Genomic DNA, 72,089 nt, shown 5'->3' on the forward strand with positions numbered 1-72,089 from the left:
AACTCAACAGAGCAAGAATTTCCTCAATGTCAATAGAGGTGAAGTGCTTTTCTGTTCTGGGTATGGGAACCATGGTATTCTAGACTGGAGTTTTCAAGTTTTAGATATCACTGTATCTCCAGATTTGTTATGTTGCCCCATCAGATAACAACTACACATATTATATTTTAACACATGTATGCTACATGTTTGAAACCAAGCATTTTCTTTCAAGGATATTGGGTTGTTGGCTTTATTTAATGACTTAAGAAATAAGGTGTTCACAAGTTATATTACCTAACTGGGGTTTGATAGAGAAGCTACTTAAGTTCATGCTTCTAAATTTCTGTATAGAAATAATTTAGGATATCATCAGTTTTATTGCAGATCTTAGAAGAACTCTTTAAACATAAATTTAATTGATTTTGATGGGGAAACAGTGGAAAGAGTGTCAGATTTTATTTGGGAGGGGGGTTCCAAAATCACTGCAGATGGTGACTACACCCATGAAATTAAAAGACGCTTACTCCTTGGAAGGAAAGTTATGACCAACCTAGATAGCGTATTCCAAAGCAGAAACATTACTTTGTCAACAAAGGTCCAGCTAGTCAGGGCTATGGTTTTTCCAGTAGTCATGTGTGGATGTGAGAGTTGGACTGTGAAGAAAGCTGAGCACCAAAGAATTGATGCTTTTGAACTGTGGTGTTGGAGAAGACTCTTGAGAGTCCCTTGGCCTGCAGGGAGATCCAACCAGTCCATTCTAAAGGAGATCAGTCCTGGGTGTTCATTGGAAGGACTGGTGCTAAAGCTGAAACTCCAAAACTTTGTCCACCTCATGCGAAGAGTTGACTCATTGGAAAAGACTCTGATGCTGGGAGGGATTGGGGACAGGAGGAAAAGGGGACGACAGAGGATGAGATGGCTGGATGGCATCACCGACTCGATGGATGTGAGTTTGAGTGAACTCCGGGAGTTGGTGATGGACAGGGAGGCCTGGCGTGCTGTGATTCATGGGGTCACAAAGAGTCAGACAAGACTGAGCAACTGAACTGAACTGAACTGAACTGAACTGAAAAAAGCATTAAGGGGTTCTTAACTCAGATTTTAAGCTCTGGTAAGGATTTTGAAGAGAACCAAACATCCAACAATGTAATAAGAAAAGACTAGATCTAAAATAGCATGCTTATGTCTGGTCACAAAAACTTTCTCTCAAGGATTTTCATCATGGCAACATCGACATCTGTATTCCTGAGGCTGGAGAACAGGGGATTCAGTATGGGCAGAGCAATAGGATGAAACACAGAGGACACTTTCCCTTAGTCCATGGAGCTCACAGATGATGGATGCAGATTCATGAGTGTTAGAGATCCATAAAAAATAGTAACAGCTGAGATGTGCGAGCTGCATGTGTTGAAGGTTTTGGACCTGTCGTCTGTGGACCAAATGTGGATGATGCTGGAAATTATGAAAATGAAGGAGCTAAGGATGGGCAGGATGGGGACAGGGATGTTCAGTTCAGTTCAGTCACTCCATCGTGTCTGACTCTTTGCGACCCCATGAATTGCAGCACACCAGGCCTCCCTGTCCATCACCCACTCCTGGAGTTCACTCAGACTCATGTCCATAGAGTCAGTGATGCCATCCAGCCATCTCATCCTTGGTCGTCCCCTTCTCCTCCTGCCCCCAATCCCTCCCAACATCAGAGTTTTTTTCAATGAGTCAACTCTTCACATGAGGTGGCCAAAGTATTGCAGTTTCAGCTTTAGCATCATTCCTTCCAAAGAAACCCCAGGGCTGATCTCCTTCAGAATGGACTGGCTGGATCTCCTTGCAGTCTAAGAGACTCTCAAGAGTCTTCTCCAACACCACAGTTCAAAAGCATCAATTCTTCGGTGCTCAGCTTTCTTAACAGTCCAACTTTCACATCCACACATGACTACTGGAAAAACCATAGCCTTGACTAGATGGACCTTAGTCAGCAAAGTAATGTCTCTGCTTTTGAGTATACTATCTAGGTTGGTCATAACTTTTCTTCCAAGGAGTATGCATCTTTTAATTTCATGGCTGCAGTCACCATCTGAAGTGATTCTAGAGCCCCCAAAATTAGTCTGACACTGTTTCCACTGTATCCCCATCTATTTCCCATGAAGTGATGGGACCGGATGCCATGATCTTCGTTTTCTGAATGTTGAGCTTTAATCCAACTTTTTCACTCTCCTCTTTCACTTTCATCAAGAGGCTTTTTAGTTCCTCTTCACTTTCTGCCATAAGGGTGGTGTCATCTGCATATCTGAGGTTATTGCTATTTCTCCCAGCAATCTTGATTCCAGCTAGTCCTTCCTCCAGCCCAGTGTTTCTCATGATGTACTCTGCATATAAGTTAAATAAGCAGCTTTGCTGGAGCAGCCATGAAAAGATATCCCACATCCAAGGTAAGAGAAATCCAAGGAAGACAGTAGGTGCTAAGAGAAGGTATCAGAGGGTAGACAGACTGCACCACAATCAGAGACAACTAGCCAATCTGATCGCATGGACCACAGCCTTGTCTAACTCAGTGAAACTAAGCCATGCCATGTGGGGCCACCCAAGATGGACAGGTCATGATGGACAGGTCTGACAGAATGTTGTCCACTGGAGAAGGGAATGGCAAACCACTTCAGTATTCTTGCCTTGAGAACCCCGTGAATAGTATGCAAAGGCAAAAAAAAAAGACAGGACACTGAAAGAAAAACTCCCCAGGTTGGTAGGTGCCCGATATCGTACTGGAGATCAGTGGAGAAATAACTCCAGAAAGAATGAAGGGATGGAGCCAAACCAAAAATAACACCCAGTTGTGGATGGGACTGGTGACAAAAGCAAGTTCTGATGCTATTAAAGCACTGTTGCATAGGAACCTGGAATATTAGGTCCATGGATCAAGGCAAATTATAAATGGTCAAACAGGAGATGGAAAGAGTGAACATTGACATTCTAGGAATCAGCGAACTAAAATGGACTGGAATGGGTGAATTTAACTCAGATGACCATTAACTCAGATGCCCCATTACTGTGGGCAGGAATCCCTTAAAAGAAATGGAGTAGCCATCATAGTCAACAAAAGAGTCTGAAATGCAGTATTTGGATGCAATCTCAAAAACGACAGAATGATCTCTGTTCATTTCCAAGGCAAACCGTTCAACATCACAGTAATCCAAGTCTATGCCCCAACGAGTAATGCTGAAGAAGCTGAACTTGAACGGTTCTATGAAGACCTACAAGACCTTTTAGAACAAACACCCCCAAAAGATGTCCTTTTCATTATAGGGGACTGGAATGCAAAAGTAGAAAGTCAAGAAATACCTGGAATAACAGGCAAATTTGGCCTTGGAGTACAGAATGAAGCAGGGCAAAAGCTAATAGAGTTCTGCCAAGAGAACCCACTGGTCATAGCAAACACCCTCTTCCAACAACACAAAAGATTCTATACATGGACATTACCAGATGGTAAACACTGAAATCAGATTTATTGATTAGCTCCAGTAATTTTCTGGTGGTGTCCTGAGGGTTCTATGTAGAGGATCATATCATCTGCAAACAGTGAGTTTTACTTCTTATCCAATTTGGACTTCATTTATTCCTCTTTCTTCTGATTGCTGTGGCTAAAACTTCCAAAACTATGTTGAATAGTAGTGGTTAGAATGGACACCCTTGTCTTGTTCCTGTCTTTAGGGGAAATGCTTTCAATTTTTCACCAGTGAGGATAATATTTGCTGTGGGTTTATCATATATGGCTTTTTATTACGTTGAGGTATGTTCCCTCTCTGCCTTCTTTCTGGAGGGTTTTTGCCATAAATGGATATCGAATTTTGTCAAAGACTTTCTCTGCATCTATTGAGGTAATCATATGGTTTTTATCTTTCAATTTGTTAATGTGGTGTAATCACATTGATAGATTTGCGAATATTGAAGAATCTTTGCAACCCTGGGATAAAGTCCACTTGGTCAAGATGTATGATCTTTTTCATATTTTGTTGGATTCTGTTTGCTAGAATTTTGCTGAGGATTTTTGCATCTATGTTCAGCAGTGATATTGGCCTATAGTTTTCATTTTTGTATGTCATCTTTGTCTGGTTTTGGTATTAGGATGATGGTGGCCTCATAGAATGAGTTTGACAGTTTACACTCCTCTGCAATTTTCTGGAAGAGTTTGAGTAGAATAGGTGTTAGCTCTTCTTTAAACTTTTGGTAGAATTCACCTGTGAAGCCATCTGGTCCTGGGCTTTTGTTTGTTGGAAGATTTTTGTTACAGTTTCGATTCCAGTGCTTGTGATGGATCTGTTAAGATTTTCTATTTCTTCCTGGTTCAGTTTTGGAAGGTTATACTTTTCTAAGAATTTGTCCATTTCTTCCAAGTTGTCTATTTTATTGGCATATAGTTGCTGATAGTAGTCTTTTATGATCCTTTGTATTTCTGTGTTATCTGTCGTGATTTCTCCATTTTCATTCCTAATTCTTGATGAGTCTGGCTAATGGCTTCTCTATTTTATTTATCCTCTCCAAAAACTAGCCTTCTAATAAAAATTTATTTATTTTAATTGGAGGCTAATTACTTTACAATATTGTATTGGTTTTGCCATGCATAGACAGGAATCCACCACAGGTGTACACGTGTTCCCCATCCTAAACCCCCCTACCTCTTCCCTCCCCATACCATCCTTCTGCATCATCCCAGTGCACCAGCCCCGAATATCCTGTATCATGCATCGAACCTGGACTGGTGATTTGTTTCACATACGATATTATACAAGTTTCAGTGCCATTCTCCCAAATCATCCCACCCTCGCCCTCTCCCACAGAGTCCAAAAGACTATTTTATACATTTGTGTCTCTTTTGCTGTCTCACATACAGGATTTCGTTACCATCTTTCTAAATTCCATATATATGCGTTAGTATACTGTATTGGTGTTTTTCTTTCTGGCTTGCTTCACTCTGTATAACAGGCTCCAGTTTCATCCACCTCATTAGAACTGATTCAAATGTATTCTTTTTAATGGCTGAGTAATACTCCATTGTGTATATGTACCACAGCTTTGTTATCCATTCATCTGCTGATGGACATCTAGGTTGCTTCCATGTCCTGGCTATTATACACAGTGCTGTGATGAACATTGGAGTACACGTGCCTCTTTCAATTCTGGTTTCCTCTTTGTATATGCCCAGCAGTTGGATTGCTGGGTCATAAGGCAGTTCTATTTCCAGCTTTTTAAGGAATCTCCACACTGTTCTCCATAATGACTATACTAGTTTGCATTCCCACCAACAGTGTAAGAGGGTTCCCTTTTCTCCACACCCTCTCCAGCATTTATTGCTTGTAGATTTTTGGATAACAGCTATTCTGACTGGCATGAAATGGTACCTCATTGTGTTTTTGATTTGCATATCTCTGATAATGAGTGACGTTGAGCATCTTTTCATGTGTTTGTTAGCCACCTGTATGTCTTCTTTGGAGAAATGTCTGTTTAGTTCTTTGGCCCATTTTTTGATTGGATCGTTTATTTTTCTGGAATTGAGCTGCAGGAGTTGCTTGTATATTTTTGAGATTAGTTGTTTGTCAGTTGCTTCATTTGCTATTATTTTCTCCCATTCTGAAGGCTGTCTTTTCACCTTGCTTACAGTTTCCTTTCTTGTGCAGAAGCTTTTAATTTTAATTAGGTTCCATTTTGTTTATTTTTGCTTTTATTTCCAATATTCTGGGAGGTGGGTCATAAAGGATCTTGCTGTGATGTATGTCAGAGAGTGTTTTGCCTATGTTCTCCTTTAGGAGTTTTACAGTTTCTTGTCTTACATTTAGATCTTCAGTCGATTTTGAATTTATTTTTGTGTATGGTGTTAGAAAGTGTTCTCGCTTCATTCTTTTACAAGTCAAAAACCAGCTCTTAGTTTTGCTGATTTTTGCTATAGTCTCCTTTGTTTCTCTTTCATTTATTTCTGCCCTAATTATCTTAATGTTACCAGGACAACAGATTTTAAAATAATGAAGTAAAATTAATTAACCATGTATAAAAATACAATTATTTTAATTGTAAATAGTAAATATAAATATTTATTCAAAAGTCAAATCTATATATAGTTGATTTGAAGTTTTGGTGTAAGAATTCAGAATATTGATGTAATTATTAATTTTTGAGATCCTCAGTATTAAACACTCTAGTTGCTAGGTTAAATATATAAAGAAACATTTTATTAGGCACTTTTGTTTCTTATTCCTTCTATTTTTATATTCCATTTTGTATTTTCTTGTATATTTTTATTTTTTGTTTCAAAATCAGAAAATTGGAAATAGTCTAACATTTAACTGAATCAAATTAAATTGGACACTCAAGTGTGGAGAGATATTATAGTTAAAACATATCAGTTTAATTATTATTATCAGTTTACACTTGCATGCGTTAGTGTTTCTCAATTTTGAATATTCATTTCAAGTAAACATGGGAGTTGTTTTTTTATTATTATTTCAATACCCAGGGTACACCATATGTCGATAAAGTCAAAATTTTAGAGGATAATGTAAGATATCAGTACTTCTTGAAAACTTCTCAACCTTTAATGTAAACAGGAATAACCTAAGGATGTTGATCAAAAGCAGATTCTGATAGTAAGTCTTATAAATGGATTTGAAATTATGCATTTTAGATAAAATCTCTCAGATCTTGTCACTGCTATTCTTCTATGGGCCACTTGGAAAAAACAAAGGGTAGAAGACCTCTTGTTTTGAACACCTTCCCTAGAGTTCTTTCAGATTCAAGCAAGATGCCCCACATCTGTGCATTAAACAGTTTCTTTAGCACTGGATTTTCTGTGGCTGCAGGATTCTGGGATATATGAAGGGAAATATGTGTGTCTGGAATTCCACCTTATAGGTGAGCAGACTATGATTTACAGCTACTTCAGTGTGCTGAGTAAAAAAAAAGCAAGAAAGAGAGTTGGAGTTTGGTAAAGTTCAAAGCTGTATATGTCAACTTATTTAACTTGTATGCAGAGTATATCATGCAAAATGCTGAGCCAGACGAAGCACAAGCTGGAACCAACATTGCTGGAAGAAATATCAATAATCTCAGATATGCGGATGACACCACCCTCATGGCAGAAAAAGAAGAGGAACTAATGAGCCTCTTAATGAGGGTGAAAGAGGAGAGTGAAAAGGCTGGCTTAAAACTCAACATTCAAAAAACTAAGACCATGGCATCCTGTCCAATCACTTCATGGCAAATAAATGAGTAAACAATGGAAATAGCAACATACTTTATTTTCTTGGGCTCCAAAACCACTGCAGATGGTGACTGCAGCTGTGAAATTAAAAGACACTTGCTCCTTGGAAGAAAAGCTATGACCAAACAAAACACCATATTAAAAAGCAGAGATATTAGTTTGCTGACCAAGATCCATCTAGTCAAAGCTTTGGTTTTTATAGTAATCATGTATGGATGTGAGAGTTGGACCATAAAGGCTGAACACCAAAGACTTGATGTTTCTGAACTGTGGTGTTGGAGAGACTCTCTTGAGAGTCTCTTGGACTGCAAAGAGATCAAACCAGTAAATCATCAAGGAAATCAATCCTGAATATTCATTAGAAGGAATATATGTACGTGTACATATGTATATACATGTATATATGTATTCTAAATTATATATATAATAGAGTAGGAATTATGACTGATAGTTTTTTTAATCTTTTTTAAAATTTATTTTAATTGATAGGATAGGAATTTTAATTGTAGCCATTTACCTTCTTTTATACTACTGATGAAAACTAAGTCAAATAATATGAGAGCACTTGGAAAATGAATGTCTGACATCCATGAATGAATGGATAATTAAATACAAGGGTAGTAAATAATATTATGTTATATGTATTTTTGTTCTATACTTAGACACTACAGGTGAATAAGTTTAAACACTATCCAAAGAATGCCGGGAGAAATATCAATAACCTCAGATATGCAGATGACACCACCCTTATGGCAGAAAGTGAAGAGGAACTAAAAAGCCTCTTGGTGAAAGTGAAAGAGGAGAGTGAAAAAGTTGGCTTAAAGTTCAACATTCAGAGAACTAAGATCATAGCATCTGCTCCCATCACTTCATGGGAAATAGATGGGGAAACAGTGAAAACAGTGTCAGACTTTATTTTGGGGGGCTCCAAGATCATTGCAGATGGTGATTGCAGCCATGAAATTAAAAGACGCTTACTCCTTGGAAGAAAAGTTATGACCAACCTAGATAGCATATTCAAAAGCAGAGACAGTACTTTGCCAACAAAGGTCCATCTAGTCAAGGCTATGGTTTTTCCAGTGGTCATGTATGGATGTGAAAGTTGGACTGTGAAGAAAGCTGAGTGCCAAAGAATTGATGCTTTTGAACTGTGGTGTTGGAGAAGACTCTTGAGAGTCCCTTGGACTGCAAGGAAATCCAACCATTCCATTCTGAAGGAGATCAGTCCTGGGTGTTCTTTGGAAGGAATGATGCTAAAGCTGAAACTCCAATTCTTTGGCCACCTCATGTGAAGAGTTGACTCATTGGAAAAGACTCTGATGCTGGGAGGGATTGGGGGCAGGAGGAGAAGGGGACGACAGAGGATGAGATGGCTGGATGGCATCACTGCCTCGATGGACATGAGTTTGAGTGAACTCCAGGAGTTGGTGATGGACAGAGAGGCCTGGAGTGCTGCAATTCGTGGGGTCGCAAAGAGTCGGACACAACTGAGCGTCTGAAATGAACTGAACTGAAAGAACATTGACCTGTCAGTAATGAGTACAATGGTTTGAACTGAGAAGAGACAGAAGACAGCTGTGAATTTAGAATTTCATAAGAATTTATAGTTGTTGTTACTTAGTCTCTAAGTCATGCCCGACTTTATTTTGATGCCCCTGGACTGTAGCCCACCAAGCTCTTCTGTCCATGGAATTTCCCAGGCTAGAATACTGGAGGGGGTTGCCATTTCCTTCTCCAAGGGATCAGGGATTGGACTCACTTGTCCTGCATTGGCAGGCAGATTCTTTATCACTGAGGCACCAGAGAAGACCCGGATTTATAGTAACCCAATGACAAAATGCTCAGAAGCAAATAAGGAATCATATGAAAGGAAAGAAAAAATGATTCTAAGATGAAACTGACATAAAATGGCAATTGTTTGTAAATTATTGTTTTTTGGCTACTATAAGTAGCTGTTCCATTAATAATACAGCATTACTGCTGCTACTGCTAAGTCACTTTAGTTGTGTCCAACTCTGTGCAACCCCACAGACGGCACTCCACCAGGCTCCCCTATCCCTGGGATTCTCCAGGCAAGAACACTGGAGTGGGTTGCCATTTCCTTCTCCAATGCATGAAAGTGAAAAGTGAAAGTGAAGTCGCTCAGTCGTGTCTGACTCTTAGCGTCCCCATGGACTGCAGCCCACCAGGCTCCTCCATCCATAGGATTTTCCAGGCAAGAGTACTGGAGTGGGGTGCACTAGTATAAAGAAAAAAAAAAATGCATTGGGCCACTTTTATGAAACTTGTTGGTGTTGAGCATAGAAATTTTAATCTCTTTAGTGAGACTCTATCATAAGATTCTGCAGTAACTCTCCAACTGACTTTTTTTTCCCTTTCATCAGGACAGATTTGAAATATTTCGATTATTTTCACTATATCAAATGAAACAAAAGTGATACTAGGATTGGAGAGAGAGAAGAAAGCAGCACAGTCTTATAAGAAACACTATATTAAAGTGTAGAAGAAGATTACTGGTAAGGCCTTAGACTTACCCACATTTACTTGGGGCCAATATATTTTGACTAAAATCACAGGTCCTGGAGCCAGATATTCCAGATTCTTGTCATTTATTATGCTTGGCAACATGGACATTTACTGAAACTAAATAAGTGTCAGTTTATTCAGCTTTCAAAATAAAATAGTACTAGGGCTTGCCCTGAGAGAAAACTGTAAACGCTAAATGAAGTCATCTACTGTAAAGTGCTGGGCTTTCTGCTTGATATTTTATACTATCTTAATCATGTATTATTATTTTATGATGATCGTCATAGTTGTTTGCATTTTTTTAATCAAACTGGAGCTCTTTTTTTAATATAAATTTATTTTAATTGGAGGTTAATTACTTTACAATATTGTATTGGAGCTTCTTTAATTCTTAAGAATCTGTAACTTTATTCTTGTTGTTTCTCCATACATAGTTACTGTAACACAGTTTCAATGGAAGTGTCCCAGAGAGAATTTGGGAAAGGTATTACATGAGAAAATGATTCTGAGTTTCCAAAAATTTGAACAATAAAACTAAAACATTGCCTATCTCAGCAAACCAAAGGCATATTTCTTTTTTTTTTTTTTTTTACTTTTACTTTTACTTTATTTTACTTTACAATACTGTATTGGTTTTGCCATACATTGACATGAATCCACCACAGGTGTACATGCGATCCCAAACATGAACCCCCCTCCCACCCCTCTACTACAAAGCCACAGTCATCAAGACAGTATGGTACTGGCACAAAGACAGAAATATAGATCAATGGAACAAAATAGAAAGCTCAGAGATAAATCCACACACCTATGGACATCTTATCTTTGACAAAGGAGGCAAGAATATACAATGGAGTAAAGACAATCTCTTTAACAAGTGGTGCTGGGAAAACTGGTCAACCACTTGTAAAAGAATGAAACTAGATCACTTTCTAACACCACACACAAAAATAAACTCAAAATGGATTAAAGATCTAAATGTAAGACCAGAAACTATAAAACTCCTAGAGGAGAACATAGGCAAAACACTCTCCGACATAAATCACAGCAGGATCCTCTATGATCTACCTCCCAGAATTCTGGAAATAAAAGCAAAAATAAACAAATGGGATCTAATTAAAATTAAAAGCTTCTGCACAACAAAGGAAAATATAAGCAAGGTGAAAAGACAGCCTTCTGAATGGGAGAAAACAATAGCAAATGAAGCAACTGACAAACAACTAATCTCAAAAATATACAAAGGCATATTTCTTATATGACACTATGACATTGTCTGTTTATCTAAATTTTCCACTCTCCAGAATTTTCTTCAGAGCAAATTTGACATCCTTATTCCGCAGACTGTAGATCAGAGGGTTTAGCATGGGTACAATGCAGGTATAAAACACAGAAGATACTTTCCCTTGGTTCATAGAGCTCACAGATGAAGGCTTCAGATACATGAACGCTGCAGATCCATAGAAAACCGCAACAGCTGAGATATGGGAGCTGCATGTGCTGAAGGCTTTGGACCTGCCTTCAGTGGAGTGAATTTGAAGGATGGTAGAGAGGATGAAAATGTAGGAAGCAAGGATGGTTAAAACAGGAATCAGGATATTAAAAGCACTAAGGACTAGAGCCAATAATTCATTCATGGAAATGCAAGAACAGGATAGCTCCAAGAGTGGGAAGACATCACAGAAATAATGGTTAACCACCTTGGCCTTGCAGAAATAGAGTCTAAACATAAATCCTGTGTGGATTGCAGATTCAATGACGCACAAAATAGAAACTGTCACTGTGAGCTGGAAGCACCTATAATAAGACATGATGACATTGTAAAGCAAAGGGTTACAAATGGCAACATAGCGGTCATATGCCATTACAGCCAGCATATAACATTCTGCAATAATAAAAGCAATAAAGAAATAGAGCTGAGTCATACACTCTGGGTAGGAGATGATATTTTTCTCTGTCACAAAGTTCACCAGCATTTTGGGGGTAATGACAGTGGAAAGACAGAAATCAATAAAGGACAAATTGGCGAGAAAATAGTACGTGGGGGTGTGCAGGTGGGAATTGAGCCCTATCAGTGTGATCATGCCCAGGTTCCCCACCACTGTGACTGAGTAGATTCCTAGGAAAAAGACCAGAAGGGGAATCTGGAGCTCTGGTTTCTCTGTGAGCCCAGCGAGGATGAAGTCAGTTACTGAGGAGTGATTTCCAGGGTCCATTTTCTTCTCAGCAGGTTCTAGGTTTAAAAATGAGGAAATTAGTGTACTTTTCTGTTAAGGTGTGTGAGAGACAGAGAGATTTTTGGACTTATGTATGTGTGTGTGTGTGCAGCAGAGAGTAATCCTGCTGAGATCATTGTTTATTGGATATCAGAGGACATACATAATCTGGGGATTTCTTTAGCATTTATTGCCACTCTAGGACAACTATGATTTTGGTTGAACTAGAATAGAAATTATAAACTTCAAGAATTTTATAGTTGAGATATTTCATAAGGTTAAGAGAAACACTGATTTCTGGACTTTTAAAGTCAGTCAAAATGAACATTTCTACTATTGGTTTGAGAGCGCTTCTTTACTCCAAATTTCTGGATTTCAACCTATTTCAAGTCAGAAGGATTTTACATCAAGGCCAAGATTTTAAGTTTATGAGCATGAACATGATATAGACACAACTTATCATCACTTCACATAGTCAAGTGGAATTGGATCTCATGATATGCTTGTGGGTAACATGGAGTTCTGTGGGCTGGTCACTTTATAGTCAGATGTAAAAGAACATATCTGAACACAAAGAATGTCTGTTGATTCAGGGATTCCCCAATATGGTTGATCATCACAGTCACCTAGAGAGATTACAATATTTATAAAAATGAATGTAAAAATGTAAATGCATTATAATTAAAACTACAAGTCCTGAATCATCATCCTTAACATTCTTTACTTCAGGGATAGATTAATCTCTGTAGAACAACTCTGAAATGATTTTTGTTTCTGGTTATTCTTCAAAAGATTGCCTCTACAGCTCTAAATAATTCATAAATCTTGGTACTTCCAGAATTATCAACCATGAACATTTTATCAAATTTCTATTTTATTGTCTATGCTGTTACTTTAGTTAACTTGCTGGCATATTGAGTGCAGAAATTTCACAACATCATCTTTCAGGATTTGAAATAGCTCAACTGGAACTCCATTACTTCCACTAGCTGTGTTCATAGTGATGCTTCCTAAGGCCCACTTGACTTCGCATTCCAGGATGTCTGGCTCTAAGTGAGTGATCATACCATCGTGATTATCTGGGTCATGAAGATATTCTTTGCACAGTTCTTCTATGTATTCTTGCCACTTCTTCTTAATATCTTCTGCCTCTGTTAGATCCATACCATTTCTGTCCTTTATTGTGCCCATCTTTGCATGAAATGTTCCCTTGGTATCTCTAATTTTCTTAAAGAGATCTCTAGTCTTTCTCATTCTATTGTTTTCCTCTATTTCTTTGCACTGATCACTGAGGAAGGCTTTCTTATCTCTCCTTGCTATTCTTTGGAACTCTGCATTCAAATGGCTATATCTTTCCTTTTCTCCTTTGTCTTTCACTTCTCGTCTATTCACAGCTATTAGTAAGGCCTTTACAGACAGCCATTTTGCCTTTTTGCATTTCTTTTTCTGGGAGATGGTCTTGATCACTGCCTCCTGTACAATGTCATGAACCTCCATCCATAGTTGTTCAGGCACACTAACAAATTTAATCCCTTGAATCTATTTGTCACTTCCACTGTATAATCATAAAGGATTTGATTTAGATCATACCTGAATGGTCTAGGGTTTTCCCTACTTTCTTAAATTTAAGTCTGAATTTGGCAATAAGGCATTCATGATCTGAGCCACAGTCAGCTCCCAGTCTTGTTTTTGCTGATTGTATACAGCCTCTCCATCTTTGGCTCCATCAGTCTGATTTCATTATTGACCATCTGGTGACACCCATGTCAGTTTTTGTTCCAATCCCAAAGAAAGGCAATATCAAAGAATGCTCAAACTTTAGCACAGTTAAACTCATCTCAGATACTAGCAAAGTAATGCTCAAAATTCTCCAGGCCAGGCTTCAACAGTACATGAGTTGTGAACTTCCAGATGTTCAAGCTGGATTTAGAAAAGGCAGAGGAACCAGAGATCAAACTGCCAACATCCATTGGATCGTTGAAAAAGCAAGAGAGTTCCAGAAAAACATCTACTGCTTTATTAACTATGTCAACACCTTTGACTGTGTGGATCACCATAAGTTGTGGAAAATTCTGAAAGAGATGGGAATATCAGACCACCTGACCTGCCTCTTGAAAAAAAAACTGTATGCAGGTCAGGAAACAACAGTTAGAACTGGTCATAGAACAACAGACTGGTTCTAAATTGGGAAAGGAGTAGGTCAAGGCTGTATAATGTCACCCTGCTTATTTAACTTATATGCAGAGTACATCATGAAAAACACTGGGCTGGATGAAGCACAAGCTGGAATCAAGATTTCCAGAAAAATATTAATAACCTCATATTCCCTGGTAGCTCAGATGGCAAAACATCTGCCTGCAATGCAGGAGACCTTGGTTTGATCCCTGGGTAGGGAAGATCCCTTGGAGAAGGAAATGGCAACACACTCCAGTACTCTTGCCTGGAAAATCCCATGGACCAAGGAGCCTGGTAGGCTACAGTCCATGTGGTCGCAAAGAGTTGGACACAACTGAGCTACTTCACTTTCACTTTCAGATACGCAGATGTCACCACCCTTATGGCAGAAAGCGAAGAAGGACTAAAGAGCTTCTTGATGAAAGTGAAAAAAGAGAGTGGAAAAGTGGCTTAAAACTCAACATTCAGAAAACGAAGATCATGGCACTCGGTTCATCATGTCATGGCAAATACATGGGGAAACAGTGACACACTTTATTGGGGGGGGGGAGCTCCAAAATCACTGCAGATGGTGACTGCAGCCATGAAATTAAAAGACACTTGCTCCTTGGAGGAAAGCTTATGGCCAACCTAGACAGCATATTCAAAAGCAGAGACATTTCTTTGCCAATAAAGGTCCATCTATTCAAAGCTATGGTTTTTCCAGTAGTCATGTATGGATGTGAGACTTGGACTATAAAGAAAGCTGAGTGCTGAAGAATGCTTTTGAAGTGTGGTATTAGAGAAGACTCTTGTGAGTCCCTTGGACTGCAAGGAAATCTAACCAGTCCATCCTAAAGGAAATCAGTCCTGAATATTCATTGGAAGGACTGATGCTGAAGCTGAAACTCCAATACTTTGGCTACCTGATGAGAAGAACTGTGTCACTGGAAAAGACCCTCATGCTGGGAAAGATTGAAGGCAGGAGGACAAGGGGACAACAGAGGATGAGATGGCTAGATGGCATTACTGACTCAATGGACATGAGTTTGAGTAAACTCCAGGAGTTGGTGATGGACAGGGAAGCCTGGCATGCTGCAGTCCATGGGGTCGAAAGAGCTGGACATGACTGAGCAACTGAACTAAACTGAACTGAACTTTAGTTAAATTATTAACACTGCTTCCTTTTTAGTCTAATATTTGATGCTTATATTTTTAAAAAATCTTTTTCTTAGTTGATCATTATCTTTAAAAATGTTCTTAAAAGTTTTTAGCATCTTGGAAGATTTTAAAGATATTACATCTGATAATCAAAATAATATAAAACAAATAAACCAGCAAAGCTGCAATGTAATTCTGATGATTAGCCAGTTTGGGGTACTAGTAAGTGATACAAAGTTCATGTAACAGCATGTTTTAGGTGGAGAACTTGGGAAATTTTTTTCTCATTTCTTTTCCTTTTATGTTTTTATTTTTTTTACTCCTTTCTTCCCTTTCCTTGTTTTCATCCTTCTTTCCCTACACCCTTCCTTCATTCTTTCTTCAATAATTTAGCAAAAAGTGCTAAAACAGCACTTTACTACAAAATAAAGGTTAGTCTAGAGTATAAAAATTGCAAAAACACAGTTACTAAACTCATGAAATTCAAAACTTGATATTAAGGAGGTCTATGCAAAAAAGAAAATGGCTGTTTGAGGAGGCCTTACAAATAGCTGTGAAAAGGAGAGAAGAGAAAAGCAAAGGAGAAAAGGAAAGATATAAGATTTTCTCTTCAAGAAAATTAGAGATACCAAGGGAATATTTCATGCAAAGATGGGCTTGATAAAGGACAGAAATGATGGACCTAATAGAAGCAGAAGATACTAAGAAGAGGTGGCAAGAATACACAGAACTGTACAAAAAAGAGCTTCATGTCCAAGATAATAACCATGGTATGATCACACATCTAGAGCCAGACATCCTGGAATGTGAAGCCAAGTGGTCTTTAAAGCATCACTACAAACAAAGCTAGTAGAGGTGGTGGAATTCCAGTGGAGCTATTTCAAATCCTGGAAGATGATGCTGTGAAAGTGCTGCACTCAATATGCCAGCAAATTTGGAAAACTCAGCAGTGGCCACAGGACTGGAAAAGGTCAATTTTCATTCCAATCCCAAAGAAAGGCAATGCCAAAAAATGCTCAAACTACCGCACAATTGCACTCATCTCACACGCTAGTAAAGTAAGGCTCAAAATTATCCAAGTCAAGCTTCAGGAATACGTGAACCATGAAATTCCAGATGTTCAAGCTGGTTTTAGAAAAGGCAGAGGAACCAGAGATTAAATTGCCTGGATCATCAAAAAAGCAAGAAAATTCCAAGAAAACATCTATTTCTGCTTTATTGACTATGCCAAAGCCTTTGACTGTGTGGATCACAACAAACTGTGGAAAATTCTGAAAGAGATAAGAGTACCAGACCACCTGACCTGCCTCTTGAGAAACCTATATGCAGGTCAGGAAGCAACAGTTAGAACTGGACATGGAACAAACTGGTTCCAAATAGGAAAAAGAGTACGTCAAGGCTGTATATTGTCACCCTGCTTATTTAACTTATATGCAGAGTACATCATGAGAAACGCTGGGCTGGAGGAAGCACAAGCTGGACTCAAGATTGCCGGGAGAAATATCAATAACCTCAGATATGCAGATGACACCACCCTTATGGCAGAAAGTGAAGAGGAACTAAAAAGCCTCTTGAAAGTGAAAGAGGAGAGTGAAAAAGTTGGCTTAAAGCTCAACATTCAGAAAATGAAGATCATGGCATCTGGTCCCATCACTTCATGGGAAATAGATGGGGAAACAGTGGAAACAGTGTCAGACTTTATTTTTCCAAGCTCCAAAATCACCACAGATGATGATTGCAGCCATGAAATTATTTACTTATTTATTTATTTATTTTTTTACTTTACAATACTGTATTGGTTTCGCTTACTCCTTGGAAGGAAAGTTATAACCAACCTAGATACATATTGAAAAGCAGAGATATTATTTCGCCAACAAAGGTCCATCTAGTCAACATTATTGTGTTTCCAATGGTCATGTATGGATGTGAGAATTAGACTGTGAAGAAAGCTGAGCACCAAAGAATTGATGCTTTTGAACTGTGGTGTTGGAGAAGACTCTTGAGAGTTCCTTGGACTGCAAGGAGATCCAACTAGTTCACCCTAAGGGAGACCAGTCCTGGGTGTTCATTGGAAGGACTGATGCTGAGGCTGAAACTCCAATACTTTGGCCACCTCATGCGAAGACTTGACTCATTAGAAAAGACCCTGATGCTGGGAGGGATTGGGGGCAGGAAGAGAAGGGAACGACAGAGGTTGAGGTGGCTGGATGGCATCACCAACTCGATGCACATTAGTTTGGGTGAACTCCGGGAGTTGGTGATGGACAGGGAGGCCTGGCGTGCTGCAATTCATGGGGTCGCAAAGAGTCAGACACGACTGAGCGACTGAACTGAACTGAACTGAATATTCATTATAAAGAAGCATAATATGAAAATAAAATTGGAGTGAAGACTCAGAGGGGCATGGAAATTTGAGCAGGTCTCCTAATGGATTCAGAGCAAGGGAGCTGAATATTTTGTAATTTTTGTTTCAAAATGTCTTCTGTTATTTATTAGTCCTGATCCAAGGTCCACCTTATACACCTTATGTAAGAATTAGGTGTATATCAGTTCAATTCAGTTCAGTTGCTCAGCCATGTCTGACTCTTTGCGACCCCATGAATTGCAGCATGCCAGGCTTCCCTATCCATCACCAACTCCTGCAGTTCACTCAAACTCACGTCCATCTAATCGGTGATGCCATCCAGCCATCTCATCCTCTGTCATCCCCTTCTCCTCCTGCCCCCAATTCCTCCCAGCATCAGAGTCTTTTCCAATGAGTCAACTCTGCATGAGGTGACCAAAGTACTGGAATTTTAGCTTTAGCATCATTCCTTCCAAAGAAATTCCAGGGCTGATCTCCTTCAGAATGGATGGTTGGATCTCCTTGCAGTCCAAGGGACTCTCAAGAGTCTTCTCCAATACCATGGTTCAAAAGCATCAATTCTTTGGCACTCAGTTTTCTTCACAGTCCAACTCTCACATCCATACATGACTACTGGAAAAACCATAACCTTGACTAGACGGACCTTTGTGGGCAAAGTAATGTCTCTGGTTTTGAATATGCTATCTAGTGTATATAGCAATGACATAAACTCTGTTTATGTCAGATTTAAGTCATTTATCAGAATATAAGATGAAATCACTGAACATTAAAAATGACAAAGGTACTTCTTACTGGCCTTTAGCTTATTTGACTTTTAATGAGGATAGGAATGAGTACAATTAGAAAAGAGCAGTTGGGACTCAAACTCTCTTCCTCTCAAATTTTTCTTTTCTCAGTGAAGCTTGGGCTTGAAAATTGCCAATGCCCCCCTGATTAGTGCAGACTCTGTGATCAGCAAAACCTTTCAAGTTTGTACAACCTAGACCCTGAGAGTGACAGCAACTGGAAAAATGAGTAGATACACTGAAAACAGTTGAAACAAACAAGTTGAAATTTAACAAAGCAAAGAGTATTTATGTTTAAAATTTAGATTTTAAAAGACCTAATTGTTTGTAAACTGGACATAGCTTTGGGTGTAATTCACTTGAAATGAATAAGGTATCAATTCTTTTATAACTCAATAAAACTCACAAAGTAAGTGACTGGTTAATAATGATTAGTTTCAGATTGCACTTGGAGAAACACAATGTCTGGAGTATGATCAGTAACAAATCCAATAACATGATTTTCTAATACTAAGCCACAAATATGAGGAAGTGTGAGTGAACCAATACTTCCTCATATGTTAAACTGATAATCATAGTCACATGCAGCCTGATTCACTTAACCTGTCATTTCACACAATTACCATTTCCTATGTGTGCAATTAGGTTAGGAAGCACTGTGCTACATTTTAATTATTTCTGGAGTTTGGAGTTTAGTTATGAATATTCTTTTCAAGGAGAGATATTGACAAGATAAAATGCAAATAAAGGCTGTATAAAACTTGAAAAATATTTGAGGGTGATGGGATAATTAACAGATTTCATCATATATCTCAAGGGACTCTAAAGAGACAAATGACATTTTATGTATGGCATTTGAAAGATCCAAGAATACAAGGAAAATATTCTAAACCTTTGAGTTCTTTTTTTTAATAAAAATTTATTTATTTTAATTGGAGGCTAATTACTTTACAATATTGTATTGGTTTTGCCATACATCAACATGAATCCACCATGGGTGTACACATGTTCCCTATCCTGAGCCCCCCTCCCACCTCCCTCCCCATACCATCCCTCTGGGTCATCCAAAGCAAAAGTCTATTCTTAATCACTCAAACAGACTCAGTTCACATCTGATTCCTTCCAGTTTCAGAAACTTACATTCAAATCTGGAATAAGTCAAATTCTCTCAGCTTGTCTAGATTTTTACTTGCTCATGTTTTTACAAGAAATAAGTCTCACCACCTCATTCATCTCTATTATCTGCTAAACAGGTTTTCTTTACTTATTTCATTGACAAATAATGTCATCATAGTAGCAGTAGTGTTAGCTTCTCAGTCATGTCTGACTCTTTGCAACCCCATGGTCTCTACCAGGCTCCTCTGTTCATGGGATTCTCCAGGCAAGAATACTGGAGTGGGTCACCATTTTCTTCTCCAGGGCATCTTCCCAACCCAAGTATCAATCCCAGGTCTTCTGCATTGTAAGCAGATTCTTTACCACCTGAGCCACCAGAAAAGCAGAAAACCTTAGACTCCTTCTAATTGATTATTTTCTTACTACATGCTTAAGAATCTTTCACTTCTAAACAGCACATTTTCAGATTCCAGTTGTACTATAAGTCAAATGATGAACAAATCTGACTTATTCTCCTCTCTATCCAAGAGAATAACCCACATCTGGCACATCATAGCAAGTTTTAAAACATGGCTTATGAATAAATTGATAACTATATGAATGAAAATGTTGTGGAATATTTGCCTGAATGCCAATGATTATTACTTTCATATTTGAAGTCTCAAATACCAAGTACAAAATTAACACACTCACCTTTCTTTGTTTCTGGAAATCTCAATGCCAAATCTATTTCACAATGTGTTCTCGAGGAAGAATAGCATGAGTGTTAGTGTGGGGAGTGATAGGTACCCAGCATTCTGCTGTCTTTACTGCTGGGAGAGCAGGTCTGACAGCCTTGGCTTAAGAGTCACTTTTGAAGCTGTTCTGCATCACAGATCAGCATCTCCAATTCTAAGTCTTCAGTGTTGTTTCTTCAGCTTCAGGGTAGCAAACATCCTGACCTTTCTCAGTTCTCCCCTGAGCTCTTGTGACCACGATACTATGAGGTTTGTACTGGATTTGGATATACCAGACAATAAATAACATGGAGTCAAATACTCCCCAAAGATTTTCATTTCTCAAGAGACTGACTCTTGAGAAAAGAGGTAATTGCAGGTGACATTCCCCAGTTATCCAACATTTTCTTTCAAAAGGTATTATTTGTCAATCCTGAACTTACCAATTAGTGATAAAGATTTGTTCACGGGATCTCCTGAGGATTTTGTTAAAATGCAGATCCTGATCCAGCCAGTTTAAGTTGGATCTGAAATTTTGCATTTCTTACAAGCTCCTACCAGCGCTATGGATTCATGGTCCAAACTGCGAATAGCAGATTTAGAGTATCGGGACATATTCTGACAATTTATCTTACTGTTAATAAAGCCAGAAAGTTTTATTAATGAATTTAAATCATTTTTATGTAGTAAATATATTTAATTTTTATAGAAATAGGTGATATAAATAATTGATTAAAAAATGAAATCTATAAATAATTGAATTTTATGATTATGGGGCAAGAATTCAGAATATTGATGCAGTATTTGGGGGTTTTAAATAAAAAATAATAATTTTAGTATTTTAATAATTTCATTAATAATAATATCACTAATAATAATTTTACTTGTTAAATTGTATATTTAATGAAATAGTTTATTAGGCAATTATATTTCATAATCCTTCTTTTTTAATATACTTTTGCTTTTTTCCCAAAGCTGAAATAACTGGAAGCAGTCTTAGATTTTAGCATAATGAAAGATAAATTGGAAACTCACATTAGGGAGCACTTATAAAATACTATTAAATGTATTAGGTTCAATTATTTTTAAAAGATTTACAATTGAGTGACAGAGTGCCTCTCAATCATTTTTCCACATTGAAACTGTCAAAAAACTTAATCATTTACTCAAATGATATAAGCTTCAATTATACTAGAGTTTGCCATGAGAGAATATGGTAAACAGTTACCCATTCGAAGATAGGGCGTAGTGTTTATATTTCATAAATCATTCATTATTTGTTATTTTTATTGAAGTATAATTGCTTTACAATGTTAGTTTTTCCTTTGCAACAAATGATATTTGTTTTTCTCTTTCTGCTTTACTTGACTCTATATGACAGATTCTAGGTCCTTCCACATCTCTACAAATAGAAACATAATAAAATATATTACCATAATTTTCTTCATCATCATCATTGCTGTAGTTCTTGCTTTATTGTAGTTCATTAAAAATAAAACAAAAGCTCTGTTAATCCTCAAGAACATTTTATTTTATTCTTCCATTTCTCCATTCATAATCTTTGTAATATACCTTTGGAGAAGTGTCCAGGAAGAGAATGTTAGAGATGAGTTATATGGGGAAGTGTCGCTGAAACTATAAATATTTAAATAACAAATCTAACTCACGGCAAATTATTACTATGACATCACGATACAGATTCAGTTCATGAATGTTTTCTACTGTCCAGAATCTTCCTCAGAGCAAACTTGACATCTTTATTCTGCAGACTATAGATCAAGGGATTCAGCATGGGCACAAGGATGGTATAAAACACAGAGGACACTTTCCCTTGGTCCATGGAGTTCACAGATGATGGCTGCAGATACATGAATGATGCAGATCCGTAGAAAATAGTAACACCTAAGAGGTGGGAACTGCAGGTGCTGAAGGCTTTAGACCTGCCCTTGTTGGAGCGGATTTGGAAGATATTGGAGAGGATAAAAATGTAGGAGGCAAGGATAGTTAAGGCAGGAGTCAGGAGGTTAAATGCACTCAAGAATATGACCAATAATTCGTTGATATAGATGTTGGAACAGGATAGCTCAAAGAGTGGGAAGAGATCACAGAAATAATGGTTAACCACATTGTTCTTGCAGAAAAAGAGTCTCAACATAAATCCTGTATGGACTGTGGATCCAATGATGGCCAAACTATAAACTCCCACTGTGAGGCAGAAGCAGATGTGATAAGACATGGTGACATTGTAAAGCAAGGGGTTACAGATGGCAGCATAGCGGTCATATGCCATTGCAGCCAACATGTGACACTCTGCAATAATAAAAACAATGAAGAAATACAACTGAGTCATGCATTCAGGATAGGAAATGATGTTCTGCTTTGTCACAAAGTTCACAAGCATTTTGGGGGTGACAACAGTGGAATGACAGAGGTCAATATAGGATAAATTGGTGAGGAAATAATACATGGGGGTGTGCAGATGAGAGCTGAGCCCTATCAGTGTGACCATGCCGAGGTTTCCCACTACCGTGACCATATAGATTCCTAGGAAGAGGAAGAAAAGGGGCAGCTGGAGTTGTGGCTGTTCCGTGAGCCCAGCAAGTATGAACTCAGTCACTGAGGAGTGATTTCCTGCAGGCATTTCTCTCTGGGTAGTCTCTGAAAAGGAGAGAGTAAGGGACAGTTTTTAGACTCATGACTTTGCTATGCCCCCTATCAATGGTAAATTACATAGAAAATTAAGCATTTGAATTTTCTCTTGGTTTCTGTGAATAATTTTAACTCTGGATAAGTTTACCTAAGTAATACTTTCTTAATTAAATGTTTTTGCACCTTTATATTAAAGGTATTAAATTATCTAATTTAAAAGTATTTCAGGCCTCTGGCTTATTATCAGTTTAGGTTTTTGAGTGATTACTCCCTAGTTTGAACATTTCATTTATCTTTAAATGGTTTTTTCTAAAGTGTGGTTTGCAGACTTGAAAACTTAGAAGACCTATTAAAAATGACAGAAGCTGATTGAGCATCAACCTAGGAAGAGCAAATCCCATATAAATGCAAAATCTTTTATTCACCAGCAGCTGATTTCTGCCAGGGGTGAAAAGAGACACATTATTACTAGATTTCAGAATTATTTTTCTGAAAATCAGAAATTTGGGTTTCTACATAAAATTATCAGATTTTTAATATTGTTATTGAATTAAAATAACACAGACAACATTCATTACGCAGATGTGATACCTGAATTGTCTCACCTTTAACCTGCTTGTGGTCCAAATGCCTCTGTCTTTGCTTGAGAGAAGAAATATAGTGCTTAAGTGAATATGCCTTAAAGTCCAAGTGTATGTGTTCTTCTACTGACCCATCATTTACAGTTGATAAACCTGGAAAAGTAAAATAACTTAATTACTTAATTAGCAAGGTTTAACACTCTGAAAATGGTAATAATTGTTGTTATAATATGTTATCAATTGAAAATAAGAGATAATTATATACTTCAAAATAAATAGAAAAATCAGTTATAATATTTAAGCCATTTTTATCTTTATTAACTAAGAGGGTATAAAAACAGTCATAAAATTAGAGGATATAGAATAATAGATGCAGTTCCCTATTCTATTAAATAATAAACAGATTATTTTATCTGTTTATGGATCAAAGTATATTAAAATAATTTCCACTTGAATAAAAATTAAAAAGAAGAAAACAAACTCTAAAATGTTCTACCTCACAGCTAAATAAAAATATAATTGAAATGAATCTTAATTCTAAGCAAAAAACTAAACTATTAAACTTCTGGAAAAAACACTAAAATATGGTTTAAACTATAGTTTAAGTACTAAACTATAATATTGTATAGTTAGTATGTATTAGAACACCTGCTAACCGTACAATATTGATCAATTCTATTATATCCAAATTTAAAATTGTTCTTCAAAGTGTTTGAAGAAATTATTAGAACATTAAAAGCAAGCCACTCACTACAGACTGTTACTGAAAATATAAATTAATATTGAAAAGACAATAACATGAAGACAAGCAAATTAAAAAATAAGAAAACTATTTGAACAAATACTATCACAGAAGATAAAAGAATAATTAATAAGCATATGAAAAGATACTAAAATTACTATTCATCAGGGAAATGAAAACTAAACTAAAACATGAATGAAAAAACACTACACATCTACAAAAAAAAAGAGAGAAGAAAAGAAAGAGAAACAAAAACTTACAACCCCAAATTTTGAGACAATGTGAAGCAACCAGAGGTTTCAAATACAGATAGCTTAAAAAGGTATAAAATTGTCCAACGAATTTGGAAAATTGACAATTTTTATAAAGTCAAGATAACACATAATTTAATTACTCTAATCTTTGGTGTTTTACTCAAGATAAAAATAGATATATGTCTACATAATGACTTGTACAAAAATGAGCATAGAGTATTTGTTATTAACAACCAAAAACACGAAATAAGGCAAGTATTCAACCAACTAAAATGAATTGTGATATGTATGCACACAGAGTAGAATACTACTCACCAATAAAGTGCAACAAATCACAGATACATGCAGATTAATCTTGAAAATATTATCTTGAGTAAAAAGAGCCAATATGCATAGAAGAGAAGATGCATATTTCCATTTATATAAAGTTCTAGAAAAGGAGACTAATCTATAAAGAGATAAAAATAGACCAATAACTGACAGCATGGGGCATGGAAGAATAACTGGCAAAGGCCATGATAAAAGATTTTAGGATGATTAAAAACATTTCATGTCATTACTGAGATGTTGCTTTCAGTGCACAGTGTATGCAACTATCAAAACTCCTGTAGGTGAAATTTATTCTTAGAATGGGTACAGAATTCTTTAAGTAATCTTGATAAAGTTGTACCTTGTTATGAGTGTGAAAAAATATTAATATACCAAAATGTGTTTTAAAATAAATTAATAATATTAATTTAAATAGAAAATCTAACAAAAATCAGAAAGGATTAAGGAGGATCTCAACAAGATTTGTAAATGTGTATAAATGTGTAATTTATGCATAATTCCATTGCATGTAGCAATACTATGACATATATTCTTATTAACAGCACATAGAACTTTAAAAATATTATTTGTATAGAACTTTAAAAAAATTATTTGTATGCGCTTCACAAAATTATTTGTATGCAGGTTCATTATTCAAGCTAGAATACCATTTCAAATGTTTTCACTGGTCTTCAATTTAAGAAAGGAACAACAGTAATTTTACAGATTTCCTTCTAAAATATAGAAAAGGAAACAACATCTGATAGTAATAATAACCTTGTATTAAAGGCAGAATAGATCATGAGTTCTAAAATCTGTTTAAAGAACAGGCGTAACAAGCAACAAACTTAATAGTGGAACATGACATATGTCCTCTGGTACTGTGAGAGTGACAAAGATAATTACTGTCTCCATTCCTATTCATTATTTTACTGAACATAGTAACAAATTCAATAAGGTATTCAGAATAAAGTAAGGATTGGAAAGAAAGAAATAAATCTCTTATGTATAGGTGATATGACTGAGTAGGCAGAAAAAAGTGATAGAGATAAGTCTCAGAAATTAATAAATTAAATACAAATTATAGACATTAAGTTGAATGCTTGAAGGTAAATTTTTTAATTTAAATTTATTTATTTTAACTGGAGGCTAATTACTTTACAATATTGTATTGGAAGGTAAATTTTTATAAGAAAATATTTCATTTTAGAATTTAAATATTGATGTATGTCTAAAATAAATTCACTTTCTCTGTGTGCCATATGATGTATATGTATGTGGATGTGTGTGTATGGCTAGATTCAAATTGCTAATATTAAAAAACTGTAAGAAAGATGGATCTCTAATTTTTCTTGTTTGTAATGTTCTTGTTGGAACTGTTTCTAAAACCTCTTGACCACATAAGAGATTTAGAAAATGATTGTTCTCTTTCTATTCTTGGAGTATAAAAAGTACCTTAAATGTCTGGATGTGTTCCCAGTGACACAATCTAGACCTATGGTGTCCTTTGAAAAGTAAATGAAAGTCTCTCAGTCGTGTCTGACTCTTTGCAACCCCATGGCCCATATTCTCTAGGCCAGAATACTGCTGTGGGTAGCCTTTTCCCTTCTCCAGGGGCTCTTCCCAACCCAGGGATTGAACCTAGGTCTCCTGCATTGTGGGCAGATTCTTTACCAGCTGAGTCACAAGGGGAGTGTGAGAATACTGGAGTGGGTAGCCTATCCCTTCTCTAGTGGATCTTCCTGACCCAGGAATCGAACCAGGGTCTCCTGCACTGCAAGTGGATTCTTTACCAACTGAGCTATCAGAGAAGCCCCTGATGTCCTTTATGGTCAAGTTTTTAATAACAGGTTGAAATTGTTGAACACTATCAGTTTTTCAGATTTTTTTCTTCCCTTTTTGTTCTACTTAACTGAAATTGCAAGCCATTTACCATTTTGAAAATTGTCAGGCGGTTTTTATTTTTCTTTGTTATCTTCTATGGAACTAAAATGTCATGAATAGCTTATAACAGTGCTGAGGTCTTGGTCTTCATCATTGAGGGAGTCAGGTTGAGTCTGACATCCATAAACTCCTAGGTGGTCACCACTGGCCACATTGTCTTGTCCACTTAACCTGCTACCTCATACAAATATGACCATATTCTGAGAGTGCCATAAGATTAGGAAGCACTGTGCTACACTTAAATTACATCTGTAGTTCTGGGTTTTGTTATAGATATTCTTTTTTAAGGAGAAACATTGACTAAATGGAAGGCAAATAAAAACTATTGAACTTGGAAAATACTTGAGGGCTTCCATGGTGCTCAGACAGTAAACAAATTGTTTGCAAGGCAGGAGACCTGGGTTCTATCCCTGGGTTGGAAAGATCCCCTGGGGGAGGAAATGGCAACCCACTCCAGCATTCTTGCCTGGGAATCCCATGGACAGAGGAGCCTGGTGGGCTACAGTCTATGGGGTTGCAAAAGAGTCAGATATGACTGAGCAACTATCAGGGTGTATTCTTTTTAAGGAGGAGCATTGGAAAAATGGAAAGCAAATAAAACGTATTGAACTTGGAAAATATTTTAAGGTAATGGCATAATTAACAGATATCATCATATATCTCAAAGATATAGAGAAGAAAAGAAAGAAAGAGAAGAAAATAGAATTTATGTACAGTATTAGAGAGATCTAAAAACATATGTTTTGTGAAATAAAAGGAAAATATTATAACAATTTGATTTCTTAGAAATAAGTGAGGCACTTATTCTTAATGACTGAATACACTCAACCATACTTCAAAATTTGATCCACTTCCAGAGACAGTGGGGAAAAGATTTCCTCCACCGCATTTGAGATAGTGTGAATATGTACCCTACTTCTTGCCAGACTCAACTCACATTTGGTTCTGTTTGTGTTTAGAAACTTTACTTTCTACTTCAGAAAATTTTCATTTTCTGAGATGGGTTACATTCTCTCAAACTATCTGTATTTGCTCTTCTTGTCACATGAAATAATAGCCTTACCAACCTCATTTATCTCTTGTTTTCTGGTAAATATTTATTTCTTTTTCAATTTCACTTATATTTGGTTTCATAATGGGAACCTCCAATTCCTTTCAAGTAATTGGACCTTCTTACTGCATGCTCAGAAAACTCATTTTTGAGCCACAATTTTAAGATTTAATCTGCACTGTAAGCCAATGCATGCATGCTAAGTCTCCTCAGTTGTGTCCAACTTTTTGCGACACTATGGACAGTAGCCCTCCAGGCTTTTTGTCCATGGGATTCTCCAGGCAAGAAAACTGGAGTCGGTTGTCATGCTTTCCTCCAGGGGATCTTCCCAACTCAGGGATGGAATCCATGCCTATTTTGTCTCCTGCAGTGGCAGGTGGATTCTTTTCCCCTAGTGCTACCTGTAAGCCAGAGGATGGGCCAAATCAGACTAAACTGTCCTCTGCATCCAAGTAAACAACACACATCTGGCACATCATAGCAAGTTAAAAAAATATTTTATGAAGAAATGAATAATAATATGGATGAATTAAGATATCATGAGACATTGCCCTGAATTCCCAAGATGATTGCTTCCAGACTTAATAGACTTATAACACAAGTATGAAATCAAAACACTTACCTTTTTTACTCCTGGGAAACTAAACATCAATTTTTCTTTACTTTGGCATTCTGCTTTCAGAGGAAAATAGAATTAACTATTTGTTGGGAGTAATATGAACCCAGAATTCTTTTGTCCTTCGTGCTGGGAGAGCAGGCCCAGCCCTGTTGTCAGAGCCATTTTTGAAGCTGGTCTGCATCGCAAGTCAGCATCTCCAATTCTAAGTCTTCAGTGTGTTATTCTACAGCTTCAGTGAAGCAAACATCCTCAGGACAGTCCCCTAAGAAGTTATGACTGCTGTGCTGTGGAGGTTTGTCCTGGGTTTAGATGTTAGAGGCAATAAATAAAACAGAGTCAAATACCCTCCAGGGATTTCCATTTCTCAGGGAACAAGCTCTTGAGAAAAGAAGCAATTGCAGTTGGCATTTCCCAAACTGTTAAAATTTTTCTTTCAAGAGGGAATCTTTGTTAATTCTGAACAATTCATGATAAAGATTAGTTCACAGGGTCTCTTGAGGACTTTTTTTTTTTTTTAGTGCAGATCCTTTCCAGCAAGTCTGAAGGGGATTTGAGATTCTGTTTCTTATAAGCTCCTAGTCAATGCTTTCCCTTCAGTGTCAACAGTGTGAATAGCAGGTTTTAGAAGATCGAGACATACCCTGACAAGTCATCTTATTGTTAATATGGCTAGAAATGCTAAAAATTTAAATATTTCTTCATTGCAAAAAAAACTATATTTAATTTGTCTTATGTACAGGTAACATGGAGCTTCCTAGGTGGCACTAATGATAAAGAACATGCCTGCCAATGCAAGAGATGTAACAGACATGGGTTAAATCCCTGGGTTGGTAAGGTTCCATGAAGAAGGGCATCACAACCCACTTAGGTATTCTTGCCTGGAGGATCCCATGGACAGAGCAGCTTGGTGGGCTGCAGTCTATGGGGTTGCAAAGTCAGATACAACTGAAGCGACTTAGCAGGCACACATTAGTAATGTAAATAATGATTCAAATGTCAAATCTATATAAAACTGGAATTTGGGGTAGTGGGGTAAGAGTTCAGAATATTAATCAAATATGTGATTTTTTTCAGGTATTCATTTAAAATAATTCTACTTGTTAAACTGTATATTTAATGAAATATTTTCTTTTTAGGGACCTATCTTTCAAGTTCCTTCTTCTTCCTTTTTTCTATTTTAAATTTTTATTTTTACTTTATTTTACTTTACAATACTGTATTGGTTTTGCCATACATTTACATGAATCTGCACGGGTGTACATGAGTTCCCAATCATGAACCCCCTCCCACCTCCCACCCCATATCATCTCTTTGGATCATCCCCGTGCACCAGCCCCAAGCATCCTGTATCCTGGATCGAACATAGACTGGTGATTTGTTTATTACATGATAGCATGCATGTTTCAATGCCATTCTCCCAAACCATCCCACCCTCTCCCTCTCCCTCAGAGTCCAAAAGTCCGTTATACACATCTGTGTCTCTTTTGCTGTCTCCCATACAGAATCATCACCATCTTTCTAAATTCCACATATATGTGTTAGTATACTGTATTGGTGTTTTTCTTTCTGGCTTACTTCACTCTGTATAATTGGCTCCAGTTTCATCCATCTCATTAGAACTGATTCAAATGTATTCTTTTCAATGGCTGAGTAATACTCCATTGTGTATATGTACCACAGCTTTCTTATCCATTCATCTGCTGATGGACATCTAGGTTGTTTCCCTGTCCTGGCTATTATAAACAGTGCTGCGATGAACATTGGGGGGCATGTGTCTCTTTCTTGTATACTTTTATTTTTTTCCCCAAAACTGGAATAATTGGAAATAATCTTGGATTGTAACAAGAGTCAAGCAAGTTAAACTGGAAACACACATCAGGAAGTTCTTATGAAATGTGGTTAAATCTATTTGCTTGGTCCTTTTTGAAGGACTTTACGGTTGACTTTTATAGTGTTTCTCAAATATGACTGTATATTTAAATCATTAGGGGATATTTTTAAACCTCAATAATAAGGGGATGATAGAGGATGAGATGGTTGGATGGCATCACTGACTCAATGGACATGAGTTTGAGTAAACCCCAGGAGTTGGTGATAGACAGGGAGGCCTAGCATGCCGCAGTCCATGGGGTTGCAAAGAGTCAGACATGACTGAGTGACTGAACTGAACCAAGTTGTACACCATATCAATTGATTCAAAATCATAGATTCAAAACCTTAAGTTTCATCTGGGAATAGATATATTTTAAAAAACAATTAAAATTGAGTGTGCACAGGAATAGCCTAGTGATCTTGTTTAAATGTAGATTCTGATTTAGCCACTCTCATATATTACTTGAGATTATACAGTTTTTACTAGCTTTCAGTTTCTACCTTGCCAGTATATGGAACACTCTGAGAAACAAGGTTGTATATGATCTCTTATTTTTAATCCCTCCTGCTGGAGTCCAACTCCAGCAGCCAGGGTTCAACCTGAAGAGATGAACAGTGTCTGCAATGAGACAGCTTCTCATTTTTCTTTTGGACTGCCTGTTGATTTCAAGTTTAAGATTCTCTTTTATACTTTTACAAAAACATTAGGCCAGAGGTTTGACATTTTCAGTTCCCCCTCTCCCAGATTTATTACCTCGATAAATCACTGTTGCTCTTCAAACAGAGTTCCTGCTTCAGGGATTCTCTAGGAATCAGCCTTATCATCTATTATCTACCTCTTCTAATGTGTCCTATAGTTAACTTGTGATTACATTGTAACTCATGCTACATTCCTCAGTTTACTACTTATGTTCCTAAATCCTGTTTGCCCCTAACATCCTGAGGTCACTATCTCTTAAAAAGGCTTCTAGCTATAGTATCTCTAAAAATTCCTAACTTCTATAGGTGAAGATGAAGGTGAAGTCGCTCAGTCGTGTCCGACTCTTCACGACCCCATGGACTGTTATCTACTAGGCTTCTCCATCCATGGGATTCTCCAGGCAAGAATACTGGAGTGGATTGCCATTTCCTTCTCCAAGGGATCTTCCCGATCCAGGGATTGAACTCAGGTCTCCCGCATTAGAGGCAGACGCTTTAACCTCTGAGCCACCAGGGAAGCCCTTCTATATGCTATAACTTCTAACGTCTATAAGCTATAGTAAAATATGCTAATTTTACAACATTCCTTAAATCTTTAACTGCTAACTATTTTAATTATTTCTAAGCCCTAAGTTCAGTAAACTCCTTTGCCATAAACATTCTCCTCACAAATAGGCTTCAGATATCAATCCCTCCCATGGCCTCAAGCTATGGCCTATGTGCTCATCCTGGAACACTCTTTTGTAAAAGTCTTTAAACAAATGTCAATGATTAACTTTATGAATTGTTTTCTGAGCACAGCTGCACAAGGCTTTGTGCCTTCTCAGAGTCCTCTCAAGAACAATAAGCACCTTAATATTCCTTTTCAGTCAACTCAGCCGAGGAGAGGAAAAGACAAGTCAGAATTACAAGGCCTAACTCCTTCATCCCAGGATCCTGTGGGAATGAGGAAAGGGGGCCTGGAGCAGTGCCTCCATTTTGTCAGTAATGCCTAACGTGGCTCCCGACCCCCTCCCACTATAATTCTTTCAGATTCAAGCAGGGACTCCATGTACACACATCAGAAAGTTTCTTTTAGGTTTGGAATCGCAATGACCAAAGGATTCTGGGATGATATTAAGGGTTCTAGGTTTCTGGGGTGGTATCTTATAGGAAAGGAGTCTGTGATTGACAGTTACTCCATTATGCTGAATAAAAGAAGTGAGAGAGCTGGGGCTTGGGTAAAGACAGAAATGGAAAGAATATAAACTGGCTTTTATAAATTATTATATGATTATAAAAATTATTTAGAGATTCATGGAAGTTATTGTTTCAATTCTATCAGTGTATATGTATTGACAGGAGAAATATATATATACGTATTCATTTATTTATCATGTATATATAAATATATGAGAACACAGACACAAAGATAAAGACAGAGAGTCATAGAGTTTCAGTTTTAAGCTGACTTATGTGACCCGTTTCTGCCATGGCTTCTATTCTAGAGTTAGTGAGCTTCATCATAAGAGTTCCACTGTTATCCATTCTTTTATTTACTATTGTAAGCTAGGCACTTGCATTTATCCTCACAGTTTCTTGAACCTTCAACTCACTTCACTCTGTCATGTCTAAATAATCAGTTTATCACAGTCATGCAATATCTTGCTTAGAATAAAAAATGTGGCTGCTGACTGTGGTTTTCTTGAATTCAGCCTTGTCTTTCCATCCGTGCTCTACACAACCTAAGAGTGATATTATTGACATTCAAAACTGTGTCACTTCCATATTTAAAAAAAAACATTTAGTAACTCCCTTCACACACACACACACACACACACACACAAGAGTGATGTTTTAAAGTGATCCACACACGATTCATGAATGGTCTGCTATTTACTTTTCAAGCCTGGTAGAATGATCATATCATGTGAAATATGACCTGTTTTTGTGGGTCTGCATAGGCTTTTCTTCTCTAGTGAGACCATTTCCTGTCACTTAGTCAGTGTTTTATATAGGAGCTGAAGCCCCGGTAGTTCAAGGATCTATCCACCAGGACCCTTAGTATTTGTCCTCTGTTAATCCATTTGTGCTTGTTGGGAAAAGCACTGGACTAGGAATCATGCCTATGACAGGAGTTGTGACTGTAGCCATCTCCCCTCTTTTATATGACTGGCTTCCCAGGTGGCTCTAGGGGTAAAGAATCCCCCTGCCAAAGTAGGAGATAGAGATCAGGGTTTGGGAAGATCCCCAGAAGTAAAAATGGCACCTCACCCCACTATTCTTTCCTGGAAAATTCCATGGACAGAGGAGCTTGGTGGGCTACAGTCCATGGGGCTGCAAAGAGTCAGATATGACTAAGCAAATGCGACCATATGACTGATGAAAATTAAGTCAAATGATAAATATGATTGTTCTTTGAAGATGATTTTCTGATATTGAATGAATGTTTAATAAAATACAAGGAGGTAGTTATATTTATGGGCTTCCCTGGTGGCTCAGCAGTAAAGAATCCACCTGCCAATGCAGGAGACATGCATCTTCCAATACACTGAGAAGATCCTCTGGAAAGATCCTCTGGAGAAGGAAATGGTAACCCAATCCAGTATTCCTGCCTGGGAAACTCCATGGACAGAGAAGGCTGGCAGGCTACAGTCCATGGGATTGCAAAGAGCTGAACAGAACTTAGTGAGTAAAAACCAACAAAGTTATATTATATATTTTGTCCAATATTTGGATTATATAAATAAACACTGCCATTTGTTATATCTGGTGAATAGACAGTATACTATCTAAAGGACGTTGATGTGGCAATAATGAGTAGGAAGGTTTAAAGTAGGAAAAGAGAGAAGATAACTGAGTATTTAGAATAACATTAGAATTTATAATTATAAAGACCCACAATCAAAAACCAATAGTGTGAGGGAAAAGAAGAGATGTTTTAAAGAGAACATAGCATGAAATGGCAACTCTATGAATTATAAGACATAAGGGCATTAACATACATCAAGACTATATATTGTCACCTGCTTATTTAACTTATATGCGGAGTACATCATGCGAAATGCTGGGCTGGATGAAGCACAAGCTGGAATCAAGATTACTGGGAGAAATATCAATCACTTCAGGTATGCAGATGACACCACCCTTATGGCAGAAGGCAAAGAAGAACTAAAAAGTCTCTTGATTAAAGTGAAATAGGAGAGTGAAAAAGCTGGCTTAAATCACAAAGTTCAAAAACTTAAGATCATGGCATCCAGTCCCATCACTCACTTCATGGCAAATAGATAGGGAAACAATGGAAACAGTGAGAGACTTTATTTTCTTGGACTCCAAAATCAGTGCAGATGGTGACTACAGCCATGAAATTAAAAGACACTTGCTCCTTGGAAGAAAAGTTATGACCAATCTAGACAGCATATTAAAAAGCAGAGACATTTCTTTGTCAACAAAGGTCCATCTAGACCTTTGGCTTTTCCAGCAGTCATGTATGGATGTGAGACTTGGACTATAAAGAAAGTTGAGCACTGAAGAACTGGTACTTTTGAACTGTGGTGTTGGAGAAGACTCTTGAGAGTCCCTTGGACTGCAAGGAGATCAAACCAGTCAATCCTAAACGGAATCAGTTATGAATATTCATTGGAAGGACTGATACTGAAGCTGAAACTCCAATACTTTGGCCACCTGATGCAAACAACTGACTCCTTGGAAAAGACCCTGATGGTGGAAAAGACTTAAGGCAGGAGGAAAAGTGGACGACAGAGGATGAGATGGTTTGATGGCATCACGTACTCAACATGAGTTTGAGAGGCTTCCAGGAGATGGTGATAGACGGGGAAGCCTGATTTGCTGCAGTCCATAGGATTGCAAAGAGTCGGACATGACTGAGTGACTGAAGTGAACATGAAATGGCAACTCTATAAGTTATGGGACAAAAGAGCATTAACAACAAATAAAACAACATATAAACATATAAAACAACATATAAAAGTGATATAACTCAGCAGGATTTTTGGCTTTCATGAACAGTTGCTTTATAGCAACTGCTATAGCTTATAGCATTATTGGTATAAAGGTAAGGCAATGTTGTTTTGGCTGCTTTTATAAATACATTCATATCAATTATAATTTGAATCTCTTTAATGACTCTCTACTGTGAAATGCTGCAATAAATCTCCATTTTTGCATTTTTTGCTTTGACCAGGACAGTTTGAAAGATTTTTATTACTTTCATTATCTCAAAGGAAATAAAAGTAAAAATAGCACAGTAGACATCTAGAGGAAAGAAACACTGTCTTATAGGAAAGTGATGGTGTTTGATATACAGAAAGGAATTCTCAGGGAGGCACTGGACCTACTCACAATCTTCTTGTGCAAAAGTATCACTTATTATGTCTACTCTATCATTTATTATGTTGGGGACTGTGGCATATGAACAAATTAAATAACCTTCCATTTCTTCTCTCCAAGAGAAAATAATACAAGAATTTGTCCTGAAAGAATGTAGTAAATACAGCTATCAATTTAAAATACTGGGCATAGTGCTTTATATTTCATAAATCTTGATAATATGCCTTACTACTGCATATGAATGCACCATACAGTAATATGGTGATTTTCACCATAATCATCAAAAGCATTGTTGTTCTTCCTAGATATACTATCATTAAAAATAAAACTAAGCTCCTTTAATATTCAAGAAATTTTAAAATTCTATTATTGTATTTCTCCTTATATAATCATTGTAAAGTATGTTCAAAGAAGTAGCCAGGAGGAGAATTTTGGAGGTCAATTATATAGAGACATATCAATAAATTTCCAAAAATTTGAACAGTAAATCTAACACACTGCATATCTAAGCAAACCAAAGGACTTCTATGACATCATGCTACTGATTCTATTCATACACATTTTCCTCTTCCCAGAACTTTCTTCAGGACAAATTTGACACCCTTATTCTGCAGACACCCTTATTCTGCAGAGGATTTGGCAGGGGAAAAAAGCAGGTATAAAACACAGAGGGCACTTTTCCTTGATCCATGGAGCTCACAGATGATGGCTGCAGGAACATGAATGCTGCAGATCCAAAGAAAACAGCAACAGCTGAGATGTGAGAGCTGCAGGTGCTGAAGGCTTTGGACCTGCCCTCAGTGGCTGGATTTGGAGGATGCTGGAGAGGATGAAGATGTAGGATGTAAGGATGGTTAAGGCAGGAGTCAGGATGTTAAATGCACTCAAGACTAGAACCAATAATCCACTGATATAGATGCTGGGACAGGATAGCTCCAAGAGTGGAAAGAGATCACAGAAGTAATGGTTAACCACTTTGTTCTTGTTCTGATGGGCAGGGCCATGCTCAGTAAATCTTTAATCCAATTTTCTGTTGATGGGCAGTTCTGTGTTCTCTGCCTGTTATTTGACCTGAGGCCAAACTATGGACGAGGTAATGAAGACAATGGTGACCCCCTTCAAATGGTCCCATGCACACAAAGCTGCACTCAATGCCCCCTACCCTGCAGCAGGCCACTGCCGACCCATGGCTCCACCAGACACTCTTGGACACTCACAGGCTAGTCTGTGTCAATCTCTTATGAGGCCACTATTCCTTTCTCCTGGGTCCTGGTGCACATAAGCTTTTGATTGTGCCCTTCAAGAGGCTGTTTCCTCAGCCCTGTGTAAGTTCCAGTGGCTCTATGGCAGGGTTAATGGTGAACTCCTCCAAGAGGGCTTATGCCATACCCAGGTCTACTGCACTCAGAGCCCCTGCCTCTGCAGCAGTCCAGTGATGACCCCTACCTCCACAGTAGACACACAAATACAGTTCTGGATCAGACTCTGTGGGGTCTTTGGGTCCTGATGCACACAAGGTTTGTTTGAGCCCTCCAAGCATCTCTGGTGGGTATGGGGTTGATTCTAAATGCGACTTCACCCCTCTTATCATCTTGCTGGGGCTTCTCCTTTGCCCTTGGACATGGGGTATCTTTTTTGTGGGATTCAAATTCTCCTGTCAAAGGTTGTTCAGCAATGAGTTGCAATTTAGGAGTTCTCAGAGGAGAAGATTAGTGCACGTCCTTCTAGTCTGCCATCTTGAAGTCAGAACAAGACCAAGTTTCCCACTCAGTCAGTCTCTCCCAACAGGAAGCTTCCATAAGCCTCTTTATCCTTATCCATCAGAGGGAAGACAGAATGAAAACCACAGTCACAGAAAACTAACCAATTTTATCCCATGGACCACAGCCATTTCTAACTCAATGAAACTATGAGCCATCCCATGTAGGGCCACCCAAGATGAACGGGTCATGGTGGAGAGTTCTGGCAAAAATGTAGTCCACAGGAGCAGGCACTGGTAAACAACTTCAGTAGTATTCTTGCCTTGAGAACCCAGTGAACAGTATGAAAAGGCAAAAAGATAGGACACTGAAAGATGAACTCCCCAGATCAGTGGATGCGCAGTATGCTATCGGAGATCAGCGGAGAACTAACTCCAAAAAGAATGAAGAGGCAGAGCCAAAGCAAAAACAACACCCAGTTGTGGACGTGGCTTGTGATGGAAGTAAAGCCCAATGCTGTAAAGAGCAATATTGCATAGGAACCTGGAATGTTAGGCCTACGAATCAAAGCAAATTGAAAGAGGTCAAACAGGAGACAGCAAGAGTGAACATCAACATTTTAGGAATCAACGAACTAAAATGGACTGGAATGGGTGAATTTAACTCAGATGACCATTATATCTACCACCATAGGCAAGAATCCCTTAGAAGAAATGGAGTAGCCATCTAGTAAGCAAAAGAGTCCGAAATAGAGTACTTGGATGCAATCGCAAAAATGACAGAATGATCTCTGTTCGTCTCCAAGGCAAACCATTCAATATCACAGTAATCCAAGTCTATGCTCCAACCCGTAATGCTGAAGAAGCTGAAGTTGAATGGTTCTATGAAGACCTACAAGACCATCTAGGACTAATACCTAAAACAGGTGTCCTCTTCTTTATAGACGACAGACATGCAAAAGTAGGAAGTGTAGAGATACCTGGAGTAATGGGAAAATTTAGCCTTGGAGTACAAAATGAAGCAGGGTAAAAGCTAACAGAGTTGTGCCAAGAGAACTCACATGTCATAGCAAACACCTTCTTCCAACAACACAAGAGAAGACTCTATCCATGGACATCACCAGATGGTCAATACCAAAATCAGATTCATTATATTCTTTGTAGCATGGAGAAGCTCTATAGAGCCAGCAAAAACAAGACTGGGAGTTGACTGTAGCTCAGACAATGAACCCTTTATTGCCAAACTCAGACTTAAATTGAAGAAAGTAGGGAAAACCTTGAGACCATTCAGGTATGACCTAAATCAAATTCTTATGATTATACAGTGGAAGTGAGAAATAGATTCAAGAGATTAGATCTGGTAGACAGAGTGCCTGAAGAACTATGGACAGAAATTCAAGACATTTTCCAGAAGGCAGTTATCAAGACCATCCCCAAGAAAAAGTAATGCAAAAAGTCACAATGGTTTTCTGAGGAGGCCTTACAAATAGCTGATTAAAGAAAAGATGCAAAAGGCAAAGGAGAAAAGGCAAGATATACCCAATTGAATTCAGAGTTCCAAAGAATAGCAAGGAGAGATAAGAAAGCCTTCCTCAGTGATCAATGCAAAGAAATAGAGGAAAACAATAGCAAGGGAAAGATTAAGGACCTCATCAAGAAAGTTAGAGTTAGCAAGGTAACACTTCATGCAAAGATGGGCACAATAAAGGACAGAAATGGTATGGACCTAACAGAAGCAGAAGATATTAAGAAGAGGTGGCAAGAATACACAGAAGAACTGTACAAAAAAGATCATCATGACCTAGATAACCACAATGGTGTGATCACTCACCTAGAGCCAGACATCCTGGAATGTGAAGTCCAGTGGGCCTTAGGAAGCATCACTATGAACAAAGCTAGTGGAGGTGGTGGAATCCCAGTTGAGCGATTTCAAACCCTAAAAGATGATGCTGTGAAAATGCAGGAATCAATATGCCAGCAAATTTGGGAAACTCAACAGTGGCCACAGGACTGGAAAAGGTCAGCTTTCATTCTAACACCAAAGAAAGGCAATGCCAAAGAATGCTCAAACTACCACACAATTGCACTCATTTCACACACTAACAAAGTAATGCTCAAAATTCTCCAAGTCAGGCTTCAACAGTACATGAACTTTGAATTTCTAGATGTTCAAGCTGAATGTAGAAAAGGCAGAGGAACCAGAGATCAAACTGGCAACATCCATTGGATCATTGAAAAAAAGCCAGAGAGTCCCAGAAAAACATCTACTTCTGCTTTACTGACTATGCCAAAGCCTTTGACTGTGTGTGCCAAAGCCTTCCACAAACTGTAGAAAATCCTTCAAGGCATGAGAATACCAGACCACCTAACTTGCCTCCTGAAAAATCTGTATGCAAGTCAAGAAGCAACAGTTAGAACTGGACATAGAACAACAGACTGGTTCCAAATTGGGAAAGAAGTACGTCAAGGCTATATATTGCCGCCCTACTTATTTAACTTGTATGCAGAATACATCATGAGAAATGCTGAGCTGGATGAATCACAAGCTGAAATCTAGATTGCTGGGAGAAATACCAATCACCTCAGATATGCAGATGACACCACCCTTATGGCAGAAAGCAAAGAAGAACTAAAGAGCTTCTTGATGAAAGTGAAAAAAGAGAGTGAAAATGTTGGCTTAAAACTCAACGATTCAGAAAACTAAGATCATGACATCCAGTCCCATCATTTCATGGCAAATAGATGGGGAAATAATGGATACAATGAGAGACTTTATTTTCCTGGGATCCAAAAATCACTGCAGATGGTGACTGAAGCCATGAAATTAAAAGATACTTGCTCCTTGGAAGAAAAGCTATGACCAACCTAGACAGCATATTAAAAAGAAGAGACATTTCTTTGCCAAGGTCCATCTAGTCAAAGCTATGGTTTTTCCAGTAGTCATGTATGGATGTAAGAGTTGGACCAAAGAAAGCTGAGTGCTGAAGAATTGGTGCTTTTGAACTGTGGTGTTGGAGAAGACTCGAGAGTCCCTTGGTTTGCAAGGAGTTCATTGGAAGGACTGATGCTGAAGCTGAAATCCAATACTATGGGCACCTGATGCGAAGAACTGACTTATTGAAAAAGACGCTGATGGTGGGAAAGATTGAAGACTGGAGGAGAAGGGGATTGCAGAGGATGAGATGGTTGGATGGCATCACCAACTTGATGGACATGAGTTTGAGTAAGCTCCAGGAGTTGGTTTTGGACAGGTAAGCCTGGTGTGCCTCAGTTCATGGGGTTACAGAGTCAGACATGACTGAGCGACTGAACACAACTTAACCGAACCTTGTTCTTGCAGAAAAGGAGTCTCAGCATAAAAATCTGTATGGATCGTAGACCAAATTAAGTCCAAAATATAAAGTCGTACTGTGAGGTGGAAGCAGATGTGGTAAGACATGAAGATGTTGTAAATTAAGGGGTTACAGATGGTAAGATAGCGGTCCTATGCCATTACAGCCAACATATGACATTCTGATATAACCAAAACAAGAAAGAAAAAGAGTTGAGTCATACATGCTGGGTAGGAGATAGTCTTCTTCTCTGTCACAAAGCTCACCAGCATTTTGAGGATAATGACAGTGGACTGACTGAGGTCAATAAAGAACAAACTGCTGAGGAAATAGTACATGGGAGTGTGCAGGTGAGAACTGAGCCCTTTCAATGTGATCATGCCCAGGTTCCCCACCACCATGACCACATAGATTCCTAGAAAGAGGAGGAAAAGTGGCAGCTTGAGTCATGGCTTTTCTGTGAGCCCAGCGAGAATGAACTCAATCACTAAGGAGTGATTTCCAGGGTCCATAATCCTCTCCGAGGTTCGTGTATAAAAAGAGAAGATGAGTGCACTTTTTTGTTCCTCTGTGTGTGTGTTTGTACATGTGTATGTGTGAGGGAGAGTAATTCTGGAGAGATCATTACTTTACCACTCATCAGAGGAAGTTCATAATGTGGGGATCTCTTGAAAAACAATGATTTTGGTTGTACCAGAATAGAAATTATAGACGTCAAGAAAATTATAATTGATATCTAATAACATTTTAAAAGAAGATACAAATTCTGGATTTTTCAATTCTACTCATTTCTGAGGACTTTGTCTTTTCCTTTCATACCCGATGTGTCTATATTAATATAATGCATGTCAAATGGCCAGTATTTTCATTTCACTCAGAATAAGTGATAGCAGTGTATACTTCCTGTACTTTGTAAACAAAGGTTACGTAAGGCCGTGAAAAGTCGTTGTATTAGTCTGAGATATTTCTTACAGAAAACCCAATCAGAATTTCAGAAAAATGAAAGTGAAAGCCGCTCAGTCATGCCCAGCTCTTTGTGACCCCATGGACTATACAGTCCATTGAGTTCTCCAGGCCAGAATACTTGAGTGGGTAGCCTTTCCCTTCTTCAAGGGAATCTTGGAGTTGGGTTGGGATCTTCCCAACCCATGGATAGAACCCAGGTCTCCCGCATTGTGGGCAGATTCTTTACCAGCTGAGTCACAAGGGAAGCCCAAGAATACTGGAATGGGTAGCTTATCCTTTATCCAGGGGATCTTCCCAACCCAGGGCTCAAACTGGGGTCTTTCACATAACAGGCAGATTCTTTACTAGCTGAGCTACGAGGGAAGCCCTATAATTGCAGAAATACTGGGCAACTATCAGCTTCATTCCCCCTGATATCTGTTGCTTTAGTGCTCACCTTCTTCCAGCCCAGACCATGAACCAGGAATTCAGAAACACAACTGCTTAGCTGCCATCGTATTTATATCTCAACAGCTTTTCCAAGTCCCACCAATTCCCCTCCTATTTCTAATTTGAAAGCTCTAAGAGAACATAAAGTAATGGCATAAATTTAAGTCATATATTCCACCACTCTGACCCCAGAAGCAGTACACTAAGAATAGTTTGGGCAATTCGAGCTTCATGGTTGAAGTACTGGTAGTCAGACAATTATTCATATTTCTAAAATATAATAATGTTTTTTGAAGACAAACACTAAGGGTCATTTATGATACGTTTTTTAAAAATAATCATGTTTTGCATATGTTCTTCATAGAATTCAAAGATGGTGGGGATATGAATTTGTAGAGCATATGCAAAATACAAGTAGAAATTTTAGGCAACATTAGTTAGCTAGTGATTTTTTAAAGACCAATGTGTTACATTAACCAGTAACTGTTACATTAACCAGTAACAGTTACATTAGCTAGTTAGTATTTTTTTAAGACCAATGTGTTTTTAGTTTAAATTTACAAAGAAAATTATTATATTGCAGAAAATGAAAACTCATGTTCTTACTTAATGCTTAAGCAACAGTTGGATTAGTGTGCTCAATTTGAGGTAAAATACTTTATGTGATAGGGAAAAATTAGACAGCTTCAGAAAAAATGATCTAGAAATATGTGATTTTAGAATGGCTGAAATAACTGAAGATATTTTTAGTAGAGCAAAACTGAATATGACAGTCATCTCAGTGTTAAATGTATTGACTTATTTTAGAGGTATATCTTTGTATGTCTTAAGAGATTAAAGTAAAATTAACTGTTTGAAACTGTAGAGAGAAATATTTGATTTCACAGCAAAGGTTTAACATTCCAATCATCAGACACAACATGATCTTATAGTCAAAATGTTGTGGTCAGCTTGAATGGTCAGTGGCTTAGCAAATATTGTTTAAAGATACAAGCACCTGGTTGAATCCAATTCTCTTTAACATTTATTCCAGTTCCCAAATTTATGATTTCTTAATTCTTATTGTTTATGATACTAAGTTAGACAGTAATGAATTAAAACTTTAATTCAACCTCATGATTGATGTGTGACCTAGGGATAATCCCTTCTACTCTTCAACTCTCTGAAAAGCAAAAACTTAAATATCTGCTTCGTTTGATAACTAAATTAATTGTTGCCTACATGTTGCTTAGCACAGTTCCTGGTTCCTGGTAAGAACTAAACAATGACAATTTTTTTCCCTGCATTAAAAACAAATTTATTTATGTTTAATTGGAGGATAATTGATTTACAATATTGTGGTGGTTTCTGCCATACATCAACATGAATCAGCCATAGGCATACATATATCCTCTCCCTCTTGGCCTTCTCTCCCCGCCCCCCACCCCATTCCACCTCTTTTAAGTTGTCACACAGCTCCATATTTGAGCCCCCTGCATCATAACAGCAAATTCCTACTAGCTATCTATTTTCCATATGGTAATGTGTATGTTTCCATGTAACTCTCTCAATTCATACCACCCTCCTCTTCCCCCACTGTGTCCACAAGTCTGTTCTTTAAGTCTGCCTCTCCCTGCTGCCCCGCAAATAGGATCATCAGTACCATCTTTCTAGATTCAATATATTTGCATTAATATGCCATATTGGTGTTTTTCTTTCTGACTTACTTCACTCTGTGTAATAGGCTCCAGGTTCTTCCACCTCAAAAGAACTGATTCAAATGTATTCTTTTTATGGCTGAGTAATATTGCATTGTATAAATGTACCACAACTTCTTTATCAATTCATCTATTGATGGACATCTAGGTTGCTTCCATGGCCTTGCTATTGTGAATACTGCAGCGATGAACGTTGGGGTATCCATTGAGTGTAAATATTAGACTGATGACAGATAGAGATAAATAAAGAAATATATGCATCTCTGAGTGCTGTAGGAGGGAGCCACAAGGATTCAGACACAACCCTCCTGCTCTCCAAAATGTCAGTTCCTTGTGTTTTTCTGTTTTATCTTGCTTAAACAATATTCTCATTTTTCTAATCTTTGTCTTTTACTTAGCCAACATTCTCATCCATTAATTATGGCATAGTTTAATTTTTTCCTTTATTTAGCACAATTTCTGCACAATTAAAAACAATAAATGAGAGATTTGAAAAATTTTAATCAAATATTAGCTTCCTAAATTATGGATATTTTCCAGAGTCTCCAAATAAACTTAATGATTTTCTTTGTTATGTGAAGATATATATCACCTAATAACAACAAAAGTGTTTTGTTTTCATGTTTCAACAGATATCACATTATGTTATTTTTATTTAAAAAATGAGGTTTTCATTTATGATTCATCATATTTCTTTAACTTTTCTCTCATTCTGTTCTCCTTATCCTAAGAAATCTATTTGATGGTTAAGGCCCTTTAGTTAAGGGCTTCAATAGTGTAACAGTCAAAAAGATCTTATTCTATGTGCCTATGAATGTGTTTCTTATGATTACAGTAAGTACACTCTTAATAGTATATACTTATTATGTTTATTTTTAGTTGAGTTTTCTTTTGTATTAGACTGTAAACTTAATACAGTAATTGGCACAGTTCCTGACTTACAACAAATACCATAAACATGCGCTTTTAATAAAAATATTGAAAGAAATTTGGAGATAAGTTACAGACTAAACACAAGTGAATGAAATGCTTACACTGCCTGAGTTGAAGCGAGTAAACAAGGAAACCTTTGCCATCATTTTATTAGCAGGGACAAGTAGATGAATGAGGAAATCTCTGTTCATGAGGAAGTGTGAATATTAGAATGATGACAGGTAGAGATAGATAAATAAATATGAATATCTCTAAATGCTGTGGGAGTGAGCCAAATTAAAGGACTCTAAATTTTAATAGTTAAGGTTGGGATTCAGACACAGAATGGCTGCTTTCCAAGATATCAGTACCTTGTATTTTTCTCCCCCAGTTTTCTGAAGGAAAAAATTATTCTCGTGATTCTGCTGGATAGTTCTGAGTCCTCACCTTGCATGACTCCTTGTTGTTGAGGGTCAGGATCTAATAGTCTCTGTTGTGAATCATTAGTCCTGACCTCTGAACATGTTGGCAGCCTTCTGTTAAGGTTGGTTGATATGAATGATGATTTTATACTCTCTGGTACTGATGTTAAGAGTCTGATGAGGAACAAATAATGATAATGATCTCCCACTAAAATCTTGTCTCACAAGTATCAACTCTTCAGAAATAATCAAAATTTCTCTTTTCCCCATTGACTCACCAGTGTTTAATATATGTGGTACCTTGCTTTTGTAAGATTATGTATTGTAAACAAGGATGTGATAGATTTTGTTTGAGCTCCAAGGACTTCTCTGTCAAGCTAATTTAAAGTTCAAACTTTAGGAAATTTTAAAGACATACACTAAAGGAATTTTCTAAAGTAATTGCCCACGAGGAGTAAGTAGAAAATCAGAAGGGAAAACCTTTGTGTGTCAGATTTGAAACTTTTTATTCTCATTGATCTTTGCTAATTCTATTTAGACATTAGGATGTATTCATAAAACTTGACACATATTAATATTAATATTCAAAATATTTAATGTGCTGTCTGCATCAGCTGGATATTGGCACCCCAAAAAGACTAGCTAGGAAACTGATGACTTTATTTTCATCTACTACTAAAAGGGAAATGGTGAGGAAAAATATAGAAATGTATGTGTTATATATGCTTCTTTTTTAATATAAATTTATTTATTTTAATTGGAGGTTAATTACTTTACAATATTGTATTGGTTTTGCCATACAACAACATGAATCCGCCACAGGTATACACGTGTTCCCCATCCTGAACTCCCCTCCCTCCTCCCTCCCCATACCATCCCTCTGGGCCGTCTCCTGTCTAGATTAATCATAGCTTTTCTTTCAAGGCACAAGTATCTATTAATTTTGCGGCCACAGTCACTGTCCACATGGATTTTGGAGCCCACGAAAATAAAATTTGTCACTGTTTCCACTTGTTCCTTATCTATTTGCCATGAAGTGATGGCACCAGTAGCCAAGATCTTAGTTTTTTGAATGTTGAGTTTAGAAAGAATTTTACCATCCCTCTAGGTCATCCCAGTGCACCAGCCCCAGAGGGATGGTACAGGAAGAGATGTGGGAGGGGGTTTCAGGATGGGAAACATGTGTACACCCATGGCGGATTCATGTTGATGTATGGCAAAACCAATACAATATTGTAAAGTAATTAGCCTCCAATTAAAATAAATAAATTTCAATTTTTTAAAAAGAAAGAATTTTACCACTCAATGATATTTAAACTGGAATAAAAGAATTACAAAATCACAGTTATAGACCTCATGAAATTTGAAACTTTGGACTAAAGAGGTCTAATACTTAACATAATGAAACATAATATGAAAATAAAACTGGAGTAAACTCGGAGAAACATACTTTGGCCACCTGAGGCAAAGAGTCAACTCATTGGAAAAGATCTTGATGTTGGGAGAGATTGAAGTAAGGAGGAGAAGGGGATGACAGAGGACAAGATGGTCAATGGTTGGATGGCATTGCCAACTCAATGGACACGAGTCTGAGCAAACTCCAGGAGATGGTGAAGGACAGAGAAGCCTGGCATGCTGCAGTCCTTGGGGTCACAAAGAACTGGACATGACTGAGTAACTGAACAACAACAGAGAGACAAACAAATTTGAATGGGTCTCCTAATGGATTCAGAACTAAGGAACATTAGCTGCAACATCTTGGAATTTTTATTAATTTCAAATTATCTTCTCTATTTCTTATTCTGACCTAATCATCAAAGAATTCACCTCTTAGAGTTCGAATAATATATTTGTTGGAAAACAAGTTATTAATACCTATTACAAAGGGATCAATTAAGGATAGAGTTTTTTTCTATTAAATATATTCTAAATAATTATGAATTGGAATTTCTTGGCAGTCCAAATAACTGATATGCCATCATGCTATTGTTTCTGTTCATATATGTTTTGCACAGTCTAGAATTATTTTCAGTGCAAATCTGACATCCCTATTTCATAGAGGGTAGATCAGGGGCATTAGCATGGGCACAATGATGATGTAAAACACAGAGGATACTTTCCCTTGGTCCGTAGAGCTGACTGATCATGGCTTCAGGTACATGAATGCAGTAGATCCATAGAAAATAGCAACAGCTGAGATGTGAGAGCTTCAGGTGCTGAAGGCTTTGGACCTGCCCTCCTTGGAGTGGATTTGGAGGATGCTGGAGATGATGAAGATGTAGGAAGCAAAATAACTAAGGCAGAAATTAAAATGTTAAATGCACTTAATAGTATAACCAATAATTCATTAACATAGATGCTGGAACAGGATAGCTCCAAGAGTGGGAAGAGATCACAGAAATAATGATTAACCACATTGTTCTTGCAGAAAAGGAGTCTCAACATAAATCCTGCATGAATTGTGGATCCAGTGATGCCCAAAATATAAACTCCCATAAGTTTATAAGCAGATGTGATAAGCCATGGTGACATTGTAAAGCAAGGGGTTGCAGATGGCAACATAGTGGTCATATGCCATTGCAGCCAGCATGTCACTTTCTGAAATAGCAAAAATGATGAAGAAATAAAATTGAGTCATCCATTCAGGATAGGAGATAACATTCTTCTCTGTCATAAAGTTCACCAGCATTTGGGGGGTAATGACAGTGGACTGACAGAGATCAATAAAGGACAAGCTGGTGAAGAAATAGTATATGGGGGTGTGCAGGTGTGAACTGAGCCCAGTCAGTGTGATCATGCCCAGGTTCCCCATCACCATGACCACATAGATTCCTAGGAAGAGGAGGAAAGGGGGCAGCTGGAGTTGTGGCTGTTCTGTGAGCCCAGCAAGAATGAACTCAGTCATTGAGGAGTGATTTCCAGGGCCCATTATCTTCTCAATCAGTCCTATGTTGAAAGAGAAAATGAGCAGATTTTATGCCCATGTGTGCATGTGTGTGAGTGTCTGTGGGCACGTGTGCTCCTGTGAGTGGGTTCTGGGGAGAGCAATTCTGGGAAGGTCATTGTTTGATCCCTCATCAAAAGAGACTCATGATGCAGGGGTCTCCTGAGTCTCTCCTGCTCCTCTGAGACAAACAATGATCCTAGTTGAACCAGATGAAAAATATACAAACTTCATGAAATTTATAATTAAGATACTCTGTAACATTTTAAGAGAAAACACCAACTCATAGATTTTTAAAATCAGAGTGAACAGTACTATTGAGACCTCTGAGGACTTTTTCTTTATTCCCATGTTCTTTATGTATGTCTTAATAATATTCGTGTAAAATGGCATTGTATTTTTATTTCACTGAGAATATTTAAGAGTAGTGCGTGCTTTCTCTAATAAATTAAGAGGATTCATAAATCTACAAAAAGTAAATGTATTATTCTCAACTATTTTCCTTACTAATGCTCAAAATACCACACAATTGCACTCATCTCACACGCTAGTAAAGTAATGCTCAAAATTCTCCAAGCCAGGCTTCAGCAATACATGAACCGTGAACTTCCTGATGTTCAAGCGGTTTTAGAAAAGGCAGAGGAACCAGAGATCAAATTGCCAACATCTGCTGGATCATCGAAAAAGAAAGAGAATTCCAGAAAAACATCTATTTCTGCTTTATTGACTATGCCAAAGCCTTTGACTGTGTGGATCACAACAAACTGTGGAAAATTCTGAAAGAGATGGGAATACCAGACCACCTGACCTGCCTCTTGAGAAATCTGTATGCAGGTCAGGAAGCAACAGTTAGAACTGAACATGGAACAACAGACTGGTTCTAAATAGGAAAAGGAGTACGTCAAGGCTGTATAGTGTCACCCTGCTTATTTAACTTATATGCAGAGTACATCATGACAAATGCTGGACTGGAAGAAGTACAAGCTGAAATCAAGATTGCCGGGAGAAATATCACTAACCTCAGATATGCAAATGACACCACCCTTATGGCAGAAAGTGAAGAAGAACTAAAGAGCCACTTAATGAAAGTTAAAGAGGAGAGTGAAAAAGTTGGCTTAAAGCTCTACATTCAGAAAACGAAGATCATGGCATCTGGTCCCATCACTTCATGGGAAATAGATGGGGAAACAGTAGAAACAGTGACAGACTTTATTTTGGGGGGCTCCAAAATCACTGCAGATGGTGACTGCAGCCATGAAATTAAAGGACACTTACTCCTTGGAAGGAAATTTATGACCAACCTATACAGCATATTAAAAAGCAGAGACATTACTTTGCCAACAGAGGTCCGTCTAGTCAAGGCTATAATTTTTCCAGTAGTTATGTATGCATGTGAGAGTTGGACTATAAAAAAGCTGAGCACCAAAGAATTGATGGTTTTGAACGGTGTTGTTGGAGAAGATTCTTGAGAATCCCTTGGACTGCAAGGAGATCCAACAAGTCCATCCTGAGGGAGATCAGTCCTGAGTGTTCATTGGAAGGACTGATGCTGAAGCTGAAACTCCAATACTTTGGCCACCTGATGCAAAGAGCTGACTCATTTGAAAAGGCCCTGATGCTGGGAAAGATTGAAAGGAGGAGGAGAAGGGGACGACATAGGTGAGATGGTTGGATGTCATCACTGACTCAATGGACATGAGTTTGAGTAAACTCCGGGTGTTGGTGATGGACAGGAAGGCCTGGCGTGCTGCAGTCCATGGCGTCACAATATTTGGACCCGACTAAGTAACTGGACTGAACTTAATTTTTAATTTAACTATGTGAAAATTTTGAAATACACTGTTTATTGTCACCATCCATAGTACTTGATCATGTGGGCGCAATTCTTCTTCCCTCAACTGATGAATTCCTTCTGTGAACCCAGTACATATGAATTATACACAGAAATCAGAAATATAGCCAGAATGCCCAAGGAGCTTAGAAAACACAATATAATGTAATCTCTGTAGCATTAGGGTATTTATGATATAAAGTTAGAGAACAAAGGAAACAATTTAAGTCATCTTATTGGAATTAGGTCAGACTTTTTGCAGAACTTTAGCAGATGAAATAGAAATGAATTGCATTTCAGACTTGTAACAACATCTCCAAAGACATCAAATTTTGATACCATTTTCTTTTGGAGAAGTGGCAAATAGCTTCGTAATTTTGGGCTGAAGAGGAAAATAGAGGCTGGATATTTAGATGCAGCCAGGCAATGCAAATTATTATACACATATTAAAAAGTTTGCTTTGTCAGGGGAGTTTGTAATTTCCTTTCTAATGTCTCACCACAGCAAAAATTTGAACTGATGGATGGACCAGTGTTACAGCTCAGTTTTATTTGGCAAGGAAAGGAAAATACATCCTCAAGGCATGAGGGCAGGCCGACCCAAAAGATACAAAGAGAAGAGAAGCCCCTGGCTCAAATTTGGCTCCTCTTTTTATGTTTTTTTTTTTTTTCTACTCCTCCTGAGCCACCCCGGTATAAATTGTCCTAGCCAGAAGGGCTATTTGTTTTACCTGAGGTTCTAACTCCAGTCTCTAGAGCTTCCTTTGTTCTATTTTCATAGGCTTTTTCCTTTCTTTGCCTTTTAGCCACCACCATTATGGACTCTTTTTTTTTTTTTTTTTCCTATTCTAACTACCTAACATTCTCCCCTCAAGAGATGGGAGGCCCAATTCTTTGGGAATAGAGGTGTTGAGGTCTCTCTGGCTACTTCCTGCTGAACTGGGATGGTGAGGGGAATTGGGCCTCCTCCTCTTGCTAATCTCAAGCCTCAGAGTCCTTAGAGTGGTGTCCACCTAAGAGTGAGTGATATTTTCCTTGGTCAGGTGTAGTTTTATATATCCTTGTTGAACTGGCACTGCATGTTGTAGCTTGTTGACCTGGGTAGAGACAAAATGGGTTAGATAATTGATAATACACAGAGCAATCATAAGCAGCATCAATACAGTGATAACAGGGATTAGTAGGGACAATAGCCAACCCCAAATTCCCCTCAACAGGAAAAGGATCCTCCAAAGAGATACTGTAGCCACCCTGAAAGTTCTCCAGCTTGTTCTTTGAGATCCAGTAGGACCTGGATGTTTTCTTGAGGACTGTGAGACTTTCTTTAACTTAGCTGGAGGTATTTACCCAGAAACAACATGTCTCATTCAAGATAGCTCAGGTCCCTCCTTGTTCAGGGATCAGGAGATCTATCTCCGTCTATTTTGGAGTACAACCCCTGGCCAGCTGTGTTTGCTCTTTAGAGCTATCCTAAGAAACCATATCCCCAGAAACTTAATTTTGGGGGTGTTTATTAGAATGGCACTCATTTGCAGTCCTGAATAGGTATCTGAGATCTCCCAGGGCTCACAGGTATATTGAGTGTCCTCTTCTGTTTTCTTCTACAACTTGACTCATGAGCAGTGAATCCAGGAGTCATGTCCTGGTACCCTGACTGCTGTGGGGGTAGAAAGTATTACAGGGTAGGGGCCCTTCCATGTGGACTGAAGTTGAGCCTTTAGGGACCCATCTTTCCAGACTTTAATTAGGAATTGAGTCCCTGGAGCATATAGTGGTGGCTCTTTAGAATCTTCTGGGTCCTGGTTGATACCCACAAGTGTATATCCTGTTGGAATTGCCCAATGGCCATGATATAAGACCAGAGGGTCTAAGCCTCTGGATCTAGGAAGAGGTCATTGACATAAACAAAAGGTTTCCCATATAGCATCTCATAAAGACTAAGACCAACCTGTTCCTTAGTGGCAATACAGGTGTGGAGGAGAGCTTTACTAAAGCTTTCTTGCATTGCAGGGAGGTCTCCTGGATTTTTTTTTTTTTTTATCTCTGATTTTAAGAATTGGTTGGCTCTTTCTACTTTTCCTGAAGACTGAGGCCTCCGGGCACAGTGGAGATAATAAATAATGCCCAATGCCTTAGAGACCCCTTGAGTGACCTTAGAAGTAAATGATGTCCCATTGTCACTTTGTAATGACTTGGGCAGACCAAATCTCAGAATGATTTCATGGAGCAGCTTTTTTTTAACCACCTCCTTCCTTCTCCATCTGAGTGGAAAAACCTTCAATTCATCCTGTGAATGTATCTATCTTGACTAATAGGTATTTATACACTTGAGAAACTGGCATCTGGGTGAAGTCCATCTGCCAGTCCTCTCCTGAATAGGTCCCATGTCTTGGATGGGCTGAGGCAGCTGGAGTCTTTGAGCTCCTTGGGGGTTGTTTAATTGGCAAGTGGGACAAGAGGAGATCACTTGCCTTATAGTTGTTTGGAGGCCTGTTCCTCTGAAGGACCTTTCTAGTAATCTTTGAGGGGCCTTCTCCCTTAAATGAGTGGTGGCATGTAAGGAATTAACCAACTTTCATTGGAGTTTCCAAGGCAGAAAAAGGAGTCCCTCCTTTTGAAACCACCCTATATGATCTTGAAAGCCCTCACTCTTAGCTTTGAGAGTCTCACCTGCAATATATGAAGGAGTTTCTGGCAAATTAGTCTGTAGAACTAAGGTGGCAACCCCTACTAGGGCACTGTTCTGTAATGCTGTTGTCTTAGCTGCCTAATCTGCAGCTTGGTTCCCTCATGCCACTTCCGTACTCTCTTTTTGGTGTCCTTTACAGTGGGAGACTGAAACCTCAGTGGGCAGATGGACTGCATCCAAGAGCTTAAGGATTTGATCACCATATTTGATTGGGGAACTTCAGGTGGTCAAGTGGCCACATTTTTCCAAATACCACCATGTGCATGTAGCACCAGAAAGACATACTTGGAGTCAGTGTAAATGGCTACTCCTTTTCCTTTTCCCAGCTCTAAAGCTCAAGTCAGGGCTATGAGCTCAGTTAATTGAGCTGAAGTAACTGGTGGCAAAGGTTTAGCCCCTATGGTCTCAAAATATGAGACTACTACATATCTGGCTCTTCCTTTTCCATCCATGACAAAGATACTTCCATCAGTGTACCAGATTTCCTCAAGACTGGACAGAGGATCTTCCAATCCCTCTCAGGGTTTTGTCCAGTGGTCCAAGGTTTTTAGGCAAGAGTGAAAGGGGAGAGAGTTCTCAGGACCAGGCAAGAGGATAGCTGGGTTAAGAACCTCACAACGGGGTATAATGAGGCCTGGACTTTCCAGCACTACTTGATATCTGAGGATTCTTTGATCAGACATTCATAAATGGCCTTTCCCATTCAGGAGTTGTTTCACTTGGTGGCTGGTAAAAATAGTTAGTTTATCCCAAAAAGAGAGTTTTAAAGCATCTTCTATCAGGCCTGCAATAGCTGCAAGATTTTGAAGGCAGGGAAAGATCTTTTCCCAATAGGGGAATAGGACACTCAGGGACCACCAGAAACTGGTGGGAAAATATTTGTCCATCCTAGCAGCAAAGTGCTCAGGTGAATCTTTTTTTTTTTTTCCTGTAGCACCCAAAATGGTACAGGTTTGGGAGAAGAAAGCTCCAGAGTAGGAGGTCAGGACAGAGTAGGTAGCCCCTAGGTTAACCAAGAAATTCTTGGACCTACCTGCCATATCCAGTTGTACCCATGGCTCCAGCCCCGTGATGGTTATCTGTGACAGGCGGGCTGGCTGGAGCAGGCTGCTTCAGTCCTGTTGAACCATCCTGAGGAAAGGCTTGGCACTTGACCTTGAGGCTCTTGGGTCCCCAGGGCAGAGTGCTGCTCAGTGTCCCAGTTGATGACATTTGTAGCAAGCCGTTTTAGGAGACTTGGCGTGTTTTGGACACTCTTTGGCCCAATTCCCACCTGTCTACAGAATAGTCATTTGCCTCATGCCTTGTCCTTTAAGGACTTGGGGTTTGCCATAGGGCTTCCCAGGAAGGCGGCCAGCATCTGGGCATGCCTTGTCTCTTTTCTTTTCTCCCCTTCCTGGGCCTTGACCTCCCTCTCATGTTCTCTGTTATAAAAGGTATAACTGGACCACTGTCTGGGCCATCTCATCTAAAGAGGCAGCAGGATCCTGCTTCTGTAACTGTTTTAACTTTATCCTGATGTCTGATGCACACTGGGACAGGAATTTGTCCTTTAAAATCATCTGTCCCTCATAAGAATCTAAGTCCAGATTGGTAAACTTTTGGAGGGCCTCTTTTAGCCTTTCCAGAAAGGCAATGGGGTTCTCTTTGGGCTCTGAGTTACTGCTGAGACCCAGGTGTAGCTGATTACTTTTTGCTAGGCTGCTTTTAGTCCTGCCTTTACACAGATCAGAAAATGATCCCTTTCCCAGATGTGCTCAGGGTCATTATAATTTCAATTAGGATCTGAGGAGGGGACCGCAGTTTCCCCCACTGCATATTTATCGCTTGACATGTAAAGTCCCATAGCATATCTTTGGGTTTCCTTTAAGACCCTAGCATGCTCAGGGTCAGATAAAGTTCAAGTAAATATGACCATGATGTCCTTCCATGTCAAGTCAAAGGCCAAGATAATCAGTTGGAATGTACCTATACATTTGCCTGGGTCATCTGTATAGCTTCCCAGGTCTTGTTTGATCTGTCTAGTTCTAAAAGGGAGAAAGGCTTATGGACCTGGTTGGTCCAAATTCTCCTCCAGTTTCACCTAAGGGACATACTTGAGTTGGCTTTTGTGGAAGAGATGCTCCTGGGTACTGGGGCACATTTGGATACAAGGAAGGAGCACCAGGCAACTCAGGAGCCATGGGAGGTGAGCCTTCACAGGGTGTTTCCTTCTCTGTGTTGTCTGTGCCTAGCACCATTTGCCTAGTAGGCTCACTTTTAGGGCAGACAACAATCCCATACTTAAAACAGAGTCCCTTCACATCTCTTAGTTGGAAGAAAATTTGGACATAGGGGAGCTCTGTCCATTTCCCTTGTCTTTTGCAGAATAAGTCTAGCTGCAGGACGGTATTGTAATTTAAACTCCTATCCTCAGACTAGCGTTCCTTGTCCCCCAGAGGATACCATGGTCATGCAGTAACACAAAAGGATTTTAAGCAACTTCTCCATAGAGTTTGAGGATTAAATAGCTTCCAGTTATCAAGGATGCATCTCAAGGGCATCTGTTGGGAAGTGGATTGATTATTTCCCATCTGAAAGACAATCATGACAGGAAGGAAAAGAAAAAAAGAAAAAAAACTAATAGGCCTCCTTCTATTTCCCTGGGTGGACTTCCTTAGGGGTAAGTCTTTTTTAAGCTATCCTACCCAGTACTGTTGCAATCTGAGAGCCAGATGTCCCAGGGTCATGGTGCAGATCCCCAGGCAAGCTGAGGCATCACAGCCTTCTGGAGATTAAATCCCCAGGCAGGTCGAGGCAGGTCAGCCTCCTAGGACCCCTAGACTGGCAGATCCCCGAGCAGGTTGAGACGTGACAAGCTTCCGAGGACCAGATCCATAAACAGGTCAAGGCAGATCGACCTCCTGGGACTCCCAGACTGGAGTTGGGTGTCCCCAAGGTCTCCAGCGTGACAAATGCTGGGTAGGATTAAGCGGCTGTAATCTTAACTCATTGCTGGTTTGTCTACCACAGATGGGACTAGATGTGAAGTGAAGTGAAGTGAAAGTCACTCAGTCATGTCTGACTCTTCATGACCCCATGGACTATACAGTCCATGGAATGCTCCAGGCCAGAATACTGAAGTGGATAGCCTTTCCCTTCTCCAGAATATCTTCCCAACCCAGGGATGGAACCTAGGTCTCCTGCATTTCAGGTGGATTCTTTACCAGCTGAGCCACAAGGGAAGCCCATGGGAATAGATATCATGATGTAAAGCAATCCTAGCTTATGCTCTGAGACTGGGAACCTGGTGAAAGAGCCATAAGCCTTATCCTCTTATTGCTCTGAGAGAATGCAAGTCACTGATTTCCTCCCCTAGTCCTCCATAAGAGCAGTTTAGGGTGTTTCCAGTGGTAAACATTTCATTGTCATAGACCCACTTTAGGTAATAGCAGAAGTAATGGCAAAGGAGTTGGTTATCTGGTCCTGTTAGGAGTATTAAGAGTATTTTAATAATAAGTGGGGTGGAGAAATGTTGCCTATAAGCAGGCAGGGTCCTGGTTGCAGGAGTTAGTAAGTGGCTTAAGAACAAATTGATAAGAGGCAACAAACCAGATGTTCCACAAAAGTGGAGTGGAGATTTAATCCAGGGGTATGCTTATAAATTTAAGAGAAGGGTGGTAAGGGTTTGGGCCCGAGAGGACTGCAGGGCTAATTCCTAAAGTGGCAAACATTACCCCTGGAAGCCCAATTGCCTTTGAAGGGATGCCAACAGATGGACTTCTAGCAGGCATTGTGTGCCTGTCACCTGCCCTAGTGGGTTCACTGGGATATGCTGTTGTTACACATATAGTAGGAAAAATAGAAGATGAAGGACTTAATATCTAGAGGGATTGGATATTATAGAGTATTTCCCTCCCAGAGGCCAGCTAATTTCTGGTTGTTCCTCCAGAAGAATGTAGAGGCAACATTGTGGGCCCAGACGGGGCTCAGGAAAAGAGCATGAAAACAGGAGTGAAGGGGGGAAGCCCAACTTTTGAAAGAATGACATAGCCCAAGGGAATAACATAAATTGATTAAAATCAAATGGGTCCAAGATAACAAGTCAAATTCAACTAAACCTTTATTGTCAGTCTGCAAGCTAAATGACACACCCAGAGGTGCCAGGACAGTTTTAAGTCACTGTCAAAAGATCCCGGAGTGGGTGGTTCCCAAATTGTTGGAATGATCCTCCTACTCATTAGCATATGAAATCACCCAGCTAGGAAAAACTAACCACACCACATTCCATGGATGCCACACTCCCCTCTGTGATGGCCCACACTCTTGGAATGTGCTTCTCTCTAAATCCAAACAAATCCAAACAAGCTTATCTATCGCTGTGTCTCTCAACGAATTTTTTTGCAATGAGACATCAAAAGCCTGACCTTCATTAGGTCCTAAAACCAGGCATTGTGGGTGTTGGCTGGGCTCAAGTCCCAGTCAGATGTGACTGAGAGACTAAGCATAGCACAGAGTGCCTGTCGTGTGGGTTTGGGTCTTAATCTTAGGTAAACAGTTTCAAGAACAACTTTCAAAAATGGAAATATGATGACCTGCCCAAAACTTTGTAAGCAGTGGCATAGATGGAGACAGGAGCTAAAGGACAGGAGGAAAAAGCAGTGGGGAAAAAAGGTGCCAAGGAATCGCCATCATGACCTGCTGAAAATCTGCTAAATACCTGACCTGTGCTCACAGCTTTCATTGGCCTGATCCTTGACACAAAGGAAATTAAGGACAGAAGAACCCCCACCTGCTTGGGCAACACCTACTAAGGCACAGCAGATAGTAGAGCCTTCAGAACACCCTGGGACACCCACAGCCGCTTGCCTGTTCACAGGGAGTTTGAGGAAATAAGAAACAAGAGATTGTAAAGGAATTAAGATTTAAGATTTTGTTAGCCATATGTCGTTCCAGTCATAGGAGTGAGGACTTCTACCCCAACCAGAGGTCTTCTGGAATCTGAGACTGAGTTGCTTGAGCTTTCTGTGGTCTTTGTTTCTGCTGTCCTGGTTTCCAGCACACTGGGCTTCTTGTCACCTTCTATGTGCTGGGTTTTCTTCACGTTCAGCTTCTACCATGGGAGCTTTTGCTGAGTTGGGCTTCTGCTATACTTGGCGTCTGCCTCATGGGGGCCAGGCAGAAGTTGTTTCCAAGTTAAATCCGAGCCAGGTTAAATCCAAGTCATGGCACCATAGATGTCGAGGGAGTTTGTAATTTCCTCAGTTCCGCCTCACCACAGCAAAAATTTGAAGCGACAGGTGGACCAGTGTTACAGCTCAGTTTATGTTGGGGGAGTGTGTAATTTCCCTGGTTCTGTCTCATCGCAGCAAAAAATTGAAGGGACATATGGACCAGTGTTAAAACTCAGTTTTATTTGGCAAGCAAACAAAAATACATCCTTGAGCATGAGGGCAGGCTGACCCAAAAGACACTAAGAGAAGAGAGACCCGGGCTCAAATTTGGTTTCTCTTTTCATGTGCTTTTTTCTCCTCTCGCTGACTCTGCCCTATGTAAATTGGGCTAGCCAGGAAGGCTGTTTTTGTGTTTTTGTTTTTGTTTTTGCTTTTTACCTGAGACTCTAACTCTAGTCCTCAGACCTTCCTTTGTTCTGTTTTCACAGGCCTTTTCCTTTCTTTGTGTTTTAGCCACTGCCATCATGGACTCCTTTTTCCTATTCTAACAACCTAACAGTTTTATTCTAAAGTAAATGGATAGACACAAAAAATTTTAAAACACAAAGTAATGTCATCAGAAGTACTTCTACATTGTTAAATACAAAATGGAGACTGGACTTGAGAATTTTCTCAATAGCCAAAACTATTTAATCCAAATAAGTAAGTAAAATTAATTCTAGCTTATTTCATGAACTTAAGTGAGACTTAATTTAGGCTATTTCTTGTAAATGCTTCTGATAATCATGAAAGAAGGCTTCTAGGTGGCATGGTAGTAAAGAATCTGCCTGCCAATACAAGAGATGCAAAAGACGCAGGTTGCATCCCTGAATTGGGAAGATCCCCTGGAGTAGGAAATGGCAACCCACTCCAATTCTTTCCTGGAAAATTCTACGGGCAGAGGAGCCTGGTGGACTATAGTCCATGGGGTAGCAAAGAGACAGACATAACTGAGGGACACACACAATCATGAAAGCAGCTTAAGTCATCTTCCTAAAAATGATATGAGTATTAGCGCAAGTTTGTGTGCACAGTTAGGCCAAGTAAACTGAAACATAGGAGTTTGGAGCAGAGAAATGCTTATTCTAAGGTCATGCAAGGAGACAGGTGATTCATGACCTTAAAAACCCTCAGCTCCCCAAAAGAGTTCAGCAAATCACTTTTAAAAGGCAGATGGGGGAGACGGGACACAGGGTATGTGATCAGCTCCTGCACAGCTCTCTGGCTGAAGGTAAGGAAACAGCATGGTGTCACAAAGTTTAATTTAAATCAGTCTTTAGGCTCCAGGAAGCCTGGGACTGTGCGCTCTTGGTTATCAAGTAGTTAACATCTTCCATTTAGGATGGAGTGGGTGTTCACATCTGCAAAACAACTCAGGCAATCTGCATCAAATACTGTTACCTAGGTACTTCAGAAAGGAGCTAAGGCAGAGGGTCTGGAGGAAGGGCTGTTCCAGGAACGCCCCACAGGATCCTGCTCAGACACTTGAGATGGTCACTTGTGACCAGTTCCTTGCCATTTGGCTTCCCAGATGCCCCAGCAGTAAAGAATCTGCCTGCCAGTGTGAGACTCAAGTTCAATCCCTGGTTCAGGAAGATCACCTGTGGGAGGAAATGGCAACCCACTCCAGTAGTCTTGCCTGGGAAATCCCATGAACAGAGGAGCCTGGTGGGCTACAGTCCATGGGGTCTCAAAGAGTCTCACATGACTGACATACACGTAGCACTAGCACTGCCATTTGGAAACCGCATGGTAATAACTGATCATTGTGGAGATTACACAGCTTCCTCATTTCCAATTCACCAACAATCCTATAAATTCATGATCATATCAGTCTTTGCATTTGAAAATTCCCACTTTGTGAACTGTCCTCATATACACAATAAACTCTCAGAAGTACAGCTCATTGGTTTGGTGAGTTTAATTTTGCTGTTTCTGGATTTTTGATAACATAGGTAAAACTAATTTTCAAAAAATACCTATTTTACCAAGCAGTCATTATTTAAAGAAAGCATTTTACCGCAAGTAATAATCACAAGTATTCACTGTAATTTTAAAAAGTCATATCAGAAGAAATGTCTACGATTCAATTGGATATAATTATTTTTACCATTTCTACTGAAAAAATAGGTGCAACCTAAAAGTTGAGAGTTATGTTTTTATTAGCAGGAATTTTCAGGATGTCAGGCCTGGGAGACATCATCTTAAGTAATCCTCAGAGAACTGTTCCAAAGAGGAGAGGGTGGGAAGCCATGATATATAGAAGTTTTGTGACTAAGAGCAGGTAGTCTGAATGTCCAAAGATAATTGCAAATTAAAGAAAAAACAGATATCTCAAGATAAGGAATTTAGCATGTTACCATGTATGGGAAAATGTAAGAACTTGGGTTCGCTGATATCATTCCTTTCATACACACCTCACCTGTCTGAGGCCAGGATCCTACATTCTCACATCCTGAGTTTCCTCAGGGCTCATCGTAGGTAGAGGCTACAGTCTGACGGCTGCTGGATGGCAGGTATTCTTCCTGACTTTCCTCAGGGCTCACCAGCTCAACTTTGGTGGTGCTTGCAGTCTCTAATAACAGTGACACCCTTTGTTTACTGATATGGCAGCAAATATTCCATTTCTTAACACCATTTTTCAATATTTCAATTGTTTCCCGTGTTTTCAAATATTATAAATATTTTTATAGAGAGCATCTTTGTACATAACATTTATTCAGAATTTTCATCTCTTCAAAATTATCAGCTCACTTATAAAGCAAATTTTCTCGTCTATCCGAGTCCCTCCAAACACAAACATATTGTTGATTTCTAAAGCCTGCTGCTGCTGCTAAGTTGCTTCAGCCATGTCCGACTCTGTGCTAACCCATAGACAGCCTACCAGGCTCCCTCGTCCATGGGATTCTCCAGGCAAGAACACTGGAGTGGGTTGCCATTTCCTTCTCCAATGCATGAAAGTGAAAAGTGAAAGTAAAGTCGCTCCAGGGAGAACCCTTACCTGTGCTAGGTTTGGAGATGCTCTTCATCCACCAGAGGGCGACAGAGCACAGTTTGCAGAATACAAACAGCTGGCCTTGTCCATCTTGGATCAATCTAAGTCTAGACTTAACAGACTTAGACTGCACCATAGATCCAAGATACTGCCAGGATTCCTGTTCATCTGCAAACCTAATACATATTGGAAAAGATAAGGCAACTATCTTGTGCAAGGACAAATAATGGGAAACATATCAGAATATCAGGGATAATTTAAAGAGCTCAAAGAGAGCCTGCAAGCCTTATTATTTTCAATCACAAGCTCCAAAACCAAAATCAGAGAGGACAAAGTGAGTTCCTAATTCTTTCATCCTTCTGGGTTTGCAGTAGATGCTACATCCACTGATTTACCCTCAGTTTGGTAAAAAAGGTCACAGGTGGGATCCTTGTGACTTTGGGCACCATCTTTTTGCAATTTGCATTGAACTGGTGTGGTGTGTGTGTGTTCAGTCTCCCAGTCGTGTGACTCTTTGCGACTCCATGGAATGGAGCCCACCAGGCTCCACGGTCCACAGAATTTTTCAGGCAAGAATATTGGGATAGGTTACCGTTTCCTCCTCCTGGGAATCTTCCAGCCCCAGGGACTGAATCAGAGTCTCCTGTGTCTCCTGCTTGTCTTTCCATTTTGCATGCCATTGATAAAGCAGGGTATTTAAATACAGCTTGGAGTCACACAGGCTAAAAAAGCCTGCACTTTGCTCACAGTACAGTAACTTAAGACTCAAAAGAGGGAGAGATTAGATTCTATTACTGACAGTTGTTCAAAGGGAAGCTCCAAGTTCTCCAAGTTCTCTTTGGGTTGCTAAGAAGCAAAAAATATGAAAACATTGTTATGACTAGGGCATGCAAATTAGTATAAATGTGTCTCAGATCCATTATAAATGTCAAATGTAATATTAACGTATCCTGTATATTTGTTACTTCTGTTTTTACCTAAGTACACAATCATAAATTGAGGAAATTTTATAAAGCATTATCATTCTCTAAGAGCTTCCCTGTGGCTCAGATGCTAAAGAATCTGCCTGCAATGTGGGAGATCTGGGTTTGATCCCTGGGTTGGGAAGATCCCATAGAGAAGGGACCAGCTAACCACTCCTGTATTCTGGCCTGGAGAATTCCACGGACTGTATATTCCATGGGGTCGTAAAGGGTCGAACATGACTAAGCGACCTTCACTTCACTTCACTTCACTTCATTCTCTAAAGTGAAGCATTCAGTTTAGCTGTATTGAATACAAACATTCCAGTGGCAGTTGTTGGCTCCACAACTGTCATAACCACTGTGGGTCAGTTATTAATAAAAGCCTTTAGCTTTCAAGGTATTCTAAATATAACTCCTTATCAAAGTCTATGGTTTCCCTGGTGTCTCATTGCTAAAGAATCCACCTGCAATGCAGAGGACTTGAATTCAATCCCTAGGTCAGGAAGATCCTCTTGGAGAAGAGAATGGCTACCCACTCCAGTATCCTTGCCTGGAGAATCCCATGGACGGAGGAGCCTGACAGGCTACAGTCCATGGGATTGCAAAGAGTCAGACATGAATGAGAGACTATCTTTCTCTAAACTGAAGCATTCACTTTGGCTGTACTGAGTACAAACATTCCAGTGGTGGCTATTGGTTCCACAACTGTCATAACCACTATGGGTCAGTTATTAATAAATGCCTTTAGCTTGCATGGTATCCTAAATATAAATACTCAAAGTTTGGAGTGTACTTCAAACACTTCCTGCTGAACCTTAGTTATTCTGCTATAAATTCCATTTGGGTCTTATTGTTTCATATAAATTTACTGATCCTAGTAGGGCTTGATGCCAATGTATCAGGTATTCACTTAGTATAAAAAGCTTTTGTCATCTTATTTCCCTCCACTCATACTTTTTCCTCAGCTTGGTAGTAGTTGTTAGGAAAGGGAAAGTGATGTTTCTCTCCATTGGGTTCTATAAGGATTAAATCAATAGCCATCCTGGTAACCTACCTAGAGTAAAGGCTGAAAGCTAGTCAAGGACAAAGAACAAGATAAAGTACTCTGTGCATTTGGAAAACAGGCCGTCAGATAGTTGGATATATTTCAGGAGAAATGAACCCAGATTCTTGTATCTTCCCATACTTTGAAAAGCACTAAAATCCTTAACTGAGATATCCATTCCTTGTGATTAGTGGTAACCTTCTACTGAGATGACTGCTGGATTGCACTTACTCTTTCACCAACGTCACATGTATACTGGCTTCTCCCCTTACCTCTTCAGAGCAGTTGTTCAGAGCTCCATAAAAGACTGTAATAAATGCTGGAAAGGGTGTGGAGAAAAGGGAGCTCTCTTACACTGTTGGTGGGAATGCAAACTAGTACAGCCACTATGGAGAACAGTGGGGAGATTCCTTAAAAAACTGGAAATAGAACCACCGTATGACCCAGCAATCCCACTGCTGGGCATACACACTGACTGAGGAAATTAGAATTGAAAGAGACACGTGTACCACAATGTTCATCTCAGCACTGTTTACAATAGCTAGGACATGGAAGCAACCTAGAAGTCCATCGGCAGAAGAATGGATAAGAAAGTTGTGATACATATACACAATGGAATATTACTCAGCTATTCAAAAGAATGCATTTGAGTCAGTTCTAATGAGGTGGATGAAACCAGAGACTATTATACACAGTAATGTAAGTCAGAAAGAAAAGCACCAATACAGTACATTAAAGCAAATATATGGAATTTAGAAAGATGGTTATGACGATCTTGTATGCAAGACAGTAAAAGAGACACAGATATAAAGAACAGACTTTTGGACTCTGTGGGAGAAGGTGAGGGTGGGATGACTTGAGAGAATAGCTTTGAAACACGTATATTACCATATGTGAAATAGATGACCAGTCCAAGTTCAATGCATGAAACAGCACACTCAAAGCCTGTGCACTGGGATGACCCAGAGGGTGGAGTGGAGAGGGAGGTGGGAGGGGGGTTTGGGAGGAGGGCAGACACCTATACACTGTGGCAGAATCACGTCAATGTGTGGCAAAAACTACCACAATACTGTAAAGTAGTTAGCCTCCAATTATAATAAATAAACTAATTTTTTTTGAAAGACTGTAATCCAGGCTATGGTCCCCCGCAAATCCCCAAATAAAATTCAGTTTCACAGCTCTCCAGCTGTGTGGCTTTTGTTTTAAGTCTACACTTCCAAACAAAAGGATTCAGAGTAGAGAAGTGGAACATCAAAGTCTTTGGAGAGGCTGGGGTGAGGCTGAGTTTAGATAGTATCTTGAAAGATGAGTATGATTTATTTGGACATATAAATAAAACTCATGTGCCAGGCTGAGGGACCAAGATCAAGACCCAGGGTCAACAAAGACAGGGCATGAGTGAGGAATCACCAAAATATAGGATCCACGGGCTGGCGTCGTGTACAAAACATGGCCTACATGGCAACAGGATCTTTTCAGTCGGAACTGAACTGGGAAATCAAGGCTATTTTGTTACACTGTTTCAGGGAATTACAAACTAGTTTAGATTAGCTTGTGCAAAAGCCATCTGTGTGTGTGTGCTTAGTCGCTCAGTCATGTCTGACTCTGCAGCCCACAAGAGGCTTCACTGTCCATGGGATTTTTCAGGCAAGAATACTGGAACAGGTTGCCATTTCCTACTCTGGGGGATATTGCCAACCCAGGGATGTAATCATAATTTGTTGAATTGTTTTTCTTCGTAATTTCTGAGACTGGACCTCTGGCTTTGTAAGTATGCTTGTTCTATGATGCCACGGGACTTTTGCTTAAGACAGATACACAGTTGCACTCCTAGGGCAGTTGAGAACTGAGTGCTTACCCCAAAGTCTTCCTCGGACCTGTCCCAGTGAGCATCTAGGGTCTTTGTCATCCTGTGTGCTTCTAGTTTGGTATTCCTGTCTTCTCAGTGAGGCTAACAGGTTCTCAGGAGTTCGTCATACCATCCATCCCTCAGAGTCATCTCTGCCCTAGCTGAGCAGGGGAAAACCCAGGACAGCTTCCGCATCAGCGGTGAAGGTCAGAGACACACCAGGTGTATGAGATTCCTATTGCTGCTGTGACAAATTACCACACATGTAGTGGCTTAAAACAATGCAATTTATCATCTACAGTTCTAGAGATTAGAAATCCACAGTGAATGTCACTGCTTCCCTGGTGGTTCAGTGGTAAAAATTCTGCCTGCCAAGCAGGAGATCCAGGTTCATCCCCCTGTCAGGGATGTCGAGAACATCCCTTGAAGAAGGAAATGGCAACCCACTCCAGTATTCTTGCCTGGGAAATCCCATGGACACAGAAGCCTGGTGGGCTACAGTCCATGGGGGTCACAAAAGAATCAGACATGACTTAGCAATGGAACAACTCAACCCTGCTAAAATCAAAAAGTTGGCAGGACTGAGCTGTCATTTCTCTGATTCTCTTCTGCCTCTCTCTTCCACTTAGAAAAATCTTTGTAATTATATTGGGCTTACCCAGATCGCTAGGATGATTTCACTTCAAAGTCAGCTGATTAGCAACCTTAATTCATCTGCATTCTTAATTCCTTTTTGTCAGTAACCTAACATGTTTATAGGTTTTGAGGATTTGAATGTGAGCATCTCTGAGGAATATTAGTCTGTCTACAACGCCAATTGACAGATTTCTTCACTGCTGAGTTATCAAATTCCACCATTAGTCAATTTTTACTGGACAGGAATGCTAAACAAAGATTATTGGAAGTGTTCAATAAATCCACCCAAGTAGGGTTTCTGGAATACAGAATTAAATCCATGTAACTCTACATCCACCCAGAGTGGATCACTAAAAATATCACCTTAGCTGCTCATTCACAAATTGCAGGATCTGAAAGTTAGCAAATTTATTTAGCAGCTGAAAAATATTAGACAAGTCTTTAAAATTAATCTATTTTTGCTTTAAAAATTAATAGCTGAGTTGTTGCCAGAGGTGTAGTAGGGGCAGGAGAGCAGAGAGTCTGAGAGCACAAGCCTGACTCTCACACTCGTTTTGAATCACACGAGCATTTCTGTTTTACTGGTGTGTGAAACCCTGTAACGTGTTGCCATGGCAATCTGCATGTGTTGCCATAACACCAAGAAAAAAAAAAGATTATATCTTTTAATGACCAAATCAGGAGAAAACAACACAGTGTGGAGCCCCATTTTTCAAGCTTTGTTGTCGGACAAGGATGCATCTAAATTGGACCTGAGATTCATGATGCAACAGAATAAATAAAAGTTACCTTTATAAAGTCAGACTTTTAAACTCGAAATTTTGAGGATGAAAAAAATCCTATGAAAATTAAAAATGAATCTATTATGGAATAGAAAATAAAGTATTTATGAAGCAAATTATCAAATAACCTTTAAATTAAAAGAGAGAGAGAGCTTAGACCATTTCTAAGATGGATGAAGATAATTTCCAGATAACTATCCTCCCCCCATCACCCCCTGTTCCCCTCAACTTCATTCCATCCTACACAGTTTTTCCTGCATAGCCTTTCAAGTCACTTCAGTGGAATATTAAAAACACTGGCTAATGGCATGGGAATAGTACTAAGAATCAGAAGACTTGGGTTTGGAAACCAATTCTACCCAAATTATTGTATTTCCTTAGGTATGTGTCTTAGATATTTTCAAGTTATTTTTTATCAGTACAATGAGGGAGAGTGAAGAATTCAGCAATATGTGTTGATCCATCATCAGGAAAAGCTTAGCAGTTGTTCCAAAGGACTTCATAGACTGAGATTCATAACGCTAGCAAATTTGTCACAGTCTAGACATCTGACCTTCAGTTTTGTACCTTTGGAAACTTAATTTTCTCCACATGCAAAAAGGAAATTAATCTCTCAGGGGATCAATTTCACATCAACCAGGCACATAAAACAGGCATAAAGCCAGAATCCTAAGTTATTAATTTTCCATGAACCTAAGATACTTACAATTGTAAAGAGCAATATTGTTACAGATGGGAAGTCTGAATACCAAAAGTTCAATTTAATTTAAAATGGGAATCATAAATGTCACACAAACTAGCAAAATCTGCACCCTGCAATTTCTCTCCAGTGAGATTTTATTCAGAAGTCAAATGAAAAGGAAAATAGGTGAACTGAATAAAATTGAACAGAATCTGTTTTTCTCAGTCTTTGAATTTTATTGTTCAGTAATTTAAAAAAGAAAATAATTCAATTAAAACTACATTTGGAGTTATCTACTTCTTATTTTGGCAAGATATTAATTAAAACTGTAATTAACACTAAAAGCTACTTAAAAAAAAAGGTGGGGTGGGAAATAACATATAGTTTCACAGACAAAAAAAATACATTCTTCCCAAGGAAAGGCAATGCCAACATTAAAATTTTAGTTTTGCCATTGACTGGTGAAAATTTCATCACACTTTCATAGTATTCCATAGACCAGAAGTAATAAATCACCAGATTAGGTATTTTAAATACCTGTTGCATTCATCACTCAGTATAAGTCATTTTCCAATGGGCGGGTAATACTTAGAATCAATTGGCTACAACTTCCTTTAATTCCTTTCTGCATGAGAGTGGACTTGACATTGAAACCATAATACTTGGAGTCTATCTCTTGGGTTTATTTTAGCTGTAAATATTTATCTTAATAATGTATCTTTTTTGTAGTTCTGGATCTGAACAATTCCTACCTATCCTGAACACTGTCCACTGTCATGGTTGAACATTCGTATCCTTCTAAAATTCATGTGCTGAAATCCTAACTCCTAAAGCGATGGTATCAATTAGTGGGGCCTTAGGTAGATGATTAGGTCATAAGGGCAAAGCCATTGTGCGTCAGTTGCTCAGTCATGTCTGACTGTTTGTGACCCCATGGATTGTAGCCCTCCAGACTCCTCTGTCCATGGAGGTCGATTCCTGACCCAGGAATTGAACCCAGGTCTCCTGCATTGCAGGTAGATTCTTTACTGTCTGAGCCACCTGAGAAGCCCCATTTTTAGTGTCATTATGAAAGAGATTCTAGAGAGTTCTTTGTTCTTTCCACCATAGGGGACACAGTCAAAAATGGCCACTTATGGACCAGGAAGCAGGCTCTCGCCAGACACCAAATCTGCTGATGCCTTGATCCCGGACTTTTCAGCCTCCAGATTGTGGAGAGATAGTGTTTCAGCCACCCAGCCTATGGTATTGTTGTTCCAGGAACCTGAATAAGTTGACACTAATAAATTATATTCTGGTTAAACACATTATTTCAGATTACAGTCAAGTCTGGCTGGACCAGAATACATTACATTTGGTAAAGTTTGTTTGTCCGATATAGTGTTCATTGAATTTAGAATATGTTTCAGAGAGTAATCTATTTACAATCCCAAGTTATTTGTGAACATCCCTCTTTGGCACCTCGTTTAAGAGCCAAGAATATCTACCTTATACTTTTCCAATCTCACAGGTCTATTTTGAGAATAAAAGCGGATGGATTGTGTAGAGTAACTTTGCAAACCACAAATGACTATGCACACATTTGAGTTTATTATCATCATTCATAAGAAGGCCAGAGATACCAGTGATGTGCATCTCTTTGATTTAAATTAGGGACCTTATTAGACCAAATCTGATACTCTTCCAGTTATTATTTGAGTTCTACCTTCTTAAGTCCTTCTATCCTGGTTCATATGATCCTTTTGAAGCCCTGTAATTATCTTCTACATTAACTGATTTGTGCCAATGGCCAGGGGACATTGATATAGGAAAACAAGACATAAGGAGTATCACCAACACATAGAGAGAAAAAGACCTTAAGCCAGGTTTCCCTGCTGGCTCAGCAGGTAGAGAATCTGCCTGCAATGTGGGAGACCTGGGTTCTATCCCTGGGTTAGGAAGATCCCCTGGAGAAGGGAAAGGCTACCCACTCCAGTATTCTGGCCTGGAGAATTCCGTGGACTATACAGAGTCACAAAGGGTCAGACATGACTGAGTGACTTTCACTTTCACTTTCCACAATAAACAGAGACTGGCTTTGGTACCACCCTTCCCAGAGCTTTCTGCTTGAGAAATATGAGGAAAAATTGAAAACAGTCAAGAGAACTTCTATGACCACCAGCTGTAGCACCTGTTAATTTGGCACTGAAGTTACATATATATAAGGAGAGTCATATGTATGTTTCTGTTTTCCTGGATTGTATGCTTTTATAGAACTAGGATAAATTTTATTTTCATCTTTTTTCAGTAACTAAAAAACAGTTTATAAGATATGGATCAGAATATTATCTATAGCCCTTGAAGGGAAACTAAACATCTTTGACTCTGCTTAATGACTAAACTATTATTTGGTTTTGTTTATTTTCATTTGCTTCTGCATTTCTCACTTTCCTGATTAAATTTATTCTTCTATTATAGTTTTTCTACAGGCAAAAGGCAGGTAGAGGACATGGGGGTGGACCATAGGTTCCTGCTCTGTTTCAGTATTTTGTCTTTAATTTTTCATTTTGTCTTAAAATATTATAAAAAATATGTATTAGTGAAGCAGGAAAAGTGCAGTCCCTTGTTATCATTTCTCTAGGCCCTTGGGTGAAATTGGAAACCACCAAGGTGCTCTTGGATATTTTTTGTAGGATATCCCCTCCCCATTAACAGCCTTTGGGATGTTTCTGAGATTCAGCAGATGGTGAATTCGCCAGGCTCAATGCAAAGAATAGTGTGGCTGAAAAGAAGGCTGTAAGCTTCTAGAATAAAGGTCGTGGTCCAGATCAGGTGAGGAATCAACACTGGGAAAGTATCATCCATCTCTTTCATGGTCCAGGGAACTTCCTCATGAAGGGGATGGAGACCACAGGTGACAGAGGCGGCATGGGGTCGATGTTTGCTTGGAGACAGCTTTGTCTCCAGCTCTTGCATGTTTTTTTTATATCCTTGGTCTTCTCTCCTCTTCGCAAGTTTCCTCAGATTAGATATAATCAAACTTCCCAGTGCCTTCATTTATAGCTCCTGCCCTCCTTTTATTCTGGAAAAAGATGTAGAGAAAGGTGTAACACTTATTGCTGGGTGGCCCTCCTTGCTTTTCTGTTGCTGTGCTGGATCCTAATTGGCGTGCCCCTTCATATCTCACTATAGGGCCAGAGTGAGATAAAGACACCGCTGACCACTTGGGTTACCATTTCCTTCATAAGGATTAAAAAAAAAAAAATGTCCTTATCTAGGTTCTTTATCTTCTTGGGTTTGCATAGATAAAGATAAGTGATCGTATTTAGTGCCTTACCTATTCTCAACAGGAAAGATCTTTTAAGTATGTGGTAGATTTTCTCATTAAGAGGAAAAGCCTCAGCTTCATAACCTAGTCCTATTATATTCTAGCTATGCAATCTTGAGCAAGAAATTTCTTTTTTATTAAGCCTTGGAAATTCATTAATACAATTGAGATAATAATACAACTGTCACAAGATTGTTGTGAGGAATAAATGAGATCGTTTTATATAGCATTTTGCATATTATCTGACAAACATTAGAGGGTCTATAAATAATGATCTTCATACTAGTGAACCAAAGACAGGGATGTGAGGCACAAATGAGTGAAGAGACTATTGAAAACAATTATATGTGGACTAACAGATAGTCCCCAACTTACAACTGTTTGACTTTATTTATTTATTTATTTATTTAACTTTCTGGTGATGCAAAAGCCATATGCATTCAGTACAAACCTTATTTCTAATTTTGAATTTTGATCTTTCCCTGGATTCACTATGTGTGGTAGGATATTCTTTCATGATGCTAGACAGCAGTCGTGAGCCCAAGCTCCCAGTCAACCTTATGATCATGAAGATAAACAACTGATATACCTACGCCATTCTGCATACAGACAACCATTCTGTTTCTCCCCTTCAGTATAGTATTCTGTAAGTTACATGACCTATTCAACACTATTAAAAAGTAAGTTTTATATTAAATGATTTTGCCCAACTGTAGGCTACTGTAAGTTTTCTGAGCATGTTTAAAATAGAGAAGGCAATGGCACCCCACTCCAGTACTCTTGCCTGGAAAATTCCATGGATGGAGGAGCCTGGTAGGCTGCAGTCCATGGGGTTGCTAAGAGTCGGACATGACTGAGCAACTTCACTTTCTCTTTTCACCATCATGCATTGGAGAAGGAAACTGCAACCCACTCCAGTGTTCTTGCCTAGAGAATCCCAGGGACTGGGGAGCCTGGTGGGCTGCCGTCTATGGGGTCACACAGAGTCGGACACGACTGAAGCGACTCAGCAGCAGCAGCAGCAGCATGCTGTAAAGGAAGAAAAATAAAAACTTTATGTTGCCTCTGGCATTCAGTCTGTTAATACTAAAAAGGAAAAGATCCTATCAAGTTCTTATTCAGTATTTAAAATTACATTCTTCTATTTATTCCCTCACTTCATAGCCTTGGTCTCAGACATAGTTTCAGTTCAGTTCAGTCACTCTGATGTGTCTGACTCTGTGACCCCATGGACTGCAGCATGCCAGGCCTCTCTGTCCATCACCAACTCCCAGAGTTTACTCAAACTCATGTCCATTGAGTCAGTGGTGCCATCCAGCCGTCTCATCCTCTGTCATCCCCTTCTCCTCCCACCTTCAATCTTTCCCATCATCCAGGTCTTTTTAAATGAGTCAGTTCTTTGCATCAGGTGGCCAAAATATTGGAGTTTCAGCTTCAACATCAGTCCTTCCAATAAATATTCAGGACTAATCTTATTTAGGATGGACAGGTTGGATCTCCTTGAAGTCCAAGGGACTCTCAAGAGTCTTCTCCAACACCACAGTTCTAAAGCATCAATTCTTCAGTGTTCAGCTTCCTTTATAGTCCAACTCTCACATCCATCATGACTACTGGAAAAACCATAGCTTTGACTAGATGAACCTCTGTTGGCAAAGTAATGTCTCTGCTTATTAATAAGCAGTCTAGGATGCTCATAACTTTTCTTCCAAGGAGCAAGTGTCTTTTAATTTTATGGCTGCAGTCACCATCTGCAGTGATTTTGGAGCCCCAAAAAATAAAGTCTGACACTATTTCCACTGTTTCCCCATCTATTTGCCATGAAGTGATAGGACAAGATGCCATGATCTTAGTTTTCTGAATGTTGACTTTTAAGCCAACATTTTCACTCTCCTGTTTCACTTTCATCAAGAGGCTCTTTAGCTCTTCTCCACTTTCTGCCATAAGAGTGGCATCATCTGCATATCTTAAATTATTGATATTTCTTCTGGCAATCTTGATTCCAGCTTGTGCTTCATCCAGCCCAGCATTTTTCATGATGTACTCTGCATATAAGTTCAATAAACAGAGTGACAATATATAGCCTTGATGTACTCCTCTCCCAGTTTGGTACCAGCCTGTTGTTCCATGTCCAGTTCTAACTGTTGCTTCCTGACCTGCATACAGATTTCTCAGGAGGCAGGTCAGGTGGTCTGGTATTCCCATCTCTTGAAGAATTTTCCACAGTTTGTTGTGATTTGCACAACAAAACCTTTGGCATAGTCAATAAAGCAGAAGTAGAGGTTTTTCTGGAACTCTCTTGCTTTTTCCATGATCCAACGGATGTTGGCAATTTGATCTCTAGTTCCTCTGCCTTTTCTAAATCCAACCTGAACATCTGGAAGTTCACAGTTCACATACTGGTG

At 38.9% G+C, this 72,089-nt stretch overlaps 2 protein-coding genes and 2 pseudogenes across 2 annotated transcripts; all 4 read right to left on the bottom strand.

Annotated features, from left to right (window-relative positions):
* Nucleotides 1–11,031: 11,031 nt before the first annotated feature.
* On the bottom strand, nt 11,032–11,991 carry LOC138083224 (putative olfactory receptor 8G3). The gene has a single exon (XM_068976970.1). It carries the CDS (start codon nt 11,965–11,967, stop codon nt 11,032–11,034), a length of 936 nt encoding a protein of 311 aa, XP_068833071.1. The 5' UTR covers nt 11,968–11,991.
* A 9,978-nt stretch (nt 11,992–21,969) lies between these two features.
* LOC138082810 (putative olfactory receptor 8G2) lies at nt 21,970–23,568 on the bottom strand. Its single transcript, XM_068976190.1, has 2 exons — nt 23,545–23,568; nt 21,970–22,911 (listed from the first exon to the last, which is right to left on the bottom strand). Exon 2 carries the CDS (start codon nt 22,903–22,905, stop codon nt 21,970–21,972), a length of 936 nt encoding a protein of 311 aa, XP_068832291.1. The 5' UTR covers nt 22,906–22,911; nt 23,545–23,568.
* Nucleotides 23,569–35,864: 12,296 nt separating this feature from the next.
* LOC138083491 (putative olfactory receptor 8G2) lies at nt 35,865–40,856 on the bottom strand (annotated as a pseudogene).
* A 5,910-nt stretch (nt 40,857–46,766) lies between these two features.
* On the bottom strand, nt 46,767–47,699 carry LOC138084160 (putative olfactory receptor 8G3; annotated as a pseudogene).
* Nucleotides 47,700–72,089: the final 24,390 nt, after the last annotated feature.

Source organism: Capricornis sumatraensis, chromosome 8 (genome assembly GCF_032405125.1).
Source record: "Capricornis sumatraensis isolate serow.1 chromosome 8, serow.2, whole genome shotgun sequence".
Classification (NCBI taxonomy): domain Eukaryota; kingdom Metazoa; phylum Chordata; class Mammalia; order Artiodactyla; family Bovidae; genus Capricornis; species Capricornis sumatraensis.

Excerpts from the sequence above, each read along its gene's own strand:
- LOC138083224 (XM_068976970.1), bottom strand. The coding sequence starts at position 11,967 with ATGGACCCTGGAAATCACTCCTCAGTAACTGACTTCATCCTCGCTGGG.
- LOC138082810 (XM_068976190.1), bottom strand. The coding sequence starts at position 22,905 with ATGCCTGCAGGAAATCACTCCTCAGTGACTGAGTTCATACTTGCTGGG.